Source organism: Phoenix dactylifera, unplaced genomic scaffold (assembly GCF_009389715.1).
Source record: "Phoenix dactylifera cultivar Barhee BC4 unplaced genomic scaffold, palm_55x_up_171113_PBpolish2nd_filt_p 000351F, whole genome shotgun sequence".
Taxonomy (NCBI): domain Eukaryota; kingdom Viridiplantae; phylum Streptophyta; class Magnoliopsida; order Arecales; family Arecaceae; genus Phoenix; species Phoenix dactylifera.
In genome coordinates, this window is record NW_024067809.1 from 420,224 (window position 1) to 492,312 (window position 72,089).

Sequence of the window (72,089 nt, forward strand, 5' to 3'; positions counted from 1 at the left end):
GGTTCTGAACCAATTATTTCACCAAATAATTTCTAGTGATAATTTTGCCCCAGTCATTTCGGTAGGCATGTGGCACCTCCACCGAAGATCCTGGTTAGGTCCAACCACTAAATGATGGGGTTCCGTGTAATTAACTAATAGATGACCAAGTCCGAGTGTGGCTCAGCCCATCTGACCACCTATTGAAGGTATATTCGACTCATCATATATCAAATGACAATTCTAATGCCCGATAAGCACCAGGCGTGTGGCGCCTCTAATGATTATCGAAACATTGGACTCATTATCATCTAACTTAATGGGAGGCTATGACCTAGTTATCCCTATAACTATTTCATTTTAGGAACCTATAAAATTTTAGAGGATTTAATTAGGATAGATAAGAAGATCCGATTAACCTAAATTCTTACACTGACTTCACCAAGTCAGATTATAAAGAATTAGATTCAAACCGATTAAGGAGGCACCTAAATCAATCAAACTGATTTTTCTTGCAGGCATGGGTTAGCTCGAATCATTAGATGATCCAATAAAAATGATTGACCAAATTGGCCAGGTAAGTGAGATCGGTGGAAGGGATATGTCATTAACTCGACAAAGACGCATCAGTGCGAGTAGCTCCTAATTAAAAACCACCGGTCGAGTCTGCCAAACATACCTTAGACATCGACTGGTTAATCAATTTTGATTTTGACCATCCTAATGACTCGGGCTCAACCACGGAGCCTAAATCAAGTTCCATCTTGGTCTGATCAAAGACATGGAACCGATCAATCTATAACTATTGTAAATTGAATTGAGTTATCTTGATTTTATCTAATTACTACTTAGTTAGATTTAATCAATTAACTCAGTCATTCAATGATTTGATTCTATCCTTAGGTCTAACCCAATTAGAGAACTTGACTAGAGCTAACCCAAACCCCCAAGACTTATGCAATTTGTCATTTAAATTCAATTCACAATTCTAGGTCACTTAATTAAGTGTAGTTTTATGAAAAAATTTTAGATCATTATATAAGTCTTAAATCAGATGTTAATTACAAACCTTTATTTTTTAAAATCAGATCTAAATTTGTGAATTCAACATTCTGATTTCAGATTTAATTCATGTTTAAATCATTAGCGATTTATGTTCATATATCACATATATAAACTAACATGAATTAACTTAAATAACATGCATCATAAGTATTTATTTTCAGATCTGATATGTTTTACAAAATTAGAGATTAAAAGGATCATAAATTGCATTTAGATCTAATCTCAATAAGTTTATGATTTCAAATTTTGCATGTTCAATATATCAAATATATTAATCATAAAACATGCATCACATGCATCCAAATTTCAGATCTAGTTAATCATGCATAAACAACAATTAAATTAATCATAAATTTATTTTAAATCTAATCTAAATACATTCATGATTTCAAATTTAATTGCATTGATTTAAATAATTTTAATCAGTCTTTTGAGGTTCATCTTCAAAGATCGCACACAATGGCACCCCTACACGCCATAGGAGATCCCATCGAATGGAAAATGAGGGAGATGATCCTCTTCTTTCTCCTATGACCGAACGGCCTGGTGATTGATTTATCAGATTACTTTACAAAAGAATAAACAAGTTTTATAACATAAAAATTTAAACATCCAACCTAGATCTGATACCACTGATGGTTTATTTACAACAAGCTGCATGCTGAAAATTAAAAATTTTTCTTAAAAATTGTGGCTGCACCTGATCGAGTTGCCTACGTACCCTTTCGAAAGGGGGATCAAGCCACATGTAGTTTTTAATGTTTAAATTGCAGCGGAAAGATAGAATTAAACATTTTAATTCTAGCATGCAGAATAGATCATAAATAAATACCAAGACCGTTTAAACGATTATGCATAAAACCAACTATGCATGATTATCATTAGATCTGAAAATAAGAGCATTAGTAAAGTTCTAAACTCGACTAATTTTGGATCCAATCTATCTCCGCATGCTCATTGAATGATATCTGGAGATCACACCGTGAGGAGCCTCAAAAGAGGTATGAACCCTCGAGGAATTGAACCCGATCAAAAAAACTTAGCACAAAATTATATCTCTAGATTTATACCTTTATGAATCACAGAGACAAATGAATATGATGCTCAAGCCTCGCAGCCACACACGTTTATGGCCTCTACAGATCGTCCACGCGAAGCTCCGGTTGATCTGATCTCGCGGAAGTGCTGGCTTTCGCGAACCCCTGCTGAGGCTGATTTTGTTCTTCCTAAAATCAATCAACCTTTGATTGAACTACTTGGAAGAAGAAGGAAGAACGGTTTATAAGGATGGAAGGGACTTGAGATCTGATCTACAATCCCTAAAAGGAAATCCCTAAAACCTAATGCGTGGAGGACAATGGAGAGGATGAAGAGGAGGCATGGAGAAGGTGACTTCCCTTTTTTTTTCTCTCGGCGACACAAGGGAACACTTCCTTTTATAAGCATTGTATCTCCTTCATTTTGAATTCAAACTCATGCCAACTAATCCATATCAAATGGCGGATCACAAGGTCAATTAACCATAAGATTCTTCTTATGGCTGATTTGAATTTGAATTTCAAATTCCATGCGGGTGGGAGAAGGAAAACAATCATGCGACCATAAATGACTTCTTCATTTGTGTTGCATTCCTTTAAATTCTGATTCCTAATCACACGCCTCAACCTCATTTAATTGGTCAATTAATCCACATGACAAACATTTACCTAGGGTGTGTTTGAATTTAAATTCAAACACCAATTCATGACACCTACCATGGATTTATGCTATGTGTCATGCGACATGAGGGAGATTGTTTTTACCTATTTAAACATATCATGAGATCTAATCTAATGATGCCCCCACCTTTAGATGGTTGCCACTTGTCCCATGGTGCCATTAATCAAGTATTAATAATCCTAATCAAATTAGGATGGTGCCATGCATTGGATGAAAAGATATTTGTCCCAATGCATCATCATATGTTCATGTGGACTTTAGGATCCGCATGATGCAGATCAAACCCAATCCAATTTGATCAAGTTCCATCAATCAGGGAAGCCTAATCTCCTTGGGTTGAACCTAATCCAATTAGGTCAAACCCTGATTAAGTGCAATCCTCTTGGGTTGAACCCAATCCAATTAGGTCAAACCCTGATGAAGCCCAAATTGTATCCAATTCAATTTGGCTCATCCTTAGTCTAATTACTCAATCAAATTGAGTTCATTAGCAAACTAATTGCTAATAAATCCTCCAACAATTCATTAATTATTTTTCATCAACTTTTATTTATGATAATTTGTCAAATGAATTGACCAAATTATCCCTGAATGATTCTTAATCATCCATCAGCCATTAAGATCAACTTAGAAAACTTCTATGCGTGTGATCCCATAGGTTCGAACCTAAGCCGGTAGCATAGGAACAACTTTCTGTACTAATCGATGTGACCATCTATCAATGGTATCCGACATCCGGATAGGCCAAATATATGCGAAACAATATTCTGGAATCCTGGACTATGGTTACCATATAATTTATTCCTATGACTCCTAATGCCAGGATGACATCAAAGTTTTGTCAACTCTGTAATAGTACATTCACTCTGTGATTCAATTTTTACAAATCTTATGACTCTTCATAAGGATTATCCTGGCCAATATTTTGCTAAATTGAACACAAAGGCATTATCTCCTGTTACCAGAAGGGGTCAATTCTATCTTGACTCACACACCGACTTCGCAAGTACTTGACTGCACCTAGTGACCTTTCGTTCCTGAATTAGAAATTTAGTTAGTCCGGTACTAAAGTACAGTGAGTTGCTTGCTAATCACCTTAGTGATCTCAGGTCTGAAGGACACATATATCCATATCCACTCGGAACATCTCTTGACAACAGAGCGTTCCGAAATTGGTCACGTTCAGTGAAATGTACTCCTACACTTCACTTGTATGACATATCAGTGTCTCCACACTCTTTGGTTAATAGGACAATCAACGTATATGGCACACAATGACCTAATCTTGATAATGCTATTGTCCTAGTAACAATACATCATTTAGTTGCGAACTATTTTAAGGACTTGTAGATAAATCCTCCTTTATCATAAAGGAGTCCTAAGGACTTCATCTCATAACAAGAATTCATTTGAAGATGTATAAATAAAATGATGAATAATGCCAAATAATATTTTATTAATTAATCAATTCGTATACAAATTTAATCATCAACTGGCTGACGATTGACTTTTAAGATATAATTCCCAACACCAAAAGCATAGAATACAAGAATTGACAATCACTAAGGATATTTACATGAGAGCTGAATACAAGTTTAAGAATTCCTAAAGCTATAATTGGAACAGGTCTTCCATCTCCAACATTCAGGAATCTTTCTCCTTCTTCAAACCTCTCACCGACTTGCAGTCCCTACAACGAATTGCAAATGTTGAAAGGACTACCGGTATCCAATACCCAAGTCGAATTATCACAAATAGAAAAATTACAAGGCGTTATCATTTAAGTACCTTGATTTGCAACAGATTGCATATTTCTCCTAGGCCTGTTTGGGTCAAGTGTGGCAATATACTGAGAACAATTCTTCTTCCAATGCCCCTGCTTCTTACAATAGAAGCATTCTGCCTGACTCTGGTCAACCTTAATCTTTTTGGTCTGACTTTGCTGAGTTTTCAGCTTTCTAAGCCAGCTATTAAAATTGGGTCCTGTCAGCTTATCACTATCCAATAGCGATCGGTTAGTGGCCATTTCTGCATAAAGAAAAATCGGCTTATCAGTGTATGAATTGACTAAACCTTAAAGACTTGGACTTTAGTCTAAAGGTTCTCCCACTATTTTATACGAATTGGTAGCCTCTACCTCCAATTCAAAGAATTACACTTAAATCTTTAGTGAGCACTAGAACCCAATTGATCGCATATGGGCCCGAGTGTGGCTCGACTAACCCATATGCACCTATTGGTAGGTTCTGAACCAATTGTTTCACCAAATAATTTCTAGTGATAATTTTGCCCCAGTCATTTCGGCAGGCGTGTGGCACCTCCACCGAAGATTCTGGTTAGGTCCAACCATTAAATGATAGGGTTCCGTGTAATTAACTAATAGATGACCAAGTCCGAGGGTGGCTCGGCCCACCTGACCACCTATTGAAGATACATTCGACTCATCATATATCAAATGACAATTCTATTGCCCGATAAGCACCAGGCGTGTGGCGCCTCTAATGATTATCGAAACATTGGACTCATTATTATCTAACTTAATGAGAGGCTATGACCTAGTTATCCCTATAACTATTTCATTTTAGGGACCTATAAAATTTTAGAGGATTTAATTAGGATAGATAAGAAGATCTGATTAACCTAAATTCTTCCACTGACTTCACCAAGTCAGATTATAAAGAATTAGATTCAAACCGGTTAAGGAGGCACCTAAATCAGTCAAACTGATTTTCCTTACAGGCATGGGTTTGCTCGAATCATTAAATGATCTAATAAAAAATGATTGACCAAATTGGCCAGGTAAGTGAGATCGGTGGAAGGGATATGTCATTAACTCGACAAAGACGCATCAGTGCGAGTAGCTCCCAATTAAAAACCACAGGTCGAGTCTGCCAAACATACCTTAGACATCGACTGGTTAATCAATTTTGATTTTGACCATCCTAATGACTCGGGCTCAACCACGGAGCCTAAATCAAGTTCCATCTTGGTCTGATCAAAGACATGGAACCGATCAATCTATAACTATTGTAAATTGAATTGAGTTATCTTGATTTGATCTAATTACTACTTAGTTAGATTTAATCAATTAACTCAATCATTCAATGATTTGATTATAACCTTAGGTCTAACCCAATTAGAGAACTTGACTAGAGCTAACCCAAACCCCCAAGACTTATGCAATTTGTCACTGAAATTCAATTCACAATTCTAGGTCACTTAATTAAGTGTAGTTTTATGAAAAAAATTTAGATCATTATATAAGTCTTAAATCAGATGTTAATTACAAATCTTTAGTTTTTAAAATCAGATCTAAATTGTGAATTAAACATTCTGATTTCAGATTTAATTCATGTTTAAATCATTAGCGATTTATGTTCATATATCACATATATAAACTAACATGAATTAACTTAAATAACATGCATCATAAGTATTTATTTTCATATCTGATATGTTTTACAAAATTAGAGATTAAAAGGATCATAAATTGCATTTAGATCTAATCTCAATAAGTTTATGATTTCAAATTTTGCATGTTCAATATATCAAATATATTAATCATAAACATGCATCACATGCATCCAAATTTCAGATCTAGTTAATCATGCATAAACAACAATTAAATTAATCATAAATTTATTTTAAATCTAATCTAAATACATTCATGATTTCAAATTTAATTGCATTGATTTAAATAATTTTAATCAGTCTTTTGAGGTTCATCTTCAAAGATCGCACACAATGGCACCCCTACACGCCATAGGAGATCCCATCGAATGGAAAATAAGGGAGATGATCCTCTTCTTTCTCCTATGACCGAACGGCCTGGTGATTGATTTATCAGATTACTTTACAAAAGAATAAACAAGTTTTATAACATGAAAATTTAAACATCCAACCTAGCTCTGATACCACTGATGGTTTATTTACAACAAGCTGCATGCTGAAAATTAAAAATTTTTCTTAAAAATTGTGGTTGCACCTGATCGGGTTGCCTACGTACCCTTTCGAAAGGGGGATCAAGCCACACGTAGTTTTTAATGTTTAAATTGCCGCGGAAAGATAGAATTAAACATTTTAATTCTAGCATGCAGAATAGATCATAAATAAATACCAAGGACCGTTTAAACGATTATGCATAAAACCAACTATGCATGATTATCATTAGATCTGAAAATAAGAGCATTAGTAAAGTTCTAAACTCGACTAATTTTGGATCCAATCTATCTCCGCATGCTCATTGAATGAGATCTGGAGATCACTCCGTGAGGAGCCTCAAAAGAGGTATGAACCCTCGAGGAATTGAACCCGATCAAAAAAACTTAGCACAAAATTATATCTCTAGATTTATACCTTTATGAATCACAGAGACAAATGAATATGATGCTCAAGCCTCGCAACCACACACGTTTATGGCCTCTACGGATCGTCCACGCGAAGCTCCGGTTGATCTGATCTCGCGGAAGTGCTAGCTTTCGCGAACCCCTGCTGAGGCTGATTTTGTTCTTCCTAAAATCAATCAACCTTTGATTGAACTACTTAGAAGAAGAAGGAAGAACGGTTTATAAGGATGGAAGGGACTTGAGATCTGATCTACAATCCCTAAAAGGAAATCCCTAAAACCTAATGCGTGGAGGACAATGGAGAGGATGAAGAGGAGGCATGGAGAAGGTGACTTCCCTTTTTTTTTTCTCTCGGCGACACAAAGGAACACTTCCTTTTACAAGCATTGTATCTCCTTCATTTTGAATTCAAACTCATGCCAACTAATCCATATCAAATGGCGGATCACAAGGTCAATTAACCATAAGATTCTTCTTATGGCTGATTTGAATTTGAATTTCAAATTCCATGCGGGTGGGAGAAGGAAAACAATCATGCGACCATAAATGACTTCTTCATTTGTGTTGCATTCCTTTAAATTCTGATTCCTAATCACACGCCTCAACCTCATTTAATTGGTCAATTAATCCACATGACAAACATTTACCTAGGGTGTGTTTGAATTAAAATTCAAACACCGATTCATGACACCTACCATGGATTTATGCTATGTGTCATGCGACATGAGGGAGATTGTTTTTACCTATTTAAACATATCATGAGATCTAATCTCATGATGCCCCCCACCTTTAGATGGTTGCCACTTGTCCCATGGTGCCATTAATCAAGTATTAATAATCCTAATCAAATTAGGATGGTGCCATGCATTGGATGAAAAGATATTTGTCCCAATGCATCATCATATGTTCATGTGGACTTTAGGATCCGCATGATGCAGATCAAACCCAATGCAATTTGATCAAGTTCCATCAATCAGGGAAGCCTAATCTCCTTGGGTTGAACCTAATCCAATTAGGTCAAACCCTGATTAAGTGCAATCCTCTTGGGTTGAACCCAATCCAATTAGGTCAAACCCTGATGAAGCCCAAATTGTATCCAATTCAATTTGGCTCATCCTTAGTCTAATTACTCAATCAAATTGAGTTCATTAGCAAACTAATTGCTAATAAATCCTCCAACAATTCATTAATTATTTTTCAGCAACTTTTATTTATGATAATTTGTCAATCGAATTGACCAAATTATCCCTTAATGATTCTTAATCATCCATCAGCCATTAAGATCAACTTAGAAAACTTCTATGCGTGTGATCCCATAGGTTCGAACCTAAGCCGGTAGCATAGGAACAACTTTCTGTACTAATCGATGTGACCATCTATCAATGGTATCCGATGTCCGGATAGGCCAAATATATGCGAAACAATATTCTGGAATCCTGGACTATGGTTACCATATAATTTATTCCTATGACTCCTAATGCCAGGATGACATCAAAGTTCTGTCAACTCTGTAATAGTACATCAACTCTGTGATTCAATTTTTACAAATCTTATGACTCTTCATAAGGATTATCCTGGCCAATATTTTGCTAAATTGAACACAAAGGCATTATCTCCTGTTACCAGAAGGGGTCAATTCTATCTTCACTCACACACCGACTTCGCAAGTACTTGACTGCACCTAGTGACCTTTCGTTCCTGAATTAAAAATTTAGTTTGTCCGGTACTAAAGTACAGTGAGTTGCTTACTAATCACCGTAGTGATCTCAGATCTGAAGGACACATATATCCATATCCACTCGGAACATCTCTTGACAGCAGAGCGTTCCGAAATTGGTCACGTTCAGTGAAATGTACTCCTACACTTCACTTGTATGACATATCAGTGTCTCCACACTCTTTGGTTAAGAGGACAATCAACGTATATGGTACACAATGACCTAATCTTGATAATGCTATTGTCCTAGTAACAATACATCATTTAGTTGCAAACTATTTTAAGGACTTGTAGATAAATCCTCCTTTATCATAAAGGATTCCTATGGACTTCATCTCATAACAAGAATTCATTTGAAGATGTATAAATAACAATGATGAATAATGCCAAATAATATTTTATTAATTAATCAATTCGTATACAAAATTTAATCATCAACTGGCTGACGATTGACTTTTAAGATATAATTCCCAACACCAAAAGCATAGAATACAAGAATTGACAATCACTAAGGATATTTACATGAGAGCTGAATACAAGTTTAAGAATTCCTAAAGCTATAATTGGAACAGGTCTTCCATCTCCAACATTCAGGAATCTTTCTCCTTCTTCAAACCTTCTCACCGACTTGCAGTCCCTACAACGAATTGCAAATGTTGAAATTGGACTAACGGTATCCAATACCCAAGTCGAATTATCACAAATAGAAAAATTACAAGGCATTATCATTTAAGTACCTTTGATTTGCAACAGGATTGCATATTTCTCCTAGGCCTGTTTGGTCAAGTTTGGCAATATACTGAGAACAATTCTTCGTTCCAATGCCCCTGCTTCTTACAATAGAAGCATTCTGCCTGACTCTGGTCAACCTTAATCTTTTTGGTCTGACTTTGCTGAGTTTTCAGCTTTCCTAAGCCAGCTATTAAAATTGGGTCCTGTCAGCTTATCACTATCCAATAGCGATCGGTTAGTAGCCATTTCTGCATAAGAAAAATCGGCTTATCAGTGTATGAATTGACTAACCTTAAAGACTTGAACTTTAGTCTAAAGGTCCTCCCACTATTTTATACAAATTGGTAGCCTCTACCTCCAATTCAAAGAATTACACTTAAATCTTTAGTGAGCACTAGAACCCAATTGATCGCATATGGGCCCGAGTGTGGCTCGACTAACCCATATGCACCTATTGGTAGGTTCTGAACCAATTATTTCACCAAATAATTTCTAGTGATAATTTTGCCCCCAGTCATTTCGGCAGGCGTGTGGCACCTCCACCGAAGATTCTGGTTAGGTCCAACCATTAAATGATAGGGTTCCGTGTAATTAACTAATAGATGACCAAGTCCGAGTGTGGCTCGGCCCACCTGACCACCTATTGAAGATACATTCGACTCATCATATATCAAATGACAATTCTATTGCCCGATAAGCACCAGGCGTGTGGCGCCTCTAATGATTATCGAAACATTGGACTCATTATTATCTAACTTAATGGGAGGCTATGACTAGTTATCCCTATAACTATTTCATTTTAGGGACCTATAAAATTTTAGAGGATTTAATTAGGATAGATAAGAAGATCCGATTAACCTAAATTCTTCCACTGACTTCACCAAGTCAGATTATAAAGAATTAGATTCAAACCGGTTAAGAGGCACCTAAATCAGTCAAACTGATTTTCCTACAGGCATGGGTTTGCTCGAATCATTAAATGATCCAATAAAAAATTATTGACCAAATTGGCCAGGTAAGTGAGATCGGTGGAAGGGATATGTCATTAACTCGACAAAGACGCATCAGTGCGAGTAGCTCCCAATTAAAAACCACCGGTCGAGTCTGCCAAACATACCTTAGACATCGACTGGTAATCAATTTTGATTTTGACCATCCTAATGACTCGGGCTCAACCACGGAGCCTAAATCAAGTCCCATCTTGGTCTGATCAAAGACATGGAACCGATCAATCTATAACTATTGTAAATTGAATTGAGTTATCTTGATTTGATTAATTACTACTTAGTTAGATTTAATCAATTAACTCAATTATTCAATGATTTGATTCTAACCTTAGGTCTAACCCAATTAGAGAACTTGACTAGAGCTAACCCAAACCCCCAAGACTTATGCAATTTGTCACTGAAATTCAATTCACAATTCTAGGTCACTTAATTAAGTGTAGTTTTATGAAAAAATTTTAGATCATTATATAAGTCTTAAATCAGATGTTAATTACAAATCTTTAGTTTTTAAAATCAATCTAAATTTGTGAATAAACATTCTGATTTCAGATTAATTCATGTTTAAATCATTAGTGATTTATGTTCATATATCACATATATAAACTAACATGAATTAACTTGAATAACATGCTCATAAGTATTTATTTTTAGATCTGATATGTTTTACAAAATTAGAGATTAAAAGGATCATAAATTGCATTTAGATCTAATCTCAATAAGTTTATGATTTCAAATTTGCATGTTCAATATATCAAATATATTAATCATAAAACATGCATCACATGCATCCAATTTTAGATCTAGTTATCATGCATAAACAACAATTAAATTAATCATAAATTTATTTTAAATCTAATCTAAATACATTCATGATTTCAATTTAATTGCATTGATTTAAATAATTTTAATCAGTCTTTTGAGGTTCATCTTCAAAGATCGCACACAATGGCACCCCTACACGCCATAGGAGATCCCATCGAATGGAAAATGAGGGAGATGATCCTCTTCTTTCTCCTATGACCGGACGGCCTGGTGATTGATTTATCAGATTACTTTACAAAAGAATAAACAAGTTTTATAACATAAAATTAAACATCCAACCTAACTCTGATACCACTGATGGTTTATTTACAACAGGCTGCATGCTGAAAATTAAAAATTTTCTTAAAATTGTGGCTGCACCTGATCGGGTTGCCTACGTACCCTTTCGAAAGGAGGATCAAGCCACACTAGTTCTTAATGTTTAAATTGCAGCGGAAAGATAGAATTAAACATTTTAATTCTAGCATGCAGAATAGATCATAAATAAATATCAAGACCGTTTAAACGATTATGCATAAAACCAACTATGCATGATTAACATAGATCTGAAAATAAGAGCATTAGTAAAGTTCTAAACTCGACTAATTTTGGATCCAATCTATCTCCGCATGCTCATTGAATGAGATCTAGAGATCACTCTGTGAGGAGCCTCAAAAGAGGTATGAACCCTCGAGGAATTGAACCGATCAAAAAACTTAGCACAAAATTATATCTCTAGATTTATACCTTATAAATCACAGAGACAAATGAATATGATGCTCAAGCCTCGCAGCCACACACGTTTATGGCCTCTACGGATCGTCCACGCGAAGCTCCGGTTGATCTGATCTCGCGGAAGTGCTAGCTTTCGCGAACCCCTGCTGAGGCTGATTTTGTTCTTCCTAAAATCAATCAACCTTTGATTGAACTACTTGGAAGAAGAAGGAAGAACGGTTTATAGGGATGGAAGGGACTTGAGATCTGATCTACAATCCCTAAAAGGAAATCCCTAAAACCTAATGCGTGGAGGACAATGGAGAGGATGAAGAGGAGGCATGGAGAAGGTGACTTCCCTTTTTTTTTCTCTTTCGGCGACACAAAGGAACACTTCCTTTTATAAGCGTTGTATCCCCTTCATTTTGAATTCAAACTCATGCCAACTAATCCATATCAAATGGCGGATCACAAGGTCAATTAACCATAAGATTCTTCTTATGGCTGATTTGAATTTGAATTTCAAATTCCATGCAGGTGGGAGAAGGAAAACAATCATGCGACCATAAATGACTTCTTCATTTGTGTTGCATTCCTTTAAATTCTGATTCCTAATCACACGCCTCAACCTCATTTAATTGGTCAATTAATCCACATGATAAACATTTACCTAGGGTGTGTTTGAATTTAAATTCAAACACCGATTCATGACACCTCCCATGGATTTATGCTATGTGCCATGCGACATGAGGGAGATTGTTTTTACCTATTTAAACATATCATGAGATCTAATCTCATGATGCCCCCACCTTTAGATGGTTGCCACTTGTCCCATGGTGCCATTAATCAAGTATTAATAATCCTAATCAAATTAGGATGGCGCCATGCATTGGATGAAAAGATATTTGTCCCAATGCATCATCATATGTTCATGGGACTTAAGATCCGCATGATGCAGATCAACCCAATCCATTTGATCAAGTTCCATCAATCAGGGAAGCCTAATCTTCTTGGGTTGAACCTAATCCAATTAGGTCAAACCTGATTAAGTGCAATCCTCTTGGGTTGAATCCAATCCAATTAGGTCAAACCCTGATGAAGCCCAAATTGTATCCAATTCAATTTGGCTCATCCTTAGTCTAATTACTCAATCAAATTGAGTTCATTAGCAAACTAATTGCTAATAAATCCTCCAACAATTCATTAATTATTTTTCAGCAACTTTTATTTATGATAATTTGTCAATCGAATTGACCAAATTATCCCTGAATGATTCTTAATCATCCATCAGCCATTAAGATCAACTTAGAAAACTTCTATGCGTGTGATCCATAGGTTCGAACCTAAGCCGGTAGCATAGGAACAACTTTCTGTACTAATCAATGTGACCATCCTATCAATGGTATCCGACATCCGGATAGGCCAAATATATGCGAAACATTATTCTGGAATCCTGGACTATGGTTACCATATAATTTATTCCTATGACTCCTAATGCCAGGATGACATCAAAGTTCTGTCAACTCTGTAATAGTACATCCACTCTGTGATTCAATTTTTACAAATCTTATGACTCTTCATAAGGATTATCCTGGCCAATATTTTGCTAAATTGAACACAAAGGCATTTATCTCCTGTACCAGAAGGGGTCAATTCTATCTTCACTCACACACCGACTTCGCAAGTACTTGACTGCACCTAGTGACCTTTCGTTCCTGAATTAGAAATTTAGTTAGTCCGGTACTAAAGTACAGTGAGTTGCTTGCTAATCACCGTAGTGATCTCAGGTCTGAAGGACACATATATCCATATCCACTCGGAACATCTCTTGACAGCAGAGCGTTCCGAAATTGGTCACGTTCAGTGAAATGTACTCCTACACCTCACTTGTATGACATATCAGTGTCTCCACCTCCTTGGTTAAGAGGACAATCAACGTATATGGCACACAATGACCTAATCTTGATAATGCTATTGTCTAGTAACAGCACATCATTTAGTTGCGAACTATTTTAAGGATTGTAGATAAATCCTCTTTTATCATAAAGGATCCTAAGGACTTCATCTCATAACAAGAGTTCATTTGAAGATGTATAAATAAAATGATCAATAATGCCAAATAATATTTTATTAATTAATCAATTCGTATACAAATTTAATCATCAACTGGCTGACGATTGACTTTTAAGATATAATTCCAACACCAAAAGCATAGAATACAAGAATTGACAATCATTTTCATGACATGGCTTTGAGAAATATCCTTATAAGCATGCTTTATATAAGAAGGTGTCTACTAATGGAGATATATTGATTGTGTGTTTTTATGTTGATGACTTGATATTCATTGGTAACAATCCACTTTGTTCAATAAATTCAAGAAGGGCATGATCCGAGAATTTAAAATGAAGATATTGGCTTGATGGCTCATTTTCTTGGTATTGAAGTGGTGCAAATGGAAGATGAAATTTTCATCTCTCCAAATGGCTATGCAAAGGAGATTCTCAAGATGTTTGGAATGGAATCTTGCAATCCGGTTAATACCCCTTTGAATATGGCTTGGAGTTGAGAAAAGCATTGGAAGTGGCAATGTTGATTCTACTTACTTCAAAATTTAGTTGGAAGCCTTGATATCTCACTTGCATAAGACCGGATAGTCTTTATGGTATTGGGTTGATTAGTAGAAATATAGAAACACCAAGCCATTCACATCTCAATGCCACCAAGAGAATCCTATGCTATATCAAAAGTACACTCAATGATGGCTTATTCTACTCTCATTTACATGATTTTAGACTTGTGGGTTATTCTAATAGTTATTAGGGTAGAGATTTGGATGAAAGAGAGAGCACCTATGGTTATGTCTTCTTTATAGAAAATGATGCATTCACTTGGTCCTCAAAGAAGCAACCAATTGTAACTTTGTCAACTTGTGAGGCAGAGTATATGGCAGCAATTTTACCCTTTGTCATGCTATTTGGGTTTTCCTCAAGAAAGTGCCATGGATATTTTTGTTGATAATCAATCGGCAATTGCTTTGGCCAAGAACTCAGTATTTCATGAGAGAAGCAAACATATTGACACTCGCTATCATTTTATCTGAAAGCATGTGAAGAAAAAAAGAGTACAATGGTGCATTGCAAGTCTCAAGACCAAGTGGTGAATATCTTCACCAAGCCATTGAAGCATGACGTGTTTAAAAGATTGAAGAGCATGTTGAGCATGAAGACTTTTGGAAATTGGCTTTAAGTGGGGATGTTAGAAATTGAACCTAAGTTAATGGGTTTCTTTGACTTTTTTACTCTATAGCATCTTATGTAATTTTGTGATTTCTTAATGTACTTAATGGTCTCTTTTTTTAGGTCCCACTTTATATTTAAAAAAAGAGAAAAACAGCCCATGGATTTATGGTATGAGGGTGTGTCTTTTGAGTTCCTCTTTAAAAGAGAAGAAAAGGGTGGTGAGAGCTTAGTGGGAGAAACTCCTTGAGCAGATTTTATGTTAAAAGGAAGAAGACTACAAGAAGAAAAGGCATCTTCTTAGTTGCTGATTCTTTTGCATATTTTTAAGTTATATTTTTAGTTTTTCATAGTTGAAATGAAGGGTTTAATTGTTAGAAGAATGCCCTAGAAGCCAATGTGGCTGACGCATATTTGTAACTGGGACATAAATTTATAATTGACTCTTATTAATAAATAAGATTGGGCAATTTGTTTTTTATTCATCTTTGTATGTGTCCATGAATCGTCCAAGAAATTATAGATGATGAACATATTCTCAAGAAGTTGAGAATTTGAGGTATGTGTCATTAGGGATTAATTTCTAAATGCTCATGATCGATGGATCCATCACGAGGGATGGTGATCGATCCGCTGAGATTAGTGCACAGATCACTTAGTCAGATGGACTAGTCTCGAGTCCACGGTGTAGAGACACTAGAGTAATTATGCGAGTACTTGTTAGAGAACAAGGTACTGAGCATGACCAAAGATAGTAGTACATAAATTCTATCCACTCATCAGTGTGATGCGATCAGATAGAATTTGATCCGTATCCCAAGATTCTTGACTCTTCTTGATTTTTGGAAGGGTAGTTCCGATCTGATTGCAGACATGATTTCTAAAGATCCGTCCGTCAGATTGATCTCAATTTTGGATATGTTGTAGATCTCCGCGTTAGCTTTCCAGCGGTAGTTGTGGGTCTAGAGATGACGTCGGGATCTTAAGATATCATCCTCCGACTGATGACTATGTAGGGAGGACGGGCTGAAATCCAACGGGAAGGAGTTGTTTGTAGAAGGTGGAAGGGATCAAGGAGGGGAGGAAGAAGAGGGAGGAGGTGGCTGGCCTCTCGGGACAGAGGTGGTGCAGCCGGATGAAGGAGGGGGCGGCGGCCTTGGACAGCGGCCTAGGGAGAGGAGGAAGGCGTCGAAAGAAGAGAAGAGAGAAAGGAAGAGAGTTAGGGCAAAAGCCTTTCAATCAATTTTTGCATACTGAAATAGGTGCTCACCACATCTATTTATAGGTAGCTACCGGACCCCTTAACTTGACTTGATCTAATTGAATTCAAGAAACAACTAAACCCAAAGCGACTCTAATAAAGGCCAAGTCGGCTAACCCGAGCAAGGCTATGCTGAAATAAATTAACATCAAGGACTCAAAAGCAAAAATAACCAAATGATTAAGTCCGAGGCGGTCTAGTGGATCCACCGCATCACTACACCACGCTTTCCTTAATCTTGTCCTCAAGGTCGGAAGTCAGGGAACGATCAAGTATCTCAGTCTCAAACTTCCATGTGGCCTGGTCTGCTGCTCTCCCCAGCCACTCCACTAGTATCTAAGTTTCCAGTCGTCCTTCTACTCGTATTCTACGCTTCGCCAACACTCGAACCGGCTCTACTACCTCGTCCTCCGGTGGCTCATGTATGATTGGGCCGACAGATGTCTTGGGTCCAAGCCGGGCCCTCAGAAGCGACACGTGGAATACCGGGTGAACTCTCGATGTAGTCGGCAAGTCCAAGCGATACGCCACGGGTCAATGCGCTCCATTATCTGAAAGAGCCCATAGAAGCGATGAGAGAGCTTCTAGTTCGCTATGGGCCGCAGTGTCAACTGTCGATAAGGCTGCACCTTGACGTATACCCAGTCGCCCACTCGTATACTAGATCTCTGTGCTTCCGATCATGCAGCTGCTTCATCCTGTTCTGCGCAGTCATTATGTGGAACTTTAACCGCCGTAAGGTAGCATCGCGGTCTAAGAGCTCAAAATCTGCCTCTGTCCGGTCCGCATGTGACAGTGGATCATAAACTCGCAGCGTCGGTGGTACTCGTCCATACACCGCCTCAAAGGGTGTCATCCCTATGGCTGAGTGGAAAGCGGTGTTGTACGAATACTCGGCCCAAGGTAAATAAGAAAGCCACTCTCGGGGCCGATCACCAATCATACAGCGCAAGTACTGCTCGATGCAGCGGTTTACCACCTCCGTTTGCCCATCGGTCTGAGGGTGGTAAGCCGAGCTCATGGCAAGCTTCGTCCCTTGCTGTTTGAAGTAAGCCTGCCAGAATGCGCTAACAAAATGTGGTCACGATCAGAAACAATAGTCCGAGGCATACCATGTAATCGAGCAATGTCCCGTATGTAGACCTCTGCCACCCGTCGAGCAGAAAATGGATGTGCGAGCGCCGAAAAGTGGGCATACTTGCTGAGGCGGTCCACAACGACCATGATCACTGAGTACCCTCGAACTAATGGCAGCCCCTCAATGAAGTCCATCGACACATCCTCCCAAACCTGATCAGGAATCGGTAAAGGCTGAAGTAGACCCGCAGGTCGCAGTGAATCCGCCTTCGCCCTTTGGCACACATCGCATTGCTGTACGTAAGCTCTGACCGCTGCCTTCATGCCTACCCACGTACAGCTCTGACTCAGCCTCTTGTAAGTCCTGAAAAATCCCTCGTGTCCAGCAAAAGAAGTATCATGGAAGTGCTGGATCAATACCTGCCGCATGGCTGAATCGGTGGGCACGCGGATCAACCCATGGTCCAGAATCAACCCATCTCGGTCCTCCATCTCGGGATGACTGCTCGGATCTGCTGCCAACTCCCTCTGGATCTGTACTAGGTCCGGATCCCGGCATGTGGCGGTCCTCAAGTCTGAAATAAAAGGAAAAAACGGCGTAGTCAAAGCCGCCAACTCGCCAGACTCGGGATGGCGCGATAGTGCATCCGCTACTCGATTTTCTGCGCCCTTTTTGTACACCATCTCATAGTCGTAGTCGAGAAGCTTCGACACCCACCTCTGCTGGGCTGGAGTATGTATGCGCTGCTCAAGAAAAAAATGGAAGGCTCTGCTGATCAGTCCGAACGATGAATCGGCGGCCGATAAGGTACGGCCTCCACTTTGTGACTGCATGGATGACCGCCATCATCTCCCTCTCATATGTGGATAGCAAGCGGGTCCTAGGGGACAACGCCTTGCTCATGAAGGCAATTGGCCGTCCCTCCTGCATCAAAACAGCACCAATGCCGGCACCGAAAGCATCGCACTCGACTACAAACGGTTTGGCGAAATCGGGTAGTGCCAAAACCGGGGCCGTCGTCATGGCTTCCTTGAGCTTCTCGAATGCTTCCGTCGCTGCCTCGGTCCATCTAAACTCGCCCTTTCGCAGCAACAGGGTCAGTGGCACGGCGATCTTTCATATCCCTCCACAAACCGGCGGTAATAACCGGTTAGGCCCAAAAATCCTCGCAGCTCCTTTTGGTTCTTGGGTAGCGGCCACTCGGTCATGCAATGTATCTTTGCTTGGTCCGGCTCCACACCTGCAGCAGAGATGACATGGCCTAGGTACTCGACCTTCGGCTCGGCCCATAGGCACTTGGATCGCTTTACCTTCAATTGATTTCCGCGCAGAATTTTCAGCACTTCTTCTAAGTGCTCTAGGTGCTCCTGCCATGAACGACTGTAAATCAGTATGTCATCGAAGAATACAAGGACATACCGCCGTAGTAATGGTCTGAATATGTCATTCATGAGCCCCTGGAACGTCGCTGGTGCATTGGTGAGGCCGAACGGCATCACCCTGAACTCATAATGGCCATCGTGTGTCCGAAACGCCGTCTTGTGCACATCTTCGGGCCTGACACGGATCTGGTGGTATCCGGCACGGAGATCAAGTTTGCTGAAGTATTCCGCACCAGCAAGCTCATCCAACAGCTCCTCGATGACTGGAATCGGATACCGGTCCTTAACGGTGATCGCGTTAAGTGCCCGGTAGTCGACGCAGAATCGCCACGTCCCGTCCTTCTTATGTACCAGCAGCACCGGCGATGAATATGAGCTTCTACTGGGCTGAATGATGCCGCTCTCCAACATCTCTCGTACCATCTTTGAGATCTCCTCCTTCTGAACATGCGGGTAGCGGTAAGGCCTCACATTCGCCGGTTCTGCTCCGGTACAATCTCTATGTGATGATCGTGCTCCCTCTCGGGTGGAAGACCATGAGGCTCCTCAAATAAATCTGCGAACCCCTGTAAGAGAGCAGCCAAATCAGTAGGTATACATGCCTCCGTCGTGGTCTCCGTCGACAGAGGTAAGAGCTGCATCAAGTAGCTGTGCGCGTCGGGTCCGGGCAAGCCGACTAGGGGCTGAAGTGCAGCCCTTGGGCTAGGTCGAATGCCATCCAATCTAACTCGCCGTCCGCTCCGTCTGAAAGTCACCTACATCTCGGCGAAGTCGAATGTAACGGGCCAAGACTCTGCAGCCACTGCGTACCAAGGACCAAATCAGCTCCTCGTAATGCCAACGGATAGAGATCGAGCTTGAATTGGTTGCCCTGGATCGTCAAAGTGATGCCTCAGCATATGCCCTCCGCCCTCAACGTGGCTCCATCACCCAATGCCACGTCGAAGCCCAATGTCGGCTCTGCTATGAGACCGATCTGTTTGACGAGCCTCTCATCCAAAAAATTGTGGGTGCTGCCCGTATCTATGAGGATACGCACCACATGTCTTTTGATCATGCCGTCCACGCGTAGCGTTTTTGGTGTCGCCGATCCAGAGTAGGCATGTAATGAAATCTGAGGTGGCACGTCCTCTTCCTTGGCCTCTAAATCTTGGGGCTCATCCTCAGCAACCTCATCACCATCTTCAGCCACGGCCTCGTCCTCCAATCCGTCGATCAACATCACCGCTCCGACGGGCCGCGCACACCGGTGTCCCGGTGTAAATTTCTCGTCGCAGCGAAGACATAGGCTTTTGCTCGACGTTCCTACACTTGTGCTGGTGTCAAGGTCCTCCCGGGTGGACGCTCAACCCTCTTGACGTCACCTGACAAGCGAAGAGGGGTCCTCGGCCCTGTGTTGGCTGCTGCAACCGTCGGCGCTCTCGGCTGGCCGATGGAGCCCCCTGCGGTTTGGCCGGCCCGGGGGTTGGTCCAGCTGCCCCGTGTGGCTGATCAAGTGGTCTTGATCTTCTCTTCCACCATTAGGGCCAAGGCAAAGGCATCCTCCAGAGATTGTGGCCGCAAAGTCCTCACCTCGGCTTGAATGTCGACACGAAGTCCTCCGAGGTATACGCTTTTCAGCGTGGAGTCGCTCCACCCCACCACTCGGTTGCTGATCCTCTCAAACTCCTCTTGAAAGGCTCTAACAGTAGTCTTTTGGGTGACCCTTGATAGCATAGACTGGAAGTCATCGTACTCGGTAGGGCCGAAACGCCGACAAATTGCTGCAGAAAAATCCTCCCAACCATTGAAAGGTCGGGCTCGGTCGGCGGTTTGAAACCATCACAGGGCGGTCTCTTCTAGGTGAAAGATGAGATCAATACCTTTTGGTCCTCTGCTGTGCCATGGTAGTGAAAGAACCGCTCAGCTCGATACACCAATCGAGAGGATCGCCGTCTTTAAACTTGGGAAATTTCAGCCTAAGAGTCAGTCCGCGATTTCCTCCCTCTCGATCTCCATTACGGTCCCGATCTCGTTCATATCCTCGGCGTGGGTACTCCCCCACACGCTGGTTCCTCATCTGAAAATTCTGGATGGGATCATCCTCCATATCCGACCCGTCGTCGATGCCAATCGGGCTCATCCCCGAGCCCTAGCGCGTGCGCCAATCGGTATGAGCTCGGGTCGAGGTCTAGGTCGATCTTCTCCTTGGTCCAGCCGCATCTCCTTTGGTGGGTTGGGAAGGAGAGGCTCACGAGGAGGGGGTCCCTCCGTCCTGGTCGTCCACGGGTAGGGGCCGGAGATTCCACCCGGGTCCGATGCGGAGCTCCCCCCGGTGGAGTTTCTTGCCGCTGATTTAGCAATAGTTGCAACATCATCTCAATATGGCGTTGCGTGGTATCCATCTTCTCCATCAATTGTTGTTGGCTCTGCTGCATAGTTGTTTGATTCCCACGCAAGAACTCCAAGAGACGGTCGGTGGAATCAAGATCGGGTCTCAGGTCCGCCGGGGCCGCGGGTGATCGCGAGCCTTCTTGATGTGGGTCGACGCCCCTTGAAGATGCCGCTTCTTGCTGCTTCGAGGTTGTAGAGCGGGTGTTCACCATCTTCCAAGGCCAAGGATTGAACTGCTCTGATACCAAATTGATGCGATCCGATAGAATTTGATCCGTATCCCAAGATTCTTGACTCTTCTTGATTTCTGGAAGGGTAGTTCCGACCTGATTGCAGACACGATTTCTAAAGATCCGTCCATCAGATTGATCTCAATTTTGGATATATTGTAGATCTCCGCGTTAGCTTTCCAGCGGTAGGTCGTGGGTCTAGAGATGACGTCGGGATCTTAAGATATCAGCCTCCGACTGATGACTATGCAGGGAAGGACGGGCTGAAAATCCAACGGGAAGGAGTTGTTTGTAGAAGGTGGAAGGGATCAAGGAGGAGAGGAAGAAGAGGGAGGAGGTGGCTGGCCTCTCGGGACAGAGGTGGTGCAGCCGGATGAAGGAGGGGGCGGCGGCCTTGGACGGCGGCCTAGGGAGAGGAGGAAGGCGTCGCAAGAAGAGAAGAGAGAAGGGAAGAGAGTTAGGGCAAAAGCCTTTCAATCAATTTTTGCATACTGAAATAGGTGCTCACCACATCTATTTATAGGTGGCTACCGGACCCCTTAACTTGACTTGATCTAATTGAATTCAAGAAACAACTAAACCCAAAGCGACTCTAATAAAGGCCAAGTCGGCTAACCCGAGCAGGCTATGCTGAAATAAAATTAACATCAAGGACTCAAAAGCAAAATAACCAAATGATTAAGTCCGAGGCGGTCTAGTGGATCCAACCGCATCACTTAGTCAGATGGACGAGTCTCGAGTCCACGGTGTAGAGACACTAGAGTAATTATGCGAGTACTTGTTAGAGAACAAGGTACTGAGCATGACCAAAGATAGTAGTCACATAAATGTCTATCCACTCATCAGTGACTATATATGCTGTAGTTGTATGACTGGTTCTTTGACCTGCGATGCCTCAGCTATTCACTATGAGGTTGCTGTAGTTTGACGAGCATGTGAACTTGGGCCCTAGCCATTCAGATCCTTATAGTACGGATTGGCTACAGTAGGTTCATTTTGGAATAGAGTTGCATCTAGATGGAATCTATCGACCTTGATGATTAGGAGTGATCCTATGTGATTTATGAAACTGAGTTCGATAAATTCCTGGCCAGATATTTTGGAAAAAGAGTTTTTCAAATCTCGAACTAGAAGTCGTATAAATTTGACATATGACGGACGATGGAATTTGACGAGATATCCATACCTCCGTCACGTCGGGATCCATGATAGAGGGACTGTATCATATGCTAACAGCACCTAGAGGTTCAGACATTCCATTCTGCTGGGTTGCCACCACATACTGCTAGGTGTCACTAGTGAATTGTGAGACTCGAAGGCATTCACTTGGTGATCAGTGAACCCTGAGAGTAGAACTGAAATCGTTTCATCCTCTGAAAGAAGTTTTAGTGATATTGAGATGGAGATATCAATATCTCACTACCAGTCAAAATAGAACCTACGGGGTCACACACATAGAGGATTTAATTAGTCAGACTATCATAATTGTGATTTAGAATCATAATAGAAATCAATCATCAATATGATTGGTGATTGATTACCCACTAGTGTTAGTGAGTTATGGAAAAAAAATTAAGTGGAATTGATTGCAATTGGATTGCAATTGGGCTGCTTAAATGAGCAAAATTATTTGGTTTGACCCAATTGATTTGAGTTCATGATTAGGTCAATTGGATTAAACCAGGGTTTGTGCGGACTCTAAAGTCCACATGGCATCTTCATGCATGGCGCCACACCATCTCTCTCCTAGTTAGCTAAAGTCCTAATAAGTTAGGACTTGGGCTTGTAATTGAAATTGATCAAGACCTAATTCAACTAGGACTTGATCATGGCCATAGGGATTAACCTAATTGGATTAGGCTCTAATCAATTGTAAGTGGACACATGTCCGCTTGATTTGATGGCACCATGGGCACTGGATGGACCTTGGCATTAATCAAGGGTGGGTTATTTCGAGAAGGTTGTCTCCTACTCATGGGAGACTCTCGAAAAAATCCTAAACCCAATCTATTTAAGGACCTTTGAGGCGTTATAGGTATTGGTTCTCCTCTTCTCTTCACGCCTCCTAGCCTCTTCCCTTCTTCCTTTCCCGGCAGCAAGAGGGGCCCTCTTTCTCCTATGGCAGCAAGGGTGAAAGGGTTCTTCTTCCTCCAAGTGTTGGAAAGAAAGAGAAGAAGAAGCAAAGGAAGAAATCAAATCACGCCAGGAAGAAGGTGTTCTTCCTCATGTCAGCCCTTCTTCTCTTCTCCTTCTCCACGGAAGCAAGAGGTGCTCTTCATCCTCTTCTTCCATGGGTGCAAGGAAAGGAAGATCACGGTTAAAGCTACATCCTCATCTTCCTCCATCGCGAGCAAGGTTGAAGAAGAAGGATCTTCTTCAAAGAGGTATGCTGCAATTTTTATCTTCCAATCTATTTAATAGTAATGGAAGGTCTTTACAAGGAGCTAGCACTCCAGTAGACCTTATCTCAGATGATTAGTCCTCATGTGGATACCTGTAAAGCGGACAAGTGTGCGGCTTAACCGGAACTAGAAAGATCATCAGGCTGCGGTATTCATAAAACTGCATAGGTTTGAAGATGGGATCTTCAATTGTTATCTCTGAATTTTATTTCTTTTACATGATGTTAATCAACCTCCTTCAGATCCTAATCTCCCTCCCTTGAGTTCAAGGATCTTTGGATTTGGATCTAGAAATTTTTGAACTCTATGATTCTTGGTACGTTCATACGATGAAGACGCCCGTGCGGTTTCCACTGCGATTGTCGCATCGGCGGGGCGTAATCAGCATTAATGAAGTAGTTTTGAGCCTATCTTGTTGCCCATTGTTCAGCTCTATTTTTATTGTTATTTGATGCCATTTGCATATTATTGGCATTATTTTGCTCACATAGCCACCATGGTGCTCAACCAGCACGAGAGAATTTGCAAGGAAAGAGGTGATCTACGTGCTGGTCTTCTTCCTTTGTAACCCTTTCCAAGCTAAGAATACCAACAACTATGCTTGAAGGGTGATCTTTTGAGATGAATAGAGCCCACAAGAGTCGATCGTAGCTCATACACCATACATGATGGTGCATACAAGAACCTATAATAGTCCTCATGAGTTGAGGACTAACTGAGCAGGGACTAGATTATATTGATCTAAGAAGTGACAAATGAAGGGTGAAGGGGAACCTAAGCCTTACTTAGAGGCATCATACAAGCAAGCTGACTACTTGGAACATGTCAAGCCCTCTCAAAGTGCTAAGGCACCTAAGGGAATAGTTAAAAGGATAAAATAGGTCTTCTAAATACTCAAAGTAACCTTAACTAGAGGTGCACTGCTTGGCACTTGACCTAATGGGAGAGGTGGAAAACCTCATCCATGAGGATGACATAGGAGAAGAATTAGAACCAGAAAGTGGAAGCGAAGGAAAAAGACTGGCATTTTTGAAAGTAAGAGTAGAACAAAAGAGGGTCTAGAAAGTATCTAAGAAAAAAGACCGTACTGAAAAGGGAATACTAGACCAAGCAAGAAATACCGAGCTACCATAGCCTAAAGCCTAACGAGAACAAGAATTGAGACTTTTGCTAATGAGGCTAGTTTAAGCATTTCCTCCTTTATTAAAGGTCAACGGCAAAGATCTTTAGAGAAGTCACGCCTGATTGACTTCCCGACCATATGAGGTGACCATGTTAGCCTGTCACTGGCCGACTGGGTGGTCTTGCAGATCAACAATTTTTCTAATTTCGAGGGGACCTGCTCGGATAACCCACCAAAATTTCAAAAATTCAGCCCAAATCTCCTCCAAGACAGGCTAAACCTAGCCTAATTGACCGACCCTATTTACTTCTTAGCGCAAAAGGGCTTCACCTCGGAAGTGGAGGGATATGGTACAAATTAGATGAGCAATTGTGGATGACATGTGGCACAGTAGGGGACTAATTCCAGCCTGACTGATTCATGGCTAATTTGGATTAAGAAAGCTCAATAGCTCTCCACTCTTCCTCAAATTCTAGAATCAAATATGAGCAAAACAAGGACTCTTTATCTATAAAAGGAAGCCCAACATAGTCGGTACGTATCACGAAAATTACACACTCTCTACTTTTCTAGTCTCCTCCTTTACTATTCCCAACTTAAGTATCAAAAGCCTCCATTTAGAATAATTCTGGCGACCTTCGGCTCTCTTCTTTGTGTGTAGGATGTAGCTGCTGATCAGTTTTTCTTCTTTATGTGTGATTTTTTCAGGGGCTTGCGTCTGCCAGATGGGATTCTGGCGACAATAGGTTGCTTTTTTTTTATTTTATGTCTAGCATTCTTATTTTCAAAGGAAGATAATAGAAAGAATATGATGGGAAAAAGAGATTTTTTTCCCAAAGACACACCAACTAATTTAGCCACATAGTTGTCCATTTACGTGTTCCACTATCATTTTTCCCTTTTTAGTTACTATGGTTGGTCTTAAAGGCTAAAAAGATCAAATGTGAATCAATTTTAACTGGATACATATATAAAGCCTCCATTGATGCTTGACAAATATAGATGCTAGAATATAGATATAAATTGGATACAAAAATTTTAAACTCATGCTTATTTTAAACATATACGGATACATATCGAATACTAAAAAATTGGACATAAATACTGATAAAAATCTGTTAAAATTTGTAATCATAAAATCAAACATGTCACTAGATATAAAATAAATTAAGTTTGTAACATGTTAATATAATCATTTACTTCTATTCAAAATTCATAAACTCTATATAAAATTAAATAAAATTATAAATAAATTTAGATATTTGGTTTGGATAATTGTCCATCTATATCCACATCTACTTTCGCTCATGTTAGGTCTATAACATTACCCAAGAACAATGAATATTCTGATTTGATGCAAAAGCAATTTTTATTTTACCAATGCAGTGGGCAAAGGATTTGATTCATGCGATTAATTTATTAAGTTCTAATTACCAAAAATAATTAATAAAAATTTAAAGTTAAAATTTATATTAGCCTATTCTTACTTTCACGCGAATGGCAATGAACAATGCTTTTTTATTGGTGGAGAAAATGAAAGTTCACCCAGGTGCTTTCCACTCACGCCGCTCTGGAAAAGTAATGATGGGGTAAGACAATGAACACCACTTGCTCGCTTTTTTTGAAACAGATTTTTTATAAAAATATGCGGCGAATGGGCTTATATCAGCCACCAAGGTAGTAGCCTGGTGGTAAGGGAACGATAATTTCACCCAAGTTGCCCGGGTTCAAAACGCACGGGCGTCGATTAAATTAGGGGACCGGATGCCCCACGCCCGGCTGGCTTGTTGGCGGTTATGCTTTCCTTCCACTTGTACCAAGGTGGCACTGGGGTGACGTACCCACACGTGAGGCGGTGAACCCAGTGGGATGAGCCCACGGGTCGGGGAAGGCACGCGAAACCTGCAACCTGTATCGAACATTCCCTAGTAGAAGGGAGACTCAGTAATGGGGTTGCTATGCGGGTGGGCTGGTCCCTCCCCCTCCCCTCCTATTATTTACCAAAAAAAAATGGGCTTATATCGAGTAATCAGTTCCCGAAAGAGTGTTTCTCAAAATAATTAATAACAGGTATTACACCAAAATTTATCATATTTTACTCCAACGGACAATTCCTTTTTTTAATCAACACTGACAATCAACCATAAATATTGGAGGGTCAGATAGCGCCCATTGCTTGTGCAACTTCTTTGAAATAGAATATCTTTTTATGCAATGAGGCAGAGGTCCTTTTTTCACGCAATCAATTTACTAAAAGTTATTGCATTTCTCAAACCTAATAAAACAAAAGATATTAGATCAAAATTTTTCAGTTCTAGTGATATGCATAGAGTTTGTCAACAAAAAATTAGTTTCTTTTCGCCAATTATAAAACATTATAATTGTGAAGCATGGCTAGCAAAAATCATGACTGTGAAGCTGTTAAGGACATCTTCAGAAATATCAAGTCTTCACATATTTTAGGGAACTGTACGAATAAATAACATGGCGTGCCTATCTAAATTTGTGTGAATCATGTGCATTAGTTGACCTTTTGGAGGCTGTTGTCAATTTTGCTACTAAATTTTCTGGGGTCTTGCAAGTTCAAGAAGAACAAGACTAACACATTTAAGATCTATTAGCCATCTTGAACTAAGAAAAGCTCAAAGCATTTTCCTCACATTTGATGCCTCCAGATAGTTCTAGTGCTGAAAGAAACAATGGGTTGGTATCAGAATCAGGTGCTTCAGTTTGGATAGCTTGAGACTCATGAAGTCATAAGTTGCTATGAAGTTGCATATCGGACATTACTTCTTTTCGTATGTCCTCTCTTTTTGGTTTCCCTGTGCTAGTAACTGGAAATGGCTTCCTCCATGGTATGTAAGCCTTTGGTATCTTGAATCTGTAACAAAATTAAAGAATAAAGAGAAAGAAAACTAATTACTCATGAGTGCACTTCACCCTTTTCAAATGGCAAGCGAAGACTAAATTTGACTATGTACAAAACCAATCGATATCTAAAGAAACATTTGCATGGCCAGATGGCTCTCTACAACAAATCCCTGAAAAGGCTAACTTTCCAATGTATACCAGATCATTAGTAAATTAGAAGAGGGAGGGAAAGTTAGAAGCAAAGACAGGATAAATATAGTTACAGAGGTGAACATGGATGAGTTTCATGTGTTAAAATAAAGATTTATAAGGTAGTACATACCTCCCTAGTGCACAACTGGGGAAGAAAAATAAAGAAAGAAAAACAAACTACTGCAAGTTACTATATTAACAAATTAAATAGGAACAACAATAACCTGAAAACTTCCACCTGAGATATATGTGATCTTAATAGGGTTGTTTTTATAGCTAACAAAATACTAAAGAAAATAAACAAAAAGGTGTCCATTCTCCACATTTCCTAGAAATAAAGAAATTTTTCACTACTTTATCTCATTAAAATACTTATACAGCTATAAATGATTTAAGAGGAACAATGATCTGAAGCTTGTATAACCATTAAATTTCAAATGACAAGTTTCATTTAATTTCAAAATATAATTTGTAAATGAAGAATACCTGCTTAAATTTCCTTTGATACAGTAGTTATGGAGGATATCAGTTGAGATTTGTTTTTTGTCAGAAAACATTTCGACTTTTGATCAACCCATTCCCAATCGTCCCTTATGCAACACAAGCAACTACCTTCTCTGTAGGCGAAAATCAGAATACCAACCAAACAGACTGTAGACTCCTGGATGTTGCAAAGGAGTGCCTCTATCTAAACATTAATAACATGACATCTAAATGAATAACAATATTCAAATAAAATGAGAAATAATTATATATAATGCATCTTAAAAAATCAAACACTTGGGAAGTACATTTTAAGATTCCAAGGTCTTTTACCTCTTCAGGATAGATATTTTCTTCCCCACTCTTGATCCGATCTTTTCTCGCCCGATGAGCCACAGATTACCGTTGCAATCAATCCAGCCAATGTCACCTGTGTCAGCCACCATGCTCAATTGAATCCAACATCATGACCTGTGTCTGGTCCAAGTACCCAACCATTACATGCAAACCTCTTGTTAAAATCTCCCAATTGATAGAGCACCACTGTTGTTGCCACTGCTGCTTATTTGAAGTTCAACATGTGGGGCTGGTTTCCCGACACAAACACCATTCTGTTGGTGGCAATGGAGGCCTAACTCAACTTTTTGTTTATCTGGAAAAAGTTTCCCAGATTTTTGAAGTGAAGGATCATGAAGGCTCAAGAAGGTAAGCGAAGAACATGCCTCTGTCATCCCTATTCAGTTAATTTAAAACATGATAGTGTCAAAAAAGACTAAAAAAGCTCAACAAGGAAGGAACAGAATGCGATGATATATTTGAAATCAAGATCCGCCATACCGGATCCGGTAGGCATACCGGTCACCAACTGAACTGGTACGGTTTCGGTGCATATCGAAACCGAGCGGTACGAACCAGTCAGCTCTTTCCTACTGGAGCCAGGGAAGAAGAAGAGAACAAAAGAGAGCGCGGAGAAGAGAGGGAGGGAGGAGACCTGTGGCCGCCATTGGAGAGCCGCGAAGGGGCGGCGAAGCCCAGCAGGGGGCGGGGGAACCCGCGGGGCGCGGCGGAGGCCGAAGCCACGGAAAGAAACAGGAGATGCGGCCGCGGGTTTTTAATTTGGGGGTTCCCCCGCCCCCCGCCGGGCTCCGCCGCCCCTCTCCGGCCTCCGCCACCCCTCCACGGCTCTCCGATGGCGGCCATAGATCTCCTCCCTCCCTCTCTTCCCTGCGCTCTCTCTCCTTCTCTTCATCTTCTTCGTCTCTGGCACAGAACCGGCCCGTACCGGTTTCCATGGCTCCGGCATACCGGTAGCTGGCCGAACCGGTTCGTACCGGCCGGTTCGGCATACCATGTTTGAAACAATAAGTGTAGGTCTGAAAAGTTGGTTACTCTAGTGTCTCAAAAATTAGATACACATAATTTGGCTGCTATATTGCATCTATTTATCTAATGGATAAATGTCTACATCAGCTGCATGTTATAACAATTAGATGTAGGTATCTTTGAGTTCTATAGAATGCTAACCTATATCAGATCAATAATGCTGGCCTCTTCTCAGAATACTTGAGAACTTCTCTATCCAAATAGATGAGTTCCAATAGTTGCAATCATTAAAGGATAAGTTTGATTTCTTATTCTTGTGTGGTACTGTGAAATTGTATCTTAAATTGGAAGGGAAAAGATTCAAAGAGGATAGACAAAGAAAAGATATGAAACATACCATAAGCCGAAATAATCTTAGCACGAGGAAATAAGCATCTGGCTCCCTTCTTGAGCTCTTCAGACAGGCCACTACCACCATTAAGAATTTTGGTTACACTGTCACTGCTATTCCATGCATTTGCTTTCCTGATATCAAACTTCAAGTCTAGTGTTTATATAAAAATAAAAAAGAGCTAAGAAATTATAAATGAGGTAATCTTAGCCTACTGCCTTCTTATATGAAGTGTGACCATACTTCCATAGGAAATTAGATCAGCTATCATTGCAGGACAGTGATAAAGGATGTCACTTGTAGTTGTTCAATGGCTTGAAAACATGATTTTGCATCAAACTTCGGTATCAAAACATGACAACCTCCAGCCATTAGCATGGCTATGCATGAAGATATCCCACCAATATGGCACAAAGGCGCTGTATGGAGATATACCTATAAAGCAACAAACATTCTCGGTATTGAGAAAGTGAAAGTACATCAGTGCCTCAAGCATCTGTTTGAACTTTGAAATGCCTAGCCTTCAAAATCATGTCAACTTCTTTTAGCAAGTAAAATAATTGTTTCCCAATTTTATATTAATATTCACTCCAATCCTACACCTTTTGAATAAGGTATATATATCAAATGTTGGCCTATTTTGGGTGGCATAGGACTAAGATGAATTTTCCTTCAATTAATTTGGATTCAGTAAATAAAAGATCCATACCACCATTTCCAAGGGAAAGCATACATCATCCTCACCATAACCAACAATTGCAATTTTTTGCAAGGGATTGAACAATTAAAGCTGTGTGGCTTATAGCCACGCCCTTTGGCCGTCTGGTGGTTCCTAAAGCCAAGATAACACCTCATTAGTTTTGGAATTATGTCCTATAAAATATTATTACATTCAGATGCATAAACAAGAATTCAACAATGTATCCTTTCATGTGACTTGCAAAAAGTTATAAAATGTGCACCAGTTACATATGTCTAAATGCATGGAGCTGTTGACATTCAATACGCAAAATTACAGAAGTGCAAAACTTGCTATAGCGACTAGAGTGAGGAACTCAATAATAATATACACAATATGCATGGAAGAAACATAGACAACATTCTTATATATATCCATAACTTCATCTTTGTTTAATCTTACTTGCTTACATGATGATTTCTGTATATTAGTGTATATAAAATGTAATGTTATTTATAGAAATAAGACTAAACTCCCCTGTACATCAGTACAAACGATACAAAATAACAAATACATCATAAAACTGGATATTTGTCAAAATGATGTTTTTTACAAGAAAAAGCAGCTCGCCGCTGTCATAAATCAAGGTCAGTGAAAGCATCACTCTGGCAATTGGCAGAAAGCCAAATAGTAAGAATTCTTTGTTCAGGTTTACACAAAAAATATAAAAGTTCTAGCATCAACAACAATATTGTGCCAAGATGATAAATCTCACAGAAAAAAAGAAAAGGTGCAAGTATTTCGTAGGGTTGAGAAGATTTGAGATGACATCATGTACATTTCCAGAAGTATTATAACAAGATAAAGTGATGAAAAATGTGTTGCATGACATTTTCAATGCCCATTAAAATAGTAGCATGGTGGCCTAATAAATTCGTCTTATGCCATGAGAGTCCCAACTGGCTGAGTTAATATAAAGTATCATGTTAATACAAGAGGCCTAGATTGTTAGGGATCAACCCCTATGATTGCGGAATACAAGGGATAATAGGAAAAAGAAGAAGAACACGGCAAAACAATAGCACACGCACAAGACACACAAATTTATGTGGTTCGGAGTCTCTTTCTCTACGTCCACAGCCGCACAAATCAATATTTCACTATATGAACAAAGAAAGTTCCAGAGATTCAGGAAATGAGAACAAACTCTTTTTCTCACAACAATCTCTCTCAAGATGAACAACACGTCGTCTTCCTGATGCACACCAAGAATCAACGGTATTCTGCGCGCCTCCCTTGGACGCTTGAATCTCTTTGGAACCTCTTGTTGATGAGTTCTAGGGTTTCTCTAGGTTGCCACTCATTGCCTCGTGTCCCTCAAGAAGTCTATATATACCTATTGATCTCTTACTTTGATTAGGGACTCAAAAACCTTACTTGAACCTGGTTCATAACTCAAGCCTCGCGTGAAAATCGTGCTCAAGTCGACTCCCGCAGTTCTGCAAGTCGACTCGAAAAAAAAGTCCACAGAAAACAACTCTCTGTCTGCCTGTGGGAGTCGACTCCTGCAGGTCTCGAGTCGACTCCAACACTGTGGAAGTCGACTCCTGCAGATCTGGAGTCGACTCCAAAAACTATGCCAAGTCTGTCTGCGTGCCAGAGTCGACTCCAGCAGACCTGACCCTGCTGAAGATTTTTCTTGGTGATTCAACTCTGAATCTTCTCGAACTCTTCTCAGCTTGTCTTCCCTTGATCCTCCAACACCATAGTGCACATAGGGGTCTTGAAAAGAAGAATGGATCAGGCTTCACAACCCAACAACTCTCCCACTTGGAGACTGATACATCAAGTCATGCATCTATCTGAAAATAAACCAAACTTTCATACCTTGATATGTATTCTCTGTGCGGCACCTCCATTCAACTATCTTCGGAGGCCAATTTGAGGTCATGCATAGCCTCAATTTCTCTGTAGTGATTGTCTTTGTCAACATATCAGCTGAATTCTTTGCTCCTTGAATCTTCTCAAGTAACAAACTGCCATTTCTAGCAACTTCCTGATGAAGTGATATCTCAGCTGTATGTGTTTCGTTCTCGCATGGAACATTGGGTTCTTGGCTAAGTGAATAGCACTCTGACTGTCGCAGAATAGTACACTATGTTTCTGTTCTCTGTCCAGCTCTTTCAGAAGGTTCTGCAGCCAAATCATCTCCTTGCTGGCTTTTGTAATGGCAACATACTTTGCATCAGTTGTCGAAAAGAGCAACGATCTTTTGCAACTGTGAGAACCAGCTCACTACTATCCCACTATGGTATAGAACATACCCTGAGGTGCTTCTTCTAAGTGTCAATATCACCTTCCAAGGTCTGCATCCAGCAAAAACTTTGTAGTGTTTGACTGCCTTTTCTATAACACAAGCCCACATCTCTGGTACTTTTTAAAATATCTTAGGATCCATTTGACAACCTCCTAATGTTGTCTATCCGGATTGGCCATGTATCTGCTCACAGTCCTACTGCATGTGCAATGTCGGATCTCGTGCATATCATAGCATACATCAGACTGCCTACAGCTAAGGCATATGGTACCTTTAACATCTTCAACACCCTCATCATCCTTGGATGATTGCTCTTTTGAAAAGTTTGAAGTGGCTCGCAAAGGTGCCTTCACAGAATCTGCATCTGTCATATTGAATCTATCCAGCACCTTATCAATTATAGTTAGCTTGAGAAAACTTCAGTGTTCTATGTCCACCTTATCCCTTTCAATCCTCAGCCCAAGCATCTATTTTGCTGCACCCATATCTTTCATTGCAAACTCCCTTGATAACTCTTTCTTCCAATCTTTCAATCTCTTGTATGTTCAGTCCGGCTATCAACATGTCATAAGATGATAAAACTGCCATCAAAGTATCTTAAGATAACAGTAATGATCTTCTTGACATCTTGCAAAACCACTGTTGATCATGAATCCATCGAACTTTCTGTACCACAACCTCGGGGCCTGTTTCAACCCATACAAACTTTTCTTCAGCTTGCATACAAAGTTCTCCTTGCCAGAAACTACAAAGCCGACAGGTTGTTGCATGTACATGTCTTCATCAATCTCACCATGAAAAATGCAGTCGTGATATCCAACTGGCTTCCAGATACAGATTTTCTGCTGCCACAAATACTCAGAATCACTCTGATGTTGAATATTTGACTACCGGCGAGAAAATCTCAGTGTAGTCGATACATTCTTCTGTTGGAAGCCTTTCACAACCAACCTTGCTTTATACCTCTTGTTGCATGCAATGTTCCTGCTTAACTTTGTAGACCTACTTGTTCTGTAAAGCCTTCTTGCCTTCTGGTAGTGTACTGAGCTCCCAAGTTTGAATTCTATCCAAGGACTTCATCTCGTCCTTCATGGCTAACTCCACTTCACCGAATCTTTTGCTTTCCATGGCTTCTTCATAACACTCGGGTTCACCTTCCATCCTATCAACAGTAGATAATGTAAAGGAGGATGAATATCTATCCGGTGATCTCGAGATTCTTGTAGATCTCCTCAGCTGCGGTACACTTGGTTGAGGTTATGCCACAACAGTTTCTAAATTTTCAGAATTTTGCTGAAACTCTTTTGGCAACATCTTCTTCTGTAATCTCTTGCAACTCAACTTGCTGATTTTTCTTGCTCTACTCCCCTGCACTCTCAAAATCTGAAGTATTCTTGCCCTTGGTAGAGAACTCGCTCATTGAATATCACATCCTTACCTTCTGATGACCTTCTTATTCTGCGCATCCCAAAACTTGTAATCAAAATCATCTGCACCATATCCAATGAAGAAAGACTTTCTGGACTTTGCATCTAACTTGTCCCTTTTCTCTGCATTGATGTGCACATAGGAGACACACCCAAAGACCCTCAAGTGTGACAAATTTACTGTATTTTCTATCCACTCTTCTTTAGGCAATTTGCAATCATCGGAGAACTGACGGACCTCTGTTTATCAGATATGCTGTGGTGTTGACTGCCTCAGCCCAAAACATCTTAGGCAAACCAACATAGATGCTCATGCTTATTGGCTCTCTCATTCAGGGTTCTGTTCATACATTCAGCCACCCCATTTTACTGCGGTGTGCTCGATATGGTCTTCTCCATTCGGATTTCATTCACTGCACAGAATTCCTTGAACTTGCTATTGTCATATTCTCGCCATGTGTCAGACCTTAGTCGTTTTTATCTTTGCACCAGACTCATTCTCTACCAGACTTTTCTACCTTTTAAAAGGGACGAACACCCTCTGATTTGTGCTTCAAAAAATAAATCCAAATTTTTTTGGTAGAATCATTAATGAATGTGACATAATAGTGCAAGCCTCCAAGAGATGCAACTGGCGAAGGCCCCCACATATCTGTGTGTACAAGCTCTAGCTTTCCTGTCTTCGGTGTTCTTCCACCCTTTGAGAAACTGACATTTTTCTGCTTTCCAAATATACAAGTCTTCACAGAGACCTACATCAACAATTTTCAGATCTGCTAACTTATTCTTCTTCACCATGCATCTTCATACCTTTCTCACTCATATGTCCGAATCTGCAATGCCAAAGACTACTAACTGCTCCTGTCTATGCAATGCCACCATATCCTTGGTGTCGTTGGTTATGTAGAGTGTCTCCAACTTGTTCCCACGTGCTATCACCATAGCTTCTTTGGTGATTTTCCATGAACTACCTACGCAGGTAGTAACATACCCTTCGCTGTCAAGCTGCCCAACAAAAATCAAGTTTCTCTTTAAGCCTGGAACATGCCTCACATTCTTCAGCTTCCACACTGACTGATTCAGCATCCTAATATGAACTTCACCTTTCCCCACAATATCTAAAGGCTCATCATCAGCGAGATAAACCTTTCGGAAGTCTCCTGCGATGTAATTCAGCATACACTCTTTCGTGAGGTAGAATGAAATGAAGCTCCGGAGTCTAGGATCCACGACTCTATAGGACCGTCCACGCTGAGAATTAGAGCATCATTGAATTCATCTGTAGTTGCATTCACGGATTCCTCGTTCTACCCCTTGCCTCGGATTCTTCTTTCTGAGCCAACAATTCTTCTTCGTGTGGCCCTTCTTGCCACAATGCCAGCACCCATCACCTTTCGATCTAGACTTGCTCCTTCTATTCGACTTCGATCTGCTACGATTTTCACTGCGCTGCATAGTTCTTCCTCTGCCTTTAGATGTATTCAGGACCAAACCAGAGTTCACGCCGGACTCTCTCCTTCTGATATCTTCGCTGAGTATCAGATTTCGGATCTCCTCAAACTTCAGCTTGTTTGAGCTACAGGAACTGCTTACAGCTGTCACCGTTGCACCCCAACTTTCTGGCAAAAGGATAGAAGAATTAGGGCATGAACTTCATCCTCAAAATTGATCTCCACCGAGCTCAACTGGCTCGTAATCAGATTGAACTCGTTGATGTGATCCCTAACTGAGAAACCTTCACTCATCTTTAGATTAAATAAACGGCGCATCAGGTACACCTTGTGGAGGCCAAAGGTTTCTCATACATATTCGACAGTGCTTTCAACAAACCCGCTGTTGTCATCTCTTCCAAAACGTTGAACACGACGTTTCTAGCCAACGTCAAGCAAACACCTCCCAAAGCCTGACGATCCAATAAATCCCAGTCGGCCTGTGATATGTCTTTCGATTTCACACCTTCGAGAGGTAGATGAAACTTCTTCTAATACAGATAATCTTCGATCTGCATCTTTCAGAAACCGAAATCTTTGCCGTCAAATCTGTCAATCTTGACCTTGCCTTCTTCAGCCGCCATTGCTCCCACTTTTTTCTTCGAACCAGATAGCTCTGATACCAGTTGTTAGGGATCAACCCTACGATTGTGGAATACAAGGGATAATAGGAAAAGAAGAAGAATACGGCAAAACACTAACACATGCACAAGACACAAATTTATGTGGTTTGGAGTCTTTTACTCCTATGTCCACAGCCGCACAGATCAATATTTCCACTATATGAACAAAGAAAGTTACAGAAATTCAGGAGATGAGAACAAACTCTCTTTCTCACAGCTAACAATCTCTCTTAAGACGAACAACACGTCGTCTTCCTGATGCACACCAAGAATCAACTATTCTGCCGCCTCCCTTGGACGCTTGAATCTCTTTGGAACCTCTTATTGATGAGTTCTAGGATTTCTCTAGGTTGCCACTCATTGCCTCGTGTCCCTCAAGAAGTCTATATATACCTACTGATCTCTTACTTTGATTAGGACTCAAAAATTTTGACTTGGACCTGATTCATAACTCAGCCTCGCGTGAAAATCGTGCTCGAGTCAACTCCCGCAGTTCTGCGAGTCGACTCGGAAAACAGTCCACAAAAAATAACTCTTTGTCTGCCTATGGGAGTCGACTCCTGCAGGTCTTGAGTCGACTCCAAAGTGTTGGAGTCGACTCCTGCAGATCTGGAGCCGACTCCAAAACTGTGCCAAGTCTACCTGCGTGCCAGAGTCGACTCCAAATCTGCTGGAGTCGACTCCTAACCTTGCTGATTCAACTCTGAATCTTCTCGAACTCTTCTCGGCTCGTCTTTCCTTGATCCTCCACTACCATAGTGCACATAGGGGTCTTGAAAAAGGGAATGGATCAGGCTCCACAACCCAACATAGATCTGATCCCACCTCCTTTTTTAGCCATGCTTCTACTTGTCTTGTTCTCAAAAAAAATCATATTCAATTAAAAAAATATTTTAATTTATGTTCAGATTTATGCACACTATTGTGTTGTTTAATGTTTCTATAAAAAAACCAAGCAACAAGGTGCAGCGGAGCCACCAAATATCTAGACAATCTTTAATCTTGACTTGAACTAGGTCAATGTTCTTGCATAGAAGAGAAAGGAGGTCTTGAGCCAGTCCTTGTCGTTGTGCAATTTTTTAGCATCTTCCATATCCATTGGGAGTTGCTTTTGCAACTCGTGTATTTTCCCTGAGCAGTCTGTCTTCTCTCCAGTTGAACAACTTTTTAGTCTTCTAATGAGTGCATCCAACTCCCTGGTCTTGTATTTCCTCAACCGCATAGCTGATTGCCATTCACTAGAGAAAAATCTTTCCTCATAGCTTGTAAATAGGCCAGTTGTGGAATGTGCTAGATCGAAGTATATTTGACATTGTCTAGAAATACATTTCTTGTATGTACTCTTGCTTGCCTCAGTAAGTTCAAGTGATTGCTTCTGATACTGTTCTAAAATAGTTCTTGAATTGCTAGATCGAGTTTCAGCCAGCCACATTTGAACCAACCGATAACACATTTGAGATCCCTTCTCCCCATGAATAGTTCTGTAAAATATATCTTTCGATATTGATAGCCATATCATGCTGACCTTGAGCCCTTAGAAGCTTAGTTTCTTCAACCCTTCCAAGCAAATAAACATGTGTGGTTGTCCGTTCTTCTGTTTGACAACAGAGTAACTCGAGCTCATGCAAAGCCAGTAACAGCTAGAGAGAATCTGGAACCCTTGCAGAGAGTGGAAGCAGACTGCAGCAGATGGCTTGCATAAGGTATCATCAGCTCAGCCTTGGAATTTTTGAATCCCTGAAGTATACCAGAGTAAGCCTCAAAAATGCCTCGTCTAAGCTGGTTTCCATAATCTACCATGTCCACATCACTAGCATCCAAATGTGCAGAGCTCTGCAGCTCCATAAACCATAGACAGTGCATACAAAACATATTTCTCAAAATGCACACCGTATGCAAGGGCAATATCACCAAAGCATGAGAATATAGGAGGTTTGACAGACTGCAGGAGCATGAAATTAGAGAGGTCCTTCAGAAGTTGACTCATGATAGCATCAAAAAAGGGAAAACCTTTTCATCCAAGGCACAGCAGATGTGACCAATCACACCAACTGAGATAGAGCAGACTTGTCGAGTTGATAATCCTCAAAATTTTGTAAGCCCATTTCTAGATACTTATAGAACTCTGGAATGTACTAGGCAAATTCTGTTCTGGCATCATAAACAAGGGCCCCTATAGCAAGCATTGCTTCCTCATGCACAGTGAAATTGCAGGAAGCAATGATTCGAAGAAATAAGAACATCATCCGATCGCAGACTGAAAATTATAAATTTTGTCTCATATCGTACATCATGATGAGTTACTTGAAATCCATTGTATACTCTTCTACGGTCATGTGCCGCTACCAAAGACTATGGAGTTTGGCAATAATCTTCAATGAAGAACTTAATCTTAAGTTCGCAATGCATGTTGTCCCACATTTGGATCTTGCCACATTCTTCATGCTCATGTTGTTCCTTCAGATTTTCTGCCAAATTGATACATACTTCTTGAGCTTGATGGCAACTAGTTTCATGCATCGATCGTCAGAAATTCCAATAAGCTCAAAAACTCATTCAAGCCATGTTTTAAGTTGTATAGATCATGATCTACAAAGTAAATTTTCAATTTATGTGCCCATTCATGTATTTTACCATACTAGTACAATAGATAATATTCATTTCTTTATCGAGTTCATGCACAAATTAGAGATAACTAAATTATATGAATTTTCATTTCTAGGCTTTTTTTTACTGTGAATTATATACAACAGTTTGGATCTTGAATTTAGATAACCTATCATTGATTTTGAAGGTCAAATGGACCAATTTTCTAGTCCATCCAACCATACAATAGCATATCTATCTATATATGTACCTATGTTTGTATGTGTAAATATATATATATATATATATATATATATATATATATATATATATGTACATATGTATATGAACCATTCCAAAATATCCAGTTCGAGGCATCCCGAGCCGTACCGATGGTGGACCGAGATGGTTCCGGCGTACAAATCGAGAAACTGGCGAAGGATAGAGCACGGGAGAAGGAAGGAGAGGGTAAGAGAGAAGGGGAGAGAGAGAGGGAGGAAGAGAGAGGAAGGGTGGTGGATGGTCGACGGAGGGCCACGAAGGATCGAGTAGGGGCATGGAGGGGTGGAGAAGAGGATTGCCGATATCACTTAAATTCATCAAAATAAAAAGAGCCCCCTCTGGGACCCCCTACTTCAAACAAAATAGAGGAACCGAAGGGCAGAGCCCCTCCGCACCCCTCCCTGACCCTCCACCGGCCTCCACCGGCGGTCCGCCACCCTTCGTCTCTCTCCCTCCCTTCCTCTCCCTCACCCTCCCTCCCCCCTCTCTCTTTTCCTCTCTCCCATTCTCCCTCCCCCCACCCTCTTTGCCATATCAAGCCGTAATCCGCCAACCTCCGCCGGCCTTCTCCCTCCCTTCCTCCCTCTCCCTCTCCCTCTCCCTCCCTCCCCCTCTCTCTCTTTTCCCCTCTCCCGTTCTCCCTCTCCCCCAACCCTCTCTGCTGTGTTGGTATGGGTTCGGCATGGAACGGCACGGAGCCATACCAAACCGCGCCGCCAAGTAACCAATACAGGCCCCGTTATCGGCATAGCGATCCTTGTGGATTTATATGTGTATACATATGTATCTATATATGTATATATGTATGATTGTATTTATGTATGTATCTATAATACAGAGTTATACTAGGATGCTTTGAGAGCATTGGCTTCAAATGCTTCCCGGTCAAAACAATGAAAGACCTCCCAAAATGAAAGTCAGCATTCAACATCTAAGATATATAAAATACTTAGTGACTTTTTTTTGGAGGTCCCTTGCATGTGCAATGAAAAAATGAATGATAGAAATATGGCTAGTGAGCAAAAATATAGTATAAACCATATAATTTACAATTACAAACCACTGAATTTCTAACTATTTTGAAACATATATAAATCAAATTTCATCTAATTTAGAGGTTTCTAAACTATAGATTAAACTAAAGCATGATATCATACCACTGAATGGTTTGTTTTGTTTTCATTTGATGTATAACTACAAGATATCAGAAATATGTGATTTTTAGTTTCTAGACAATTTTAATGTCATAAATCATAATCAACACTGCTGATTTTATCTTGAGAGGTCCTTCATTGTTTTTGACTAGAAAGATCTGGGGCCAAATGCTCTCAAAAACAAGTACTCGCATGTACATATATATATATATATATATATAGAGAGAGAGAGAGAGAGAGAGAGATAGTAATAACATTACCTGAGGTAAAGCATATAAGGGCAACTTCCTTTGGTGCCCATATAGCGTTGCTTGTTGGTGTGCCTTGTGAAGGCCTTTTTATGGAATCCATAAAAAAAACTGCAAAAGAATGATGAATTGAATGAAAAATGAAGGGAAAAGCCATGAACATACTATTGGATAAATAATCGAAAACATGAGAAACAAATAGTATCTTTACATGATGTTGTTCAACTTTCAAAATCAATGTAAGAATTTTTCTAAATTTCACGTCATTTTAATTATTGGAGTTCTAGATGCTGCAAACAGAATTTTATCGGTGAATGAAATCTTATACTTGAAACAAAATCTTGGTTTGAGGGAAAATATATTTTAACATATAAAAAGCTGATGCCATGTAAAGAATAAGATAACTTCAGCATTTTGACAATGCTAGTCTACTACTGCTTACAATATAGCATTTATGAGTCCATAGTTGGCATATAAATTAACTATGAGAAAATGTTGAAATTTTTACAAAAAAATGAGGAATGCTGACCAAAAGGTTCAAATGCATTGACTGAATACAGCTTAACTTGGTCAAAATTAAATTCGCCCTTTGCCAAGAACTTACAATATAAGTAAGCATCCGATAAAGAAGCAACGAAATGCTCTTATAATATTGTTAATTAGCACTATATTTCAATTTCTTAAGACTTCCATGCATGCAGTCTTTTAATATGAACAGAACTTACAACTTCTATTACTACGAAGGCTGGGAGGAGAGTCCCCAATAAGAACATATAACTTTAGAAATGGCAAGGTGTTGCTGCTTTGTAGTTCTAGGGCCCATGAGCTACAGCTCTCATCCACTGCTAACATCATAGGCCTTACAAGCTCCATTGCAGATCTTGCTTCCTTAAGGGTCTACATATAAGAAGAAATGATTAGTTAGTAAATAAGATGTGTTTGCTGCACTTGTTAAGGGGTCAATGGATATATCTTGAGTACAATGGTTTACTGCCCTCATTATTAAATATTAATTAGTGTTGTCTTTCATTGACATAGATAATCTAGCTAGATTTATTCTAACTTTTTTGGTTATCAAAAATCTTCCACAATTCATCTCATAAACAATTGAAGAATCTTTTAATCACAAGGTCAGCTTTGCAATCTGTTTACTTTTTGCTATCATATAAGTGGCTGATCTATTTTAGCGAAGCAGAATGGCCATGGTACACCCTACTGATGCATGCCAACCATATTGTACTATACCGTTTCTAAATAGGTATGCGGTACGGGAGGGTGTACTGAGTACCAATATGCCCAATCGGCCTTCTTATCGGGCATACCGACACTATACCAAGATGGCATCAGTACAGGTGTCAATACAAGATTGCGAACCTTAAGCATGGCAGAGTTGTAAGTTGTTACTATTAGGAAATAAAGATTATAAGAGGCTCATATTAAGAAACACGGCATATTGCAAAAAACTTAGGAAGTCATAGAACAATTTTAGCATCATCCCAACAGGTGACTCCCCACCTAACATAAAAAGGACATTATTAATAACACGTCCTAAGGGAATCCATTTATGTAACCATTTCTTGTTATCCCAAATGATTTGCTCAATCAAAACACAAATCTCTCTTCTTTTTTTCAAACAGTATCATATCTTTTAAAATTTTCATAACATTTAAAATCAGAGAGAATTTTAAGATAAACAGTTTTAGTATATCTAAAATGCTAAATCAACTTAGCATATTATCATTATATGACGATAAAACATACGAGCCTAATCTTGGATCTTTTATCAACTTTGTTCAAATATTTTCACAGTTCTTATGAGTATTCCATGAAACTTTAGTTCATGAATTTGCTGCAAAACTCAAAAAGGACCAAAACATTTAAAATCCTTTGGCAATTAGCAAAATATGAGATTTTTCCACCTTTGGGCCACCCACATTTTATGAAAATAGGTCCTGCTATTTGATCAGTCACTACTGCAGCTTTTGAGTGAATTAGTTGGAATAAAATCAATGCATGGTATGTGCCATGGTTTTTTTTGAGAGAAGTGTTAAAAGCTGTTATGAGTGATTTAACCACAAATAACAGACAATAACAGCAAAATAACTGTTGTTTGATAAAATCACTAAACAATTATACTTCCAGTTTTTGATCAAACCTTTGTATGTATGCTGACATTCTTCTATGAGAACTAGGATAGAAGGAAACCCATCTGAAATCAAGGTGAGGGTGGGACTCAAATCCAATTTGTCGGTATCCAACATCTAATGGCTTTATCAACTGAGCAAGCTAGTACCCTTTGTACGTATACAGACATATTTATGTAAAAAGAATATTTTGTGTTTTATAAACAGGGAAAGGATCAACTTACAGCCAACATTACTAATATCTTCGTACTCAAGTGACAGCTAACAAACAGCTGTAGTTAAATTTTTTTTTGCCACCATATGTTTCACATAACAAGTGGTCTTTGAAACTGATATAACCGCTATTTTTTCAAACCATGATCAGAATTGGGATATATAATAAAGGATAAATAACATAAGTGGATGTCAAGTCTCAAAGTTCGAGCAATTCAAAGAAGAATTGGAAGAAGGAAATAACAACTTACCCAGCGGTAATTGAGGGGAGCAGCAATGCCTCCAACATATGTGACCGCAAGGAGCAGCTCTATATACCGATCACTATAACACGAAATGAAATCGATGCAAACCAATCACAGAAATACTCCATTAATCAAATTAGGTTTATAAAAAAAATAAAACAAAATAAAATAAAATAAAAACTGCCTATCTGATCTTGATGAGGGAAAATAAGCACTAACTTTTTTATGCTTTGTTTGGTTGGAGAATAGCTGCATAAAGGTGGGATAGACCCTAAGCCAGCCAAATATTATGCGCCAATTTGAGATACTCTGGTTCTGATTATTCTGGTCAAAGCATTGCTCAGAATAACAGCCGTTAAGAAACCCTAATAACATGTTGAGGGCTTTGTGTCATGTTATATATCTAATAACAGCAAAAAGGATAGCAGTTGTGAAAGCAGATAATTTAGTGTTACAAATGGCTCACTATAGCCAAAACGGCACCAATTATTTGAAATCAGCATTGTTCCCTTAACAAAATAACATTTCTTTTCAAGAAAATCAAAATTTTCCCTCCAAAAAAAAAAAAGTTTGGGCCCCTAAAGTCAATTATTTATAAGTAAAGTGATTTGGACACTATCATTGATATTCTTCCACTATAGTCCGTGTTTGTAAATTTTGCATAAAAAATCCACTTATTGATTTTGTAGAAAAAAGTTAGATTAATTTATTTGCAGCACGATACACATCTATGTGTTTCTAGACAATTTTGTCAAATCTAAATCGTTCCCTTGACAGAATACTTTTCTTTCAAAAAAAAAAAAAACAAAATTTCACTCCAAAAAAAAGTTTGGATCCCTAAAGTCAATAATTTGTAAGTAAAGTGATTTGGACAATATCATTGATATTCTTCCACTATAGTCCATATTTGTGAATTTTGCATAAAAAATCCACTTACTAATTGATTGCGCAGAAAAAAGTTAGATTAGTTTATTTTGCAGAACCATACACATTTACATGTTTCTGGACAATTTTGCTCCAGGTCTATCAGACTACCACCCTCTCCCATTTAGACCCAGAGAAAATTATCCAATGATCCCAGATTGTATATCATTTTGCAAGGAAAATTAATCTTTCCCTTCCTTGCAAAATCAATAATTAGGTAAATTTTTTCTGCAAAACCCACTCCATATTTTTGCCATTATCACGTAAATAATTACAATGTTTAAAAAATTCCAAATCTCGCAGGATGGGGCATAACCGTTATAGTCACTGAATCCTTGGGCCAGAAGGGCTTTGTTCCACATAATTCGGGACAAACTATATAACTATAAGCATTGATATTGGTCATTCCTTGCCTCCACTAGGTCATTTCAGACTCGCTCCATCTCAAGGAAACTGAATAGTTTCAGAGATAACAATTCTAGCTGAGAATAGGAATAGAAATTCCAGACCCTAGGCGAATTCCGAAAGAGAGAAGGCCTCGGATTGGGGTAATATCCTAGCCTTGCAGAGTGTACCTGTTCAACGCGGCGATGGCAACGACGTCTCCCCTCCGGACGCCGGACTCCATCAGGCCGCGGGCGAGACTGAGGACGCCGTCGACGAACTCCCCGCCGGTCCGTCGGTTGCGCCCGGCGATGGCCACCGGAGAGTCCCGCCGAAGCGCCAGGATTCGGCCGAGGCACAGGCAGATGTGCCCTTGGGATTGCGCCATTGTTTCTCCCTCTCTTCTTCTTCTGATTTAAAAGAAGGGTCGGTACCGGTATGTTATCTTATCTCGTTCGGATGTTTCTGGCCTCACGTTTTGACTGGCTTCGGAGTCTGTCCAACTGGGACGGTGCCATCCTGCATGTCCTACAGGTGATCGTATGCGGTTTCAGCGGCCGCGTCGCCGGCACCGACCGATCCCAAAACAGCGACTCAATACTTTAAGGAGGCGTTTGGTATGGAGTGATCGTCCTAGGATCAAGGATGGTATGAATGAAAGTGATGAAATCACTACAATTAATTGCAACACGGTAATCCTACATGGCGGTGATCTTAAATCACCTCCACTCCTTAAATCACCCTCCAACTCGGTGATGGGATACCCATCCTTGAGGTCGGAAATCCAAGATCATCCTAGGACAGTGATCTTGGGTTGAAAGTTAAAGACAAAAATACCCCTCAAGTTAGCAGAAAAATTGATATATCAATATACCATCAATATATTATGTCAGTGTTATATATATATATATATATTAATGATATATATTATATTATAATATATTAATAATTATATTATTATCCTTTAAATTCTAGTAGAAATATATTATTATATTTTATATTTATATAATGAAAATATTTAATATATTACTATATTACTCCTATTTATCTTTTTTTCTAATCAAAATAATTATTAGTATTAAAAAAATCTATTATAAGTATAAATAAAAATATTAATTCTATAATGAAAAATAACATATTTTTATAAGATTAATAATTTATAGGAGTAATAAATATATATTTATATAGAATATATTAATAATTAATATATTGATAAATATATTAATATTTTATTATAATATATTTTATATGATTAATAAATATATGATAAGGGCTATTAAAAGTAGAATATGTGGCAAAATTATGGAACTATTATAGAAATTAGTATATTGACTTACATTTTTAATTCATGAAAAAATCCATCTAAGATATATCAAGGGTATTTGTTGTATTATGTGGTCAGTGATCTTGGATCTCCGTACCATACCAAACAAGTTACTCATGGATATCCGGAGATTTTTAATCACTAGACCATGGTCTACCAAACACATTTATCTTAGATCACCGGGGATCAAATCACCCCAGCATTCGGATCACCAGGAATCTTAGATCACCGTGGTGATCCAATTGGGGTTACCAAACGCCCCCTAACGGGACAGAACTAAACGGAGACAGTGAAAGAAATACTAGGACTGCGGGGGGTGACAAGAACACGAGGTTTTTCCACCCGTCCACTATCTTCCGGAGGCAAAGGAATAGGGTGAGCAGGATCAGAGACAGTAGTGGCCAGATGATAGAGGACCTTGAGGCCATCAGACGGACCTTAGAGCATTTCTTCAGGTCGAGATGGACCGATTCAGAGGGTGGTGACAGTGTGCTAGGTGAGCTAGTTCCACTGTCGGAGGTCTCGGAGGAGGAGAACGCAGCTTTGGTCAACCCAGTGTCTAAGCTAGAGGTCCGGGAGGCCTTATGGTCCCTAGGTGAGGATAGAGCCCCGGGCCCGGATGGATTTCCCCCCGTCTTTTTCAGAAGGGACTAGCATATTATCAAACAAGAGGTGACGACGACCATTCAGCAGTTCTTCCTGTCCTCGGCGATGCCGAAGGAGTGGAAGAGGACTTTTATTACCCTGATACCGAAGAGGCAGGATCCAGTAACGCCGTGTCGTTTCTGGCCGATTAGTTTATGCACGACCCTATACAAAACAGTGGCAAAGATTCTGGTATTGAGGATGCGAGTGATTCTTCCTAGGTTGATCTGCCCTGAGCAGGGGGCTTTTGTTTAAGGAAAGGGAGTGATTCTTCTGCCCTTGCTAGCAGAAGAGGGTAGCTGATCTATTTCTGATAATGTGCTGGTTGCGCATGAGTCTATGTGTGACCTCGAGAGGGCGCTGAGAAGTAGGAGTTTGATGACGGTCAAGCTTGACATGGAGAGATCTTATGACAGGATAAGGTGGGGATTTGTGTCTCAGTCACTAGTGAGCTTTAGTTTTCATCCCACTTAGGTTAGGTAGATTCAGAGTTGCATTCAGTCCCCATCCTTCGCCATTCTGGTGAATGGCTCTCCCACACAGTTTTTTGAGTCCTCAGTAGGCTTGAGGCAGGGATGCCCCCTATCGCCGCTGCTGTTCATCATGTGCGCCGACTCCCTGTCCAGAGCTCTTCGCAGGGCTGCAGTGTTACAGGAGGTGGAGGCCTATAGACCAGTGCCGGCGGTTGCCTCAGATTTCGCACCTGCTTTTTGCTGATGATTGCTTGCTGTTGGCACGGGCGACCAGACGATCGGTTTAGGGCATTTGGAGGGTTTTGGAGGATTATTGCGTGGCTTCCGGTCAGCAAGTCAATCTGTCAAAGTCAGCAATCTTCTTCAATCCGAAAGCTGACCCTAGGGTGAAGATGGAGATCATGGGCTTTCTAGGGATTAGGGAGCAGGAGAGCACTCTGAGCTATTTGAGGTCCCGATCACGGGCAGACGTCTACTGTTCGTCCTTTTCCTGTCTAACTAAAAATATGCTAGACCGATCGTGTTAGAACCGACGAACAAAGTTTAAATTTAATTTACTCTTACCTGTTCTACCCGAAGAATAGTGGTTGTAAGAGGTCGATCCACAGGGAGGCGGTTGGAGTTACATAAAATTAGAACGTTCACTCGGATTCAAAATCGATTTTTGAATAACAAAAGAAAAAACATTACTTTGAGGATGTTAAATGATTCTCTAGTCTGCCAGAGAAGGTTTTCCATTTGAAAATAACAAAAAGACAAATACTTGGAATAGAAGAGCATTTATAAATTTAATAAAATATTTAACTATTCAAAGGAAAACTTTGGCATGGATGAAAATAGTACTTAGGAAGATTGAAGCCTGAAACATAAACTGCATGAAAGAAATTTCATATATTGCAACTAAAACAAGAATTCTTGAATGCATAAAATAAATTGCAGAAATTAAACTTAACCTAAAACATGAATTGCATAAAAGAAAAATTAATGGATTGCATAAAAGAACAATTACAATAGTAAAATGAAGATTGGAAGCCATTCCTCCTTCTACAAAATAAATATAAAAACAAAGGAAGAAAACAAGAAAACTCCCCTTTTCCCTCTCTCCTATTTTTTATTCTTCTTTTCACAAAACAGAGCCATCTCCCCTGTTTGATTTTCTTTTTGATTTTCTTTCTTCTCTCCCAAACCGAGCCCTCTCCCCTGTTCTTCTCTTTTCTGTGGACCCGCCGGCCCCCTTCTTCTTCCCTCCCTCAACAGCCGAGCACCACCTCCTTTTATAGCTCGCCCCCACCTTGAAGCTGGCTTGAGAATCAAAACGGTGGCGGGATCACGGACGCGTCATGGACAACGGACGAGGCTGAAACGCCGGGATTAGCATCCGCATCATGGGCGGAAGCAGAGGCAGAGGGGGGTCTTGAATCCGGAAGGGAGAAGCGGGGATTTCTCGGAGGAAGGCGTGGAAGCTTGATCCGTGGCGTGTGGGGGAGAATCACGGGCGGACATCTCGAATGGCCGGATCCTTGGACGCGGACGCGGGAGCTTGATCCGTGGAGGGAGCCGTGGGATCACTGGGAGGCCGCCGATCATGGTGCGGATGCAGCTGGAGGCGATCTGTGAGGCGGGATCGTTGGAAGGAGGGGCTGGCCGCTGGGATTCCGGGATGATTGGGCACGATGGAGAAGGCTTGGATCGCTGGGATGTGCACCGCGTGAAGAACGCGGGCTGCTGGCACGGGTGGCTGGCACGGGAGTTGGATGCATTCGAACGGGCACTTGGGATCGATGTGGCGGACGCATGGGATCATTCCCTCTCCCCTGTTTTCGCATGGATGCTTTGATGCGGGTGAGAGGATCTCCCTTCATTGAATATGGGTTATGTGCCAGTTTCCTGCAATGGAATTGGATTTTGGAAGAAGGTCTGGGACTTTCTTTGCCCTCCTGAGATGGGAGGAGTCATCTGTTCTGACTGGAGGTCAATTGCAAGTCTTTCAAGTCATGGGTCACCCAGCCACCTCATAGTTATGATATGTGTCAAATTAGATCTGCTAAAAATTCTTTCCAAAAGTATAGAAAATTGGATCCGGACCCGAACCCGACTCGGACCGACCCGACTCGATCTTCAACCGGGTCGGATCTGGGAAGGGATCATTCTGAAGTCAAATTTGTACTCAATGTGCATTTTATCTCTAATTTTGTAATCTGCGTCAAACCCAATAATATTAATCTAGTGAATTTATTATCGGTTAGCAATAACATTAATTTTAGTGACATGTAGATCGCACTTTTGTGCTTTCATCACACCCCCCAACTAGCTTATTGCTAGTCTCTAGCAATTACAAGCAACGATAAAATGGGGCACAAAAGATGTAGTTAACTTATGACTTCTTTTTTTTTCTTTTTTTTCTTTTTTTAAACTAAATACACAAAACTAAGTATGTACCATTTTCGTAGGGAATCACGATTGCACTTAGCACGTGCAACAAGCCTTTAAACCCTAGGTTACCTAGTGGACGAGTGTTGTCTCGTGAGGGTTTGCAGTGAAGTTACCCACAAACTTCATCAGTCAGGAATTTCCAATTTTTAACTCGAAATTTGAACAAGTAATACTGTATGAACTTAGAATTGCAAGGACATAAAGACTTATTGCTATCATATTTAAGCAGACTCTAACTCAAGTTTCATTACTCCCCATCTATCTGCTAACAAGTCAGAATGTAGTTGAGGTGCAAGTAGTATCATATAAATGAGTGGCTTTCACTTACTTCCAACATGATCACTTCATTTTCAAGACTTTCTAGAGTTAAATGGTAATGACACCCTATTTATTTATTTATTTATTTATTATTTTATTTTTATTTTTTTTGAATGGAAAAGAAGAATGACTTGTGCAATATCTAGCCTTATTAAGCTTTCTAGCTAACCCATGTGCGGTGTTAGGCATGACTCCGATCCAGATGGCTCAGGGCACTAGGTGTAGGACACCCTAACAGGCTTATTCAAGTTAACTAGGCTTCAAGGCCAATTAGTCACTCGGTTTAATCTCAATCATACTCACCTTTTTACGCGACACTCGCTGCTTGCCAGGCAAGAGGCCGGTTACTCAGTGAAAGACTTTTAAACTCATTATTTTTATTTTTTTTTTTTTTTTTTTTTTTTGTGATTAGGATGTTCATACACATATAACTTTTATTATTTCCGAAGATTAAAAGTTTCATATTGTTGCAAGTATTATCCCCTATTCATATGCTTACGTGTTGGTGCTAAATCATCTGTAACATGTTAGCAAGATAGGTGGGACGAAAACTCAAGCTAGAACTGCTTATTCCTTAACTCAAGCTATTGTCAAGTCAAAGCCTAGTTTGTACAGCCAAAGATTAGAGTTTGAGTTAAAATTTGAACTCCTTTTTTTTTTTTTAATTTTTTTTTTTGGCATAAAAATCAAAATTTCTTACCCCCATACCTAAATCTAACATTGTCCTCAATGTTAAAGAGAATTTAAAGCAGTAATAGGATAGGGAGGTTCCTGTATGGGTGGATAAAGTGACAATTGGGGCCAAAAACCCCCAAACCTGCATGTTAGTAATTATTTTTTTTTTTTTTATTTTTTTTTTATTTATTTTATTATTATTTTATAAATATTTACATGTTGGGTTGCCTCCCAAGAGCGCTAAGTTTTATGTCTTCAGCCAGACAAAATGTAAATCCCTTTTTTTTTCAACCATTATCTAAGAATGGTTTGGAAGAGTCCGATGAAGAACAGTCGGCTGATGACGATCTATGCTTCATAAGGGGAACAGAACTAAGGGGCACATGTTGACCCCTTCCTCGAAATAGGCAAGGTAAGCTTCTAAAGGATCTATTATAAGTTTGTAAGAAAGTCTCCAGAACCAGACTTTCAATCATGTCAACTTCATTGATTTCTTTGTCGTCTAGGTGGTTGTTTACTTATGTTGAAGACATTAAGCTCGACTTTCATGTTGCCAAAAGATAACTTCAGCATCCCATTTCGACAGTTGATCACAGCATTGCTGTGGCTAAGAAAGGTCTACCTAAAATTATAGGTGTGTGACTGTCTGGATGTATTGCAGGTTCAGTCTCAAGGATAACGAAGTCCACAGGATAGTAAAACTCATTTACTTTCACTATTACATCCTCTATAATCCCTTGGGGTACTTCACTGTCCTATCTGCTAAGGAAAGGGTAATATTTGTAGGCTTTAATTCTTTCCAAACCTAATTTTTGTGTACACATAGTAGGGAAGTAGGTTTACACTGGCTCCTAAATCTAATAGAGCTCTTTGGATGATCGTCTCTCCTATTTTTATTTCAATAGTTGGGCAACCAAGGTCTTTGAATTTCGGGGACAATCTGTTGTTGAATGAGAGATGAGGCTTGTGCAGCCGATAACAGCTTTGCCTAGAAATACTTGTTTTTCTTTTGACCGTGGTAGATCTTTCAAGAATTTTGTATAGGAGGAAATTTGTCTTATGGCATCGAGAAAAGTATATTTATTTGAACAGTTTTAAAGACCTCCATGATTCATCAAAGTTAGATTGTTTCTTGGAGTCCTGAAGTCTACTGGGAAAGGAACCTTAGGTTTGTATGTTTCTATGGGTTCTTCCTTTTTGTCTGATTTATCCTATTCTTGACCCTTCTTCTGATAGGTTCTTATCGGATTCATTTTTATTTTTTTTTCTGTTCAGGAAGTTGGACTTTATTGTCCACTTGCTTGCCAGACCTTAAGTGGTAATTGCCCTGGACTTCATAGGGTCGGTTTCATTTGATTTGATACTGACCTCTTTGATCTTTGTATTTTGTTGTCTACTAGGGTTAGGCACTGGTTGACTAGGTAGTTCACCTTTCTTTCTATCCCCTAGGAGTTTGCTATTTGGATGTTAGACTAACATCAAGTTTTGCAATTGCTTGCGTTGGATTGGTTGTCTGGCGGCTGTATTGGTCTGTTGTTGTGCTTGATAAATCTTGTTGTTTTTCATCATATTAGCCATCATGGTTTCTAATTGTGAAGGTTGCTGTGGGATAGGGGCATTATAAGGAGGTACAGATGGACCAATGGTTGGTTTATTTGTGTGGACCTATCTTGGGGAAGTTGTTCTGAAACCTGGTGGACCACCTTGATGCTGAATAGGTTCATTTTGCTTGTATGAGAATTTGGATGGAACCTATATCGGGTGATAACTGGCTGAACGAGTTGGGAGTGGGCTTCTTTAAAGGCACTATATGATTTAGGCTTTGCTTTGCTCGGCCTTTATGGTGGGCAGTTAGGCAAGCACTCACTAGATGCTCCGGACTGTTCACAAGACACACAATTTATGAACTCGTGATCCACTTTCATGACGGGATTTGACTCTTTGTATGAACTCGAACTAGTGGAAACAGTGAAAACATCAAACTTGTTACTTAAGTTGTTCATTCCAGTCATCAGATTAGACATGAAATTTTTGAGTGTCTGGGTCTGCTTTCATTTCATAATTACTTGGTTTTGTGCCCAGGTGACAACCAAGAGGGGGGTGAATTTGGGTTTTCTAAAAATTATGTTCCCTAATTGTTTCTTTTGAATAGAATGCAGCGGAATAATAAGATGTTATTTACTTAAGCTCTAGGCAATTACAAGTAAAGCGTGAAGATTAGCTAGAGCAATTATACTATGGCTTTAGGGTGCAATGATCTAAAACTAACTTATAGTTGTATAATCAATTTTAATTATGTGTATGGTAAGAATGGAGTGGAAGCTAAGCAAATCACTTATAACTCTATAGAAAACAAAGCTAGAGATATTACACAATCAAGCATGAATGGAAGGCATGAAATACAAGAGATAAGGCATCACAAACACAAAGATGTATAGTGGTTCGGTGCACCCCAGCACCTACATCCACTCCCCAAGATCTCTTGGGAATTTCACTATAATCCCTTAGATTACAGTCGGTTGTTTTACAAGCTCACAACCCAACTTGTTGTTTTGCGAGATCACAACGAACTCGGTCGGTTTTCACAGGCTCACCGACTAGAACCAACCGATTGTTTTCACGGGCTCACAATCCAACCCGGTTGGTTTCCCCAAAGGCTCACCAACCACAATCTTACAACGTTGGTTTTTCCCTTTGGCTTACCAACAAACCTTAACCCCTTGATTCAATCCCTTGATTGAATCAAGTTACAAGATACTAGAACAAGAGTTTATATCAAATACAAGCTTCTCAAATAAGCAAATATAGCAAATGTACATGAGTAAAGAAAAGAGAAGAAGCCCTCAAACTAATTTGTAGATGGAGGAACTCGGCTTCTTCTTCACTTGCCCCTCTTCTGATTTTGCACGAAGTAGAGGATCTCCGAGGCAGCACACGGATGGAGAGGAAGCTTTGGGATTCACTTGGATGCTCTTCTTCTCTCTATTTTACTTTGAATGGCCCTTTTGTGCTTATGGGAGATTTCCTTGTAATCTCTTTCAAATCTCTTCCCTAAATGTTTTCTCCCACTTCCATACCTTCTCCCCTAGCTCTTCTCTTGATTTTATAGCTTTAGAGGGAGTCCCAACAAAAATCTAGCCGTTAGAGACAAAAATAGAGCCGTTGGAATCAAGAAAAAACTAGCCGTTATGCCTCCCAGCGTGCTCGAGTCGACTCGGCTGAAGTAGAGTCGACTCGGCTGAAACAGGAGTTGATCTGTGAATAGTAGTCTGCCGGCACAGTAGCTGGGAGTCGACTCCTGAAGTTGGGAGTCGACTCCTGAAGTTGGGAGTCGACTCGAGATCACTGTAGCGTAGAAAATCAACTCTCTGTCTTTTTGTTTGTTCTCAGTCGGAGTCGACTCGTAGAGTCCCGGAGTCGACTCGAGCACTGTTTCTTGAAACTCTAGAGTGCCAGAGTCGACTCTAAACTTCCAGGAGTCGACTCGAGGACTATTCTTTTGAATTTTTCTTTGAATTTGCTCCTTCAACTTGAATTCTTTGAACTTGAAACTTGGGCCAATGAATTGTAGCTTTCTTCCAACTTTTCTTGAGAACTTTGGAGGCCTTCTTGTATTCTTCCAACTTGCTATGTTCCTTGCAAAATAAATATCTTTCTCCTTGCAACACAAACATTAGTATTTATACTTCAAGGTTTTGTGATCATCAAAATCAATCTTTGAATCAATCTTTGGGTCATCAGTCTCCCCCTTTTTGATGATGACAAAATTTGGAGTATATGCAATATAATATGTATTGTGTTCTAGGACTAATGCATAGCTAAGTTGCATGAAGTAGAAAACATATATATTTAAAACATACTTCATGATAATGCTTTAGATTAATCAGCTTAACACAATCAACATATTTCAATTTAAGCTGATTTGTATTCATTCAAAATATAAAGCATCATGAGCATATACTAGGATATTTCTCCCCCTTTTTGACAACATCAAAAAGATAGTGAAATATTAAGCACAAAGATAAGAATACTCAAATATTTCTTTTTCTTATTGTACTCTGATTTGCATGTCAAATTATTGCAAGAATATGAGTCATCTAACTCAAGGCAATAATATTGGAAAAGATTAATGAGCATAGATCAGAGCCAATTAAGAACACATCGAATGTGATTCACAGATAGTTTTCTAATCAAATGTAGGTGGAATCTTTCTTAAGTTAATTCAAGAAGTACCATAAATGATATTCAAGGAAAGCACGAATGGAAATCTAACCTCTCTTCAATAATAAGTATGAAAGCTTGTTCATTTAAGATCTTTTGCCCAATATATATTAAGTATTTTAGCACCATGAGAGCAATTTAAGTAATTTTCAGAGTATAAGAGCAATATATTAAGTATGATTGCAAAGTTCTTTTATGATGTAAAAATATTATGGCATAAATACCAAAACATGAATTCATGAAATTTATGATATATCTTAGAGCATACATAAAATGCAAAGCTTTGAAAGATCATTTAGAGTTCTTTTAAAGATTTTCTTTTATTCAAAAAAAAATAAGCACAATTTGATACCATAAAATATGAATTGGCACAAATTGAAGTTCTAAAGAGCAAGCCAATTAGAACTCATTAGTGAATTCCAAAATAGATTTTCTAAGAGATACTCAAGAAAATTCAACCACATTATTCTCCCCCTTTTTCATTAAGTTAGAGACTCTTAAGATGAACTGTGAATTGAAATTTGGTTCATGATTTATTGCATTAAGATATATTAACCAAATAACAAGCCTCAAGGTGTATCATAAAGATTTTCAGATTTAGATTTCAGATGATACATATTGGAGAGTATTAGGATCACTTTTTATTTGGACTTTCTTTCTCCCCTCAATTGATCATTTCCAATTTAAGAGTTTAGAATTTGTATATAATGTTCAATAAAATTGTCAATCTCAAAAATATATTTTCTATAAGGTTTCAACTTATTTTCATAAGACTTCAAGGTTTGAGATAAGACAACTTTTATAGAACTCATCTCAAGGTATAACCTTATTATATGATTAAAGCAAGTCTTGCTATATAAGGAGGTTCATCAAAATCAATCCATAAAAATCAAGTTATGCATCAAATTAAAGTAACTTTAGGATAAGATACTGAATATCTAAAGCTCCCCTCAAAAGATGCATTCCTCTTTAATCATTCTTTCTTTTGTTGAATTTCAGATTTTAGTGACAAGCGTGAATAAAACTGAAAATTCTATGATATCGAGAATGTAGAGTGATCAAGAATTATCAAATTTATAGCAATCACCCTTTTAATCTTTCAAGAACAAGTTATGCTTCCTCTTAATCTTTGAGACAATTGTACTGGAAATATTAATCAGAAATGATCATTTGAAGCTCAGTTTTTCAAAAACATTTACATTTTCTTTCTTTTAGAATCATTTGAGTGAGCTGAAATATTTCTATCTTTAAGATCATTCACTCTATATATATTCTGATGGAAGTCTTTAAGAATGTAGGAGAGAAAAACATATAGATGATCATTGAGGGTATGTATATTTATAGAACTAAATTTCTTAATCACAGTTTTTCAGCAATGTATACATGAAACACAATAACTCTTTTAATATCAAATAAAAATCATATATTTAGAAATTTTGTTTGCAAATCAAGGATCATCGAAAGACACATCATTTGGACCAATATAGTATACTTTGAAGAATAAGAAATTGATATGTTTCGGTATGCGTATCGGAGCAATCAACCAAAGGCATCAAATTAATTCTATTTTTCTTACATTAGAATTTATTTAGAATTCATATTGAGTTATTCTCCTAAATGACATGATCATTGAAGTATATAACTAAGGTTACAATGATGTAACGATATAAGCATTTTTAAATTAAGTTTAAGCTTTTATACAAAATCAGATTCTGAATTTTCACAAGAATTTCAAGAAGGCTTCTCAAAATTATGATTTGAGATATACATCTTCTAGATTGTAGCTCATCTTAAATTACTAAGATTGAAAAACACATATTTCAATAACATAGAGGGCATCTTTCAGAATCTTTGTATTTAGTATTGAAGTTTCGATACAAAATGGAGGATATTTAACAAGTATTAGGATATTATGTATCAAAGTTAGGCAAGTAGAAAGATAGATCAAGATCAATTCATTTTGGCTAAAATAAAGATATCTTTCTTTTCTCCTTTTTACAAATTTATTCAACTTTCAGATTTTAAAGATGATTTGAACGACAAATCTGAAATTTCTTTTCAATAATTTCCAAAAAAAAAATTTATGCAGTATTTTTAAACATTCAAGCATTGGAACACAAGTTAGTTGAGGCAAGGGTGAAGCAAAGACTAGTGATCAAAGTTAAGACATATTCCAAGTTAAGACATATTTCAATCAACTTATCCAAGCATGGAGGCATTGCAAAATATTGAAACCCATAATTCAAGACATCATGCCACATGCAAAATATATTATGTGTTAAGTCATGCATTAAAATATAAGAACAAGCATGTCAAGGATCAAAAATAATTCTTTTCAACTAAACTCCCCCTATTTAAATATAATCTTGCATTGATTTCATCCTTAAATTGTGTTTTCAAGTGATTTTATAAAAAAAATGACTTGATTCTTCTTATATACTTTCATTAACTTTGTCTTTCATTTTTACTTTCTTATGCTCTATACTTTATTTGCTCCCTATCGGGGAGTTGGAAGGGGGCACGAGGTACTACCACTAGCCTCCCTCTTGTGCCGTCCCTAATATTGCCCTACACCGAATAGTTGGGTCAAATAGTGCCGTGGTACTACCCACTAGCCTCCCATGGCACCAATCCCTATAATGAGCAATATAGAAAGGTTAAAATGTTTACTTCAACTCTCCCTGTTTGAGTGTAATTAATTATAGATTTTATCCCTTCCAAATGCTGCCGAATATATTATGCTTGTTTTGCTTTTCCTTTAAGATTGAAGTACTTGCCTTTGCTCAGATTTTTCATCTCTTGAACAATGTCCATTTTCTTTCTTTATCTCTCTCTCTTTTGTTATTCTCAAGTAATCTACATGAAAGAGCAGAATAAAGAAATAATGAAATGTATCGTATAGAGGTATATCATGCAAACACTATTTCATTATGCCCAAAGAATTCGTAGCTTCTCACAAGTCATTCTAAATCAGAGTTTAATCATATACTTATGTATTTCATGGTTATGATACAGCCATAGAAATATTTTAGATTGAGCCAAACCATGAAACAATTTCTAAAAGTATAAGTCAGTCAATACACATATAGACATGATATCAAAATTAATAATTAAAGAATTTAATCATGCCATAATAGGATTTAAGTTATTGACTTTGCTCAATTAATTTTGTGAGAAAGGTATCTAAAAATTACCTATTCATTATATGTTCTTCAAGCCAAACTAGATTTCTTAGTGTGAACTTTTGGCTGAAGAAGATCCTCTCTCTTGTTTGCATGTGAATGTTTAGTGTATCTTACATGAAGGTCATTAGTTTCTTTAAGATACAAAGCATTCATCCAACATATATATATTTTTTTTAATTAAATGACTCAATATGAGATATGACAATAGTTGCATGTTGAGTCACTTTATTCAAGAGATTGCCTAAATATAAGCAAGCACATATCACTTGAACTAAAGAGATAGATTCATTAACCAAGATAGTTCAAGGACAAGCATGTGAGGCAATAGACAGATTTATCAAGGTCAAATCAATTTAGTTTAGATTCTATTTGCTTAAGATAATTATCAATAAGATGTGTTAACTAAGTTTTAATCAACTTATCTTAAACGTTTGTTTCTATCAAAATTCAGATTATGACGTACTTGTTATCAATAAAATATGATTAATTAAAGTTAGATTGAAGTCTTGCACAAGGTCACATAATGAGCATACAATCTGGTCTACTAGCTGTATGATAAAATAATTATTCCTATCATGCTTCAATACAGCTTTTAAACAATAGATCTACTTTGCTCATCCTTTACAATTTCTACAAGATGGGGTCATAGATATACCTTCTTCACGCCAATCTTCTATAAGAGTTTTCTTGTGGACTAACGTTGGTCAATGAAGATCCCCTTTTCCTGTTTGTCTTAATTTGGAGTTTGAGAGAAGATGTTAATTCATTCATCATATTTCAAACTCACTTTGCAATATAACTCTTCATTAGTAGAACCAAAAATGATGTCATTAATGTGTGCTATGAGCAAGCAAGATATCATAGATTCTTCTTTTTGATGCATAGATTTATCACTATTACTTTCTATCAACAAGGTTACCTAAGCTTTTATATATCAAGCTTTTGATGCTTGTTTTCAAATCATATATTGCTTTATCATATTTGTAATGAGTGTTTTCAAATATGGTGGTTATTTAACATATATCTTCTTTAATAAAGTAAGCACATAGGAGTCCATTTCTACACACTCATTTGATAGAATATAAAGCTCATAAAGCAAGCAAATGATAATGGTGATCTTTACTTCTAATCATGCAAGAATTTCATCAAGATCTATTTTATCTTTTCTTGATTTAGTCTTTTAGTAGTCATCAATTTTTCTTCATTAAGTGCATTTCTGAAAAGCTCAATTTGGTTCTAATTATTAACATGTTTTCAGATTGTTATATGTAAAAGATTAACCATATACATATATAATTTGATTTTAGTATCTTGATAATAAATCATTAGTCTCATAAAGAATAAAATGAATTGATATTTCTGCAACTAAAATCTTTTCATTGAATATTCTATATGCATTGCTTGATGAATGATATCCAAGGATAGACATATCTCTATCAGATTTGGCATTACTTTCAAGAAACCATATCAAGTATAACATATACTACTGATAAATATGAAAGATATGCAATAGTTCATTTTCTATTTTTCAGAAGATCAAAAGGAGTTTTCATCAAAAATAGATCTAATAGAAATCATATGTATGACAAGCAGTGATGATAGCTTTTAAAAATCATGACTATCATACACAATTGTCTTTTTCATTTCTTCAAGAATTCTATTACCCCTATTTTACTTAAGATGTCCTTGGTGCTGAAATAGTTAAATTTCTGCATAAACTTATCAGGATTTTGGTTTTCAACACTGTGCCATGATACTCTTTATCTTCACAGTTAGGAAACCTTTATCATTTGAAACACTTTTACAAGATTCAGCAAATACAGAAAATATTTTCAAGTTTATTTTCCAAGAACAAATCCAATGTAAGCTTTTGAAAACTTAGAGATGGAAACAACATCTTTAGATTTAGAAATGATTTTTGGTTGTTTCCTTAGTTAGCATGCATAGCAAAACTTTGACCTTTAAGAAGATAATTTAAGTAAGCCAATGGCAAGGTCTTTTGAGATTAAGTATATACTAGCATGAGTTGATTTTGTATGCTAAAGATGGTTTCTTTAATCTTGGTATTCATAGTGCATATATTTAAAAACATACCAAGTACACATTATCATATCTATGATCAATAAACAATAATGCCATGGATAAAAACTCTCAATTAAGCATATAGAGAATTCATAAGAATTATTCTTAATAAATTAATCATTTTGCAACTTATTCCAATAGTGAGTAAAGTATACTATGAAGTGATTTGATCATATTTCCAAAAGTATTTTCTATATCACAAAATTGATCACTACTAGCAATTCATATCAAATACTAAGCAAAAATAATGATGAGATGCAAGGATTACTGATTTTTTGTTAATAACTTTTCATAAGTATATTTTAAGTTTCTTTGTTCCATGGGTATCTTGGTACACCTATGTGTACATCCTCATTTTCTCATTTTGGGTACCCAAGCTTGCTTGAGTCCTTGAGAGTTAGGACATATGGTTCCTTTTGGAACCCATATCTGTTTAATAGTAATAACTTTACCATTTGATTTAATTATACTAGAACGATAGGTAAAGTTGTTATTCCCATCCTTTTCATTGTTGAAATAACTTATCTTATTTAATGGTTTGCTTGATGAATTGATAACCTTTTTTCTCTAGAGATTTATTGTTAAGTAAAGGAATCAAGCCAAGTTTTGATTTATCACAAGCAACATATTGGCTTTCAAACATCATTTTTAATCGTTCTGAACTTACGGTGAATTTGTTAATAAAAGATTTTAATTGATTAATTTCTTTACTTAAGTTTTGATTCTCTTTAAATTAAGCTATGATTTTTCTGAATCAATTCTTCTGAAAATAACCTTAAACTTTTATTTTCAGAATTTAGTTTGTCATATATTTTAGTAATAGAATTTCTTTCTTTTGAGATTTCGAGATTTAGCTTTTTTAAGATTTTTATTTTTGATAACTAATTTTCTACATTCACCATACAAATCATGAAAAGTATTTAATAGTTCATCATAAGAATATTCTTCACGAAATTCATTTGGTGTAAAATTAGATTCAGATTCTACTTTATCTTCTAATGCCATAAAACATAAGTTAGTTACCTCTTGTAGTTCATTGTTGCTTCTAGCTTTCAATTTTTTGCTTGACTCTTCCTTGGTCAAGGCTTTCTTGCTTTTTATCTCTTTCTTCCTTTCTTCTTGCTTCCTCTTCTTCTTTGTCTTTAGGAAGCTTTTGAATCTTTCGGTGTCGAGAATGGATCCTTGTTTCCATCACCGTACTCTTTGTTTTTTGAACTAATCTGCCTCCGAGTCGACTCGGGCCTTGTTGGAGTCGACTCGGCTAACTTGGGAGTCGACTCGGAACTACTTGGAGTCGACTCGTTCACAGGGTCTTCAAGACTGTGTCTCTGTCTTTCAGACTGTTCTTCTCTAGGAGTCGACTCGGACAAACTGGGAGTCGACTCGGCTACTGTGGAGGATTCTGCAATCTCATTGTTAGTACGCAATTGAAGCACATGTGAGCTAATCTGAGATTTATCATAAATAATTGTTAAAGTATCCCAGATTTCTTTAGCAGATAAGCATGCAGAAATCTTATGAAATATAGATTCATGGATAGCACAATATAGAAAGTTCATAGCATTAGCATTCAATTGTGCTAAGTCTTTCTCATTAATAGTTTGAGAGAGTATGTGAAGGTCATTTATTATGATTTTCCATAAATAATAGTTTTGTGATTGAATAAAAATGCGCATGCGTATTTTCCAATGTGTATAGTTTATGCCATTAAATAGTGGAGGTGTGTCAATTGATTGTCCTTCTCCTAGAAAACTATCTATTTGAGTTGTCATGATCTTTGACTCTTGATCGTGAGATCAATAATTAATCTTAGAGCACCTGCTCTGATACCACTTGTTGCCCAAGGTGACAACCCAAGAGGGGGGTGAATTGGGTTTTCTAAAATTATGTTCCCTAATTTTTACTTTGAATAGAATGCAGCGGAATAATAAGATGTTATTTACTTAAGCTCTAGGCAATTACAAGTAAAGCAGTGGAAGATTAAGCTAGAGCAATTATACTATGGCTTTAGGGTGCAATTGATCTAAAACTACTTATAGTTGTATAATCAATTTTAATCTATGTGTATGGTAAGAATGGAGTGGAAGCTAAGCAAATCACTTATAACTCTATAGAAAACAAAGCTAGAGATATTACACAATCAAGCATGAATGGAAGGCATGAAATACAAGAGATAAGGCATCACAAACACAAAGATGTATAGTGGTTCGGTGCACCCCAGCACCTACATCCACTCCCCAAGACCTCTTGGGAATTTCACTATAATCCCTTAGATTACAGTCGGTTGTTTTACAAGCTCACAACCCAACTTGTTGTTTTGCGAGATCACAACGAACTCGGTCGGTTTTCACAGGCTCACCGACTAGAACCAACCGATTGTTTTCACGGGCTCATAATCCAACCCGGTTGGTTTTTCCCAAAGGCTCACCAACCACAACCTTACAACGTTGGTTTTCCCTTTGGCTTACCAACAAACCTTAACCCCTTGATTCAATCCCTTGATTGAATCAAGTTACAAGATACTAGAACAAGAGTTTATATCAAATACAAGCTTCTCAAATAAGCAAATATAGCAAATGTACATAAGTAAAGAAAGAGAAGAAGCCCTCAAACTAATTTGTAGATGGAGGAACTCGGCTTCTTCTTCACTTGCCCCTCTTCTGATTTTGCACGAAGTAGAGGATCTCCGAGGCAGCACACGGATGGAGAGGAAGCTTTGGGATTCACTTGGATGCTCTTCTTCTCTCTATTTTACTTTGAATGGCCCTTTTGTGCTTATGGGAGATTTTCCTTGTAATCTCTTTCAAATCTCTTCCCTAAATGTTTTCTCCCACTTCCATACCTTCTCCCCTAGCTCTTCTCTTGATTTTATAGCTTTAGAGGGAGTCCCAACAAAAATCTAGCCGTTAGAGACAAAAATAGAGCCGTTGGAATCAAGAAAAAACTAGCCGTTATGCCTCCCAGCGTGCTCGAGTCGACTCGGCTGAAGTAGGAGTCGACTCGGCTGAAACAGGAGTTGATCTGTGATAGTAGTCTGCCGGCACTGTAGCTGGGGAGTCGACTCCTGAAGTTGGGAGTCGACTCCTGAAGTTGGGAGTCGACTCCTGAAGTTGGAAGTCGACTCGAGATCACTGTAGCGCAGAAAATCAACTCTCTGTCTTTTTGTTTGTTCTCAGTCGGAGTCGACTCGTAGAGTCCCGGAGTCGACTCGAGCACTGTTTCTTGAAACTCTAGAGTGCCAGAGTCGACTCTAAACTTCCAGGAGTCGACTTGAGGACTATTCTTTTGAATTTTTCTTTGAATTTGCTCCTTCAACTTGAATTCTTTGAACTTGAAACTTGGGCCAATGAATTGTAGCTTTCTTCCAACTTTTCTTGAGAACTTTGGAGGCCTTCTTGTATTCTTCCAACTTGCTATGTTCCTTGCAAAATAAATATCTTTCTCCTTGCAACACAAACATTAGTATTTATACTTCAAGGTTTTGTGATCATCAAAATCAATCTTTGAATCAATCTTTGGGTCATCATGTTTTCTAGACCCAAACTCATCTCTAATTACTTCCTCACCATAGCTACTCCAATTTTGGGCATTTTCAGCTAAGTCAACAAGAAATTCATAGGCTTGATCCGGGGTTTGGTTCATAAACCTACCCTTGTGCATGGACTCAATCATATTTCTAGTGCCGGAGTTAGTCCTTTATAAAAGAAGTGGACCAGATCAGCCTTATCAAGCCCATGGTGTGGGCATTTGACCAACAAGTCATGGAATCGTTCCCAAGTTTGAAAGAATTCTTCTTCAGATTTTTCTCTAAAAGTTCTGATGGCATCCTTAATTTTTTCAGTTTTTACCATGGGATAGAACTTAGCCATGAACTTCCTAGACAGCTGTTCCCATGATGTGATGGAATTTGAAGCAAGGGAATACAGCCATGCAGCAGCACGATCTTCTAAAGTCATGGAAACAATCTTAATTTAATACCCTCTTCATCTAAGTTTTGATTTCTAAATGTTTGACAGATTGTCAAAAACTTGTTTAGATGAATATAGGGTTGTTCACTCTCGAACCCATGAAACTTGGGTAACATGTTTATTGTTGCAGCCCGAATTTCAAATTGGGCTGCATTATTTATTGGCAATACTATACATGTAGGTGGACTAGCGGATGCAGGAGCGAATAATTCATTCAGGGTTCTAATATGTTCATGTTAGATGTATGCCCTAGAAGCCAATTTGGCTGACACATTGTTGATTCTAGAGACATAATTTTGTACTTGACTATTTATTATTGAATAAATAAAAGGCATCTTTCATTCATATTGTTTATGTGTCTATGAATCGTCCAAGGAATTAATAAGATGATGATACATATTCTCAAGAGTGAGAATTTGAGCCATGTATCATTGGTGATTAATTTCTAAATGCTCCTGATCAATGAATCATCACGAGGACGGTGATCGATCCGATCAGTGCACAGATCACTTTCCTTCTGGATGGACGAGACTTGAGTCCACAGTGTAGGGACACTGAAGTGATAGTGCAGGTGCTTGTTAGAGAACAAGGGTACTGAGTGTGACCAAGACAAGAAGTCACTTGGATGTCTATCCACTCGTCAGTGACTTGCTTGATGTTGCAGTAGGTGTGACTGGTCCTTTGACCTGCGGTGCTTCGGCTACTCACAGTGAGGTTATTGTAGTTTGACTGCACACATACATGGTCTCTAGCCATATGGGTCCATGCAGTGTAGATTGGCTGCAGTAGGTTCACTGTAGGAGTAGGGTATGCACCTATAAGGAATCTATCGACCTTGATAGAAGAGGAGTGATCCTATGTGATTTGTTAGACTGAGTTCTAAGACCTTGGCCAGGGCAGTAATATAAAGTGGAAAAGAGTTTTCCACCATCGAACTCAAGTCGAATAAATCTTGATATATGACAGACGATGGGGTTTGACGAGTTGTCCATGACCTCCGTCCTGTAGGGATCCACGATAGTAGGACTGTATCACATGTTAACTGCACCTAGAGGTTCATCATTCCATTCTGCTGGGTAGCCACTACATGCTGCTAGGTGTCACTGGTGGATGGTGGGACTCATAGGGATTATCTTGATGATCGATAAACCCTAATGAGTTGAGTTGGAATCGTTCCAACCCATTGAAAGGAGTTTTCAATGATATTGAGATAGAGATCACAATATATCTCACTACCAGTCAGAATAGAACCTATGGGGTCACACACACTAGAAGTATTGACCGATCCGATGGTTGAAATCGTGATTAGGAATCACAAGTAATCAATTTGATTGATAAGAAGTTGAAGAAGGAACAAAGGGAATTAATTAATTGGACTTGAAACAAGAGTCCTACTTCGGGTAGGATTTCTAGAGTCCTAGTTGGATTAGGACTGGGAATCCTAGTTGGAGTAGGACTGGAATTCCTACTTGGAATAGGATTCCTACAATCCTAATGAGATTAGGAATTTTGAATCAAAATTGGATTCCTACTTGGAGTAGGATTCCTAGAAATCCTAATTGGATTAGGACTTCGGATTCAAATAGAGTCCTAATGGATTAGGACTAAAATTAAACAAATCCTAATTAGATTAGGATTCCTTAAGTCTAAATTAATTATTAATCTAATGAATCAACATGACTCCTAATTGGATTAGGATTGAAGAGTTCAATTGAGTCATGGTTCATTCAAGTCCTAATTGGATTAGGACTAGCATAGATTGAACCCAATTTGGCCAATCCTAATTAGATTAGGATTAAACCATGAAAGAGGGACCTAATCCTCTTTGGAAGAGGATTAGGCTAACCAAGTAAGAGGGGCATCAGCCCCTCTCCACTTGATTAGGTCCGACATGAAGAGAGAGGGGGCCGGCGCCCCCTCTTGGAAAGTTGTCAAGGGCTCCTAACTTGTAGGAGCCCTTCATCCTTATTAAAGGAGGACTAGGGCCGGCGCCCTAGATGAATCTTTTTCCTCCTCTTCAAGCCGTGGAAGCCCCCTCTCCTCCTCTTGGTTCAGCCGCAAGCAAAGGGAGAAGAAAAGCCAAGAGTTGGCGGCTTCCTTTCCCTTCCCTTCCTTCATCCAACGCAAGGAACAGCAGAAGGCTGCGTAGGGGCTCATCTTCTTCCTCTTCTTCATCCTTCTTCTTCCTCCTTCCAAGCACAATCAAGAGTTGATTGAGAGGGAGGACATCAGCCATCAAAGCTATCTCTGCAAGGGAGCTAGCACCCCGGTGAGATAGAGAGCTTGGATCGGATCCTGCTTCGTGTGGATACCCGTAGAGGCCGGACGTTTGAACGGCTTCAAGCGAACCCTCTTCCAAAACCACGAATTCAGATTTGCGGTGATCATCTACCCGCGCAAGGTGAAGATTTGATCTTCCTAATAGTTTTAAAAGTTTTAATTCTTACCTAATTACGAAAGGTCTCGAAACAACGTTCATGCGATGAACGTCGAAACCCGTGCATGCCGATTCCGCTGCCATCTGAAAAATTTTTGAAATATCAGCGGCATGGGCGGGTTCCCAACAGTGGTATCAGAGCCTAGGCTTCGTAGATTAAGGTAAGAATTAAATATCTAAAGGCTTATTAGATCTGAAAATTGAATGATCATGCATGCTGAAAAATTCTGCATGCAGATTTTTTAGGGGTGCTGATTTTTGCATGCTGATTTTTATGTGATCAAAAGATGATTCTAATTACATTGTTAATGGGATTACAAAGTTTAGAATCATGATTAGCATGATCAGCGACCTATGTCATGATATAATCAGTTAGTTTTCAGATCTGAAAATTATAATTGTTGCATACGGTGATGATCATAGGATTCAAACCCTTTTGGTATCAAATGTAATGACCTGCGATGTGATCTGCGATGTCATGTAATTTTTCAGATGCTTGCATGCATCTTATTTGATGTTTTGAGAGGCCTGCGTGCCTCCTAAAAGGAGATGTAATTTATTTTTATTTTTATTTTACATCTGGTTGTATTTCTGTGATGTGATGTACATCAACGATCAAGTTGAAGCAAAGGCATGAGATGAAAGGTGATCTAAGCGGTTGATGGCGATGGGATCAAGAGTTGATCAAGGATCGAATCAAGGAGGCTTAGAACCAATTCAAGAGTTGAAGACCACTTGATCGATTGATGTGCATGTGCTTGTAATACGACCTAATTAGAATCCATGATCATCACCTATTTAAAGTTTAGCTTTAATTTGATGCTGCGATTATAACTGCCTGTGATGTGCCGTTTGCATGTGATGTGAATGCGAGTCGGGTAGATAGGTTTACATATGATGTATCAAACCCAATTGAGACCTAAATCAAAACCTCCTCAATCAAGTCGAGAGTGAACCGACATGAGCAAGTCATATTAGATTAATTGATCTAATTGGTGTCTAGGAAAGCATGAAAGGTGGTTACTTAATTAGGACCTTACTCTCTGAGTAAGGGGAGCCTCCCACCTGCTTACCTGGCCAATTGTTCGATTACCTCTTATGAAGGGCTCAAGTTGCAAACACTAAGACCTGATTAACCAATATTAAGTCAATAGGTCTTCCACTGTAGTAGAGCTGCTAAGGCCTTTCTGATGTTGATTTGTCTCGGCTGGACACAGTGGTCAAGTTGCATCGGGGGGCTGGACCTCTCTATAGACATGAGATGTTGTAGGGTAAAGGTGGGGTTGGGCACCAATAACTGTTAGGTGAGGACCCAATGACGACTTTATTCCTATGGTTATACGGTGGGTCTGACTTAACTAAGAAATGGGACCAATAACTGTTAGGTGAGGTCTTCATGGCTTAGAGACCAAGTTACACTGCAACATGCTTGAGAAGCATTGTACAAGAGTTGTACACTCATCCATCTATGTGTCACCAATAACTGTTAGGTGAGGTGGCATGTAAATCGGTGGGACCGCAGTACCCATTAGAAACCCTAGTCGTGTGGGATTTCCGTTTCCCTACCAGGGGAGTGCAAGAGATTCGAGAAAATAGTGGGAGTCACATTTGTTCTAAAAGACCTTAGAACAGATTAGGATCAAGTACAAAAGTCTAACTAGAATCTTTACTCTCTGCAGATACAATGTCAGCTTCAAACCCTCTGACCCGTATTCTTGAGACCAACCGACTGACCGGAACCAATTACAAAGACTGGCTTAGAAATCTCAAAATAGTTTTGGACTGTGAGAAAATAGGCTACATACTCGATTCAGATATCCCCACACTACCAGCACGTCCTACTGATGTTCAACGTGAGTTGTATAAAAAGTGGTTGGATGATGACATTAGAGTAAAATGCTATATGATGGCATCCATGTCTAATGAACTCCAATGCCAGCATGAAAGTATGAAGACTGCTAGGGACATACTAGCACACCTGCAAGAGTTGTATGGTGAGCAAAGTCGCACAGCTCGTTTTGAAGTGTCCAAGAGACTTTTCAAAGCGAAAATGCGCGAAGAGCAGTCTGTCCATGATCACGGTCTGACCATGATCAAGGACCTAGAGGAGCTTGAGAAGCTTGGTATGGACATGCACAAGGAATTACAAGTGGATTTGATCCTACAGTCACTTCCTGATTCATTTGGTCAGTTTATAGTAAACTACCACATGAATAAGATTGAATGCACTAAGACTGAACTAATCAACATGTTGGTAACTGCTGAGGGAGCCTTGAAAGGTTCAAGGGGCAATGTCCTTGCTGCTGAGTTGACTTCTGGTTCCAAGAGAAAGTCTACTTGGAAGAAAAAGAAGCCTGCTAAGAAGCAGAAGAAAGACAAGAAGCCAAAGAAGGAAGTTCAAAAGAAAAAGGCTAACGACAAAGGAAAATGTTTTCACTGCAATGTCGAAGGCCACTGGAAGAGAAACTGTCCTTCATACCTCGAGAGCCTGAAGAACAAGAAAGGTGACACGCCTTCAGAAGGTATAGACTTGCTCATAATTGAAACTAATCTAACGGTTTCTTCTACTTCTAGTTGGGTTATAGATTCTGGTTCTAGTGCTCATTTGTGCACTACCATGCAGGGTCTAAAGGAAAGTAGAAGGCTGGCGGAAGGTGCGGTAACCCTTCGGGTTGGCAACGGGGCAAAAGTTGCTGCTGTGGCTGTGGGCACCTACCATTTGCGACTACCGTCTGGATTTAGTTTATTACTTAGAGACTGCTATTATGTACCTGCTGCTAGCAGAAATTTGATTTTTGTTTCATGTCTAGCACAGGAAGATCATGTTTTTACATTTGACAAAGACTGCTGTTCTATTTATTTAAGAAATAAAATAGTCGCACGCGGTTTCATGATTGACAGTCTCTATCATTTACATATGGATGTATCTGTGAATGTTACCGAGCAAGATGTGAGTGCCAAAGGATCCAAAAGATCCAGAGATGAGATAAACCAAAGATATTTGTGGCACCTCAGGCTTGGCCATATTGGAGAAGACAGAATGAACAAAATGGATAAAGATGGGCTTTTAGGCTCATTGACTTCCGAGTCATATCCAGTTTGCGAGTCCTGTCTTCAAGGAAAAATGGCTAGACTGCCCTTTGTAGGACATGGGGAGAGGACCACTGAAATACTTACCCTAGTACATACAGATGTATGTGGCCCATTCGATGTGCTAGCCAGGGGACGTTATTCTTACTTCATTACCTTTACCGATGATTATTCACGGTATGGGTATGTGTATCTTATGAGACACAAGTCTGAGTCTTTTGAAAAGTTCAAAGAGTTCAAGAATGAAGTAGAAAAACAAACTGAAAAATCTCTTAAGGCTCTTCGATCAGATCGAGGAGGAGAATACCTTAGTGGGGAATTCCGGAACTATCTCAAAGAAAACGGCATAGTCTCACAATGGACACCTCCGGGTACACCTCAGCTCAACGGGGTGTCAGAGAGGAGGAATCGGACCCTATTGGACATGGTCAGGTCCATGATGAGCTTCACTGATTTACCTATGTTCCTTTGGGGAGATGCCTTACTCACAGCGATTTATTTATTGAATAGAGTTCCCTCTAAATCCGTTCCTACCACACCGTATGAGATATGGCATGGTAAGAAACCAAGTCTGGGTCATCTCAAGATTTGGGGATGTCCGGCCCACGTCAAGAGACTACAGGCGGACAAGTTAGAGGCTAGGACCATAAGTGCTCGTTTTATAGGATATCCTAAAGAGTCATTAGGATACAATTTTTTACGTCTCAGAGGATCACAATGTGTTTGTGAGCCGTCATGCCATCTTCTTGGAAAATCAGTTTATCCTTGATAGAGGCAGTGGGAGAAAAATTGAGCTTGAAGAGAAAGTCTCTGAAAAGCAACGAGTCATGGATCCTATTGAACCCATTCATAAAGAGCCAGTACACGATGTCCCTCGACCACCTCGTAGATCTAGTAGGGTCTCCCATCCTCCCGATAGATACTTAGGTATACTAGAAGAGGATACCGAGGAAATGTTCCTAGTGGGAGATAGGGATCACATACAGGATCCCAAAACCTACAACGAGGCGATATCTGATATCGATTCCGAGAAATGGCTGGAAGCTATGAAGTCAGAGTTAGACTCCATGCATTCCAACCAAGTCTGGACCTTAGTAGACCCACCAGAAGGTATTGTACCTATTGGATGCAAATGGATCTACAAAAGGAAGATAGGTTCGGATGGAGAGGTAGAGACCTATAAGGCAAGGCTTGTGGCGAAAGGGTATAGTCAGCGCGAAGGCATTGACTATCAGGAGACCTTTTCACCTGTAGCCATGCTAAAATCCATCCGAACATTGCTTGCCATTGCAGCATTTCATGATTATGAAATCTGGCAGATGGATGTGAAAACTGCTTTCCTGAATGGATATCTTGATGAAGATATCTATATGGAACAGCCTTTGGGTTTCACTTCCAGTGATGGAGATCACAAGGTCTGCAAGCTGCAAAGGTCCATCTATGGACTAAAACAAGCATCTCGGAGTTGGAACACTCGTTTCGATGACGCAATCAAAACGTTTGATTTCATCAAAAACAAAGAGGAACCGTGTGTTTACAAAAGGGTTAGTGGGAGTGCTGTCTTTTTCTCGTACTGTACGTAGATGACATTCTCCTGATTGGGAATGATATTCCCATGCTAACCTCGGTCAAGGTCTGGTTGTCAAAAGAATTCTCCATGAAAGACCTTGGGGAAGCATCCTATATTTTGGGAATAAAGGTCTATAGAGATAGATCTAAAAGGATGCTTGGCCTTTCACAGAAGATGTACATAGAGGAGGTGCTGAAGAGGTTCAGCATGGAAAACTCCAAGAGGGGTCTCTTACCCCTTAGGCATGGAATTCATCTCTCCAAGAAGATGTGCCCCAACACATCTGAAGAGATTCAACGCATGAGCAAGATTCCCTATGCATCGGCAATAGGAAGCCTCATGTATGCCATGCTGTGTACACGACCTGATATAGCTCTTGCTGTGAGTGTCACAAGCAGATATCAGTCGAATCCAGGTGAAGAACACTGGACAGCTGTGAAGAACAGTCTTAAGTACTTGAGAAGAACTTAGGACATGTTCTTGGTCTTTGGGAGAAGATCAGAGTTGAAGGTAGAAGGATGCAC

General features: G+C 39.2%; 1 protein-coding gene and 1 non-coding gene across 2 annotated transcripts; one reads left to right on the forward strand and one right to left on the reverse strand.

The window, feature by feature from the left end:
• Positions 1-27,575: 27,575 nt before the first annotated feature.
• LOC120105727 (2-succinylbenzoate--CoA ligase, chloroplastic/peroxisomal) lies at positions 27,576-45,687 on the reverse strand. Its single transcript, XM_039118438.1, is given in 14 exon segments — positions 27,576-28,049; positions 28,718-29,088; positions 29,091-29,155; positions 29,157-29,238; positions 29,241-29,447; positions 30,435-30,562; positions 30,671-30,707; positions 30,710-30,863; positions 31,162-31,194; positions 31,196-31,260; positions 41,247-41,345; positions 41,960-42,131; positions 43,843-43,915; positions 45,336-45,687. Coding segments are annotated over 13 exon segments (1,485 nt in total). The 5' UTR covers positions 45,533-45,687; the 3' UTR covers positions 27,576-28,049; positions 28,718-28,915.
• An 18,542-nt stretch (positions 45,688-64,229) lies between these two features.
• Positions 64,230-64,336, forward strand: LOC120105729. Its single transcript, XR_005508045.1, has one exon. It is a non-coding gene; the product is annotated as a small nucleolar RNA R71 (small nucleolar RNA).
• The last annotated feature ends 7,753 nt before the right edge of the window (positions 64,337-72,089 follow it).